Source organism: Phoenix dactylifera, unplaced genomic scaffold (assembly GCF_009389715.1).
Source record: "Phoenix dactylifera cultivar Barhee BC4 unplaced genomic scaffold, palm_55x_up_171113_PBpolish2nd_filt_p 000543F, whole genome shotgun sequence".
Classification (NCBI taxonomy): domain Eukaryota; kingdom Viridiplantae; phylum Streptophyta; class Magnoliopsida; order Arecales; family Arecaceae; genus Phoenix; species Phoenix dactylifera.
In genome coordinates this window covers 50,928-123,016 of record NW_024067952.1, presented here as the reverse complement: position 1 = coordinate 123,016, position 72,089 = coordinate 50,928, and the positions used below count along the sequence as shown (strand labels likewise).

The 72,089-nt window shown below is 40.9% G+C and overlaps 3 non-coding genes across 3 annotated transcripts; all 3 read left to right on the top strand.

The window, feature by feature from the left end:
• Window positions 1–7,447: 7,447 nt before the first annotated feature.
• Window positions 7,448–7,553, top strand: LOC120106391. Its single transcript, XR_005508553.1, has one exon. It is a non-coding gene; the product is annotated as a small nucleolar RNA R71 (small nucleolar RNA).
• Window positions 7,554–35,006: 27,453 nt separating this feature from the next.
• Window positions 35,007–35,112, top strand: LOC120106390. Its single transcript, XR_005508552.1, has one exon. It is a non-coding gene; the product is annotated as a small nucleolar RNA R71 (small nucleolar RNA).
• A 6,888-nt stretch (window positions 35,113–42,000) lies between these two features.
• Window positions 42,001–42,106, top strand: LOC120106393. Its single transcript, XR_005508555.1, has one exon. It is a non-coding gene; the product is annotated as a small nucleolar RNA R71 (small nucleolar RNA).
• The last annotated feature ends 29,983 nt before the right edge of the window (window positions 42,107–72,089 follow it).

Below are 72,089 nucleotides of genomic sequence, written 5' to 3'. Positions count from 1 at the left end.
TGAAAATCGTGGCAGATCGAAGTCTAAGAGGAGGAGCAAGTCTAGATCGAAAGGCGATGGCTGCTGGCATTGTGGCAAGATGGGCCACACGAGGAAGAATTGTTGGCTTAGAAAGAAGAATCCAAGCAAGGGGCAGAACGAGGTGTCCGTGAATGCAACCACAGATGAAGCCAACGATGCTTTGATTCTCAGCGTGGACAGCCCTATGGAATCGTGGATACTAGACTCTGGAGCTTCGTTTCATTCTACCTCACGGAAGGAGTGTATGCTAAACTACACTGCAGGAGACTTCGGAAAGGTTTATCTCGCTGATGATGAGCCTTTAGATATTGTGGGGACAGGTGAAGTTCACATCAGGATGATGAATCAGTCAGTGTGGAAACTGAAGAATGTGAGGCATATCCCAGGCTTGAAGAGAAACTTGATTTCTGTTGGGCAGCTTGACAGCGAAGGGTATGTTACTACCTTCGTAGGTGGTTTATGGAAAATCACCAAAGGAGCTATGGTGATAGCACGTGAGAACAAGTTGGGGACTCTCTACATGACCAATGACACCAAGGATACGGTGGCATTAACAGAAACAGGTGCAGATAGTTGTCTTTGGCATCGCAGACTTGGACATATGAGTGAGAAAGGTATGAAGATGATGGTGAAGAAGAACAAGCTAGCAGATCTGAAAACTGTTGATGTAGGTCTCTGTGAAGACTGCATATTTGGGAAGCAGAAAAAGGTTAGTTTCTCAAAGGGTGGAAGAACACCGAAGACAGAAAAGCTAGAGCTTGTACACACAGATATGTGGGGGCCTTCACCGGTTGCATCTCTTGGAGGCTCACACTATTATGTCACGTTCATTGACGACTCTACCAGAAAGGTTTGGATTTATTTCATGAAGCACAAATCAGAGGTATTTGTCACCTTCAAAAAGTGGAAAAGTCTGGTGGAGAATGAATCTGGTGCAAAGATAAAACGACTAAGGTCTGACAATGGCGGTGAGTATGACAGCAGTGAGTTCAAGGAATTCTGCGCAGTGAATGGAATCCGAATGGAGAAGACAATACCGAGCACACCGCAGCAAAATGGGGTGGCTGAGCGAATGAACAGAACCCTGAACGAGAGAGCCAATAGTATGAGGATCCATGCTGGTTTGCCCAAGATGTTTTGGGCTGAGGCAGTCAACACCGCAGCGTATCTAATAAACAGAGGTCCGTCGGTTCCCCTAGATTGCAAATTGCCTGAAGAAGAGTGGACAGGAAAAATAGTAAATTTGTCACACTTGAGGGTCTTTGGGTGTGTCTCCTTTGTGCACATTAATGCAGAGAAAAGGGACAAGCTAGATGCAAAGTCCAGAAAGTGTTTCTTCATTGGATATGGTACAGATGATTTTGGTTACAAGTTCTGGGATGCACAGAACCAGAAGGTCATCAGAAGCAAGGATGTGATATTCAATGAGCGAGTTCTCTATAAGGACAAGAATACTTCAGATCTTGAGAGTGCAGGGGAGCAAAGCAAGGAAAAACAGCAAGTTGAGCTGCAAGAGATTACAGAAGAAGATGTTGCCAAAAGTTTTCAGAAAAATCCTGAAAATTCAGAAACTGTTGTGGCACAACCTCAACCAAGTATACCACAGCTGAGAAGATCAACAAGAATCTCGAGACAACCGGATAGATATTCATCCTCTTTACATTATCTGCTATTGACAGATGGAGGTGAACCCGAGTGTTATGAAGAAGCCATGGAAAGTGAAGATTCGGTGAAGTGGGAGTTAGCCATGAAGGACGAGATGAAGTCCTTGGATAGAAATCAAACTTGGGAACTCAGTTCACTACCAGAAGGCAAGAAGGCTTTACAGAACAAGTGGGTCTACAAAGTTAAAGAGGAACATGATGGCAGCAAAAGGTACAAAGCAAGGTTGGTTGTGAAAGGCTTCCAACAGAAGGAAGGTATCGACTACACTGAGATTTTCTCTCCAGTAGTCAAATATTCAACAATCAGAGTGATTCTGAGTATTGTGGCAGCAGAAAATCTATATTTGGAGCAGTTGGATGTTACGACTGCATTTCTCCATGGAGAGATTGATGAAGACATCTACATGCAGCAACCTATCGGCTTTGCAGTCCCTAGCAAGGAGAACCTTGTATGCAAGCTGAAGAGAAGTTTGTATGGTTTGAAACAGGCCCCGAGGTTGTGGTACAAAAAGTTCGATGGATTCATGATCAACAATGGTTTTGTAAGATGTCAAGAAGATCATTGCTGTTATCTTAAGGTACTTGATGGCAGTTCTATCATCTTACTTTTGTATGTTGACGACATGTTGATAGCCGGACCGAACCTACAAGAGATTGAAAGATGGAAGAAAGAGCTATCAAGGAAGTTTGCAATGAAAGACATGGGTGCAGCAAAACAGATACTTGGGCTGAGGATTGAAAGGGGTAAGGTGGCTGGCACACTGAAGCTTTCTCAAGCTAACTACATTGATAAGGTGTTGAATAGATTCAATATGACAGATGCAGATTCTGTGAAGACACCTTTAGCGAGCCATTTCAAACTTTCAAAAGAGCAATCACCCAAGGATGAAGAGGAGCTGAAGAAGATGTCAAGGGTACCATATGCTTCAGCTGTAGGCAGCTTGATGTATGCTATGATATGCACGAGACCCGACATTGCACATGCAGTGGGAGCTGTGAGCAGATACATGGCCAATCCGGGTAGACAACATTGGGAGGCTGTCAAGTGGATCCTAAGATATTTGAAAGGTACTAGAAATGTAGGCTTGTATTATAGAAAAGGCAGTCAAACACTACAAGGTTTTGTGGATGCAGACCTGGGAGGTGATACTGACACTAGAAGAAGCACCACAGGGTATGTTTATACCATAGGCGGAACAGCAGTGAGCTGGTTCTCACAATTGCAAAAGATCGTTGCTCTTTCGACAACAGAGGCAGAATATGTTGCCATTACAGAAGCCAGTAAGGAGATGATTTGGCTACAAAACCTTCTGAAAGAGCTGGGCAGAGAACAGAACTGTAGTGTACTATTCTGCGACAGTCAGAGTGCTATTCACTTAGCTAAGAACCCAATGTTTCATGCGAGAACGAAGCACATACAGCTGAGATATCACTTCATCAGGAAGTTGCTAGAAGATGGCAGTTTGTTACTTGAGAAGATTCAAGGAGCAAAGAATTCAGCGGATATGTTGACTAAGACAGTCACTACAGAGAAATTGAGGCTATGCATGGCCTCAATTGGCCTCCAAAGCTAGTTGAATGGAGGTGCCGCACAGAGAATACAGATCAAGATATAGAAGTTTGTTTATTTTTCAGAGAGATGCACAATTGGATGTATCAGTCTCCAAGTGGGAGAGTTGTTGGGTTGTGGAGCCTGATCCATTCCCTTTTTTCAAGACCCCTATGTGCACTATGGTGGTGGAGGATCAAGGGAAGACAAGCCGGAAAGAGTTCGAAAAGATTCAGAGTTGAATCAGCAAAGAAAAAATTTCAGCAAGGTCCGGAGTCGACTCCAGCAGACTTGGAGTCGACTCTAGCACGCAGGCAGACTTGGCACAGTCTTGGAGTCGACTCCAGATCCATAGGAGTCGACTCCCCAGTGTTGGAGTCGACTCGAGAACTCCAGGAGTCAACTCCCACAGGCAGACAGAGAGGCTTTTTCTGTGGACTGTGGCCGAGTCGACTCGCAGAATTGCGGGAGTCGACTCGAGCACGATTTTCACGCGAGGCTGAGTTATGAACCGGGTTCAAGCCAAGGTTTTTTGAAGCCCTAATCAAAGTAAGAGATTGGGAGGTATATATAGACTTCTTGTGGGACACGAGAGGTGTGTGGCAACCTTGAGAAACCCTAGAACTCATCAACGAGAAGTTTCCAAAAGGAGATCCTTTGTGTGCATCAGGAAGACGACGCGTTGCTCGTCTTGAGAGAGATTGTTTTGCTGTAAGAAAGAGAGTTTGTTCTCTTCTCTTGAATCTCTGTAACTTTCTTTGATTATATAGTGAAGTATTGATCTGTGCGGCTGTGGACGTAGGAGCAAGGGACTCCGAACCACATAAACTTGGGTGTCTTGTGCGTTTGTTATTGTTTCTTGCCGTGTTCTTTTTTCTCCTACTATTTCTTATATTCCGCAATCGTAGGGTTGAATCCCTAACAGCCCCTAGATCTAAGAGTGCTCGGTCGATGGAGTTATTTCCTATGACACAAGAAATAGTGGAAGCGCCAGGATCTTTGAATTTTGGAGGGGTGTTGTGTTGGAGAATGGAACTTACCTGCTCAGTTAGGAGAACCTTTTTAGGCACATGTGTCCTAGATTTTCGCTTTTGGGTGCAAAGGTCTTTGAGAAATTTGGCATAGGAGGGAACTTGTTTGATGGCATCAAGAAGCGGAAGGTTGATTTTAACTTGTTTGAAGACCTCCATCATCTCTTCTAGTGAAGTTCCCTTCTTGCCAAAGGGAGAGGGTGCATTAAGTGCTTCAGGGAATGGGGCCTTTGGAATGTGGGTTGTGGCAGATGGTGGACTAGCTGAAGAAGGTTTTGGGTTTTCATGTGATACATTCCTCTCCTCTTCTTTACCTTCCTTGTTGTTATCCTCCCCAACCTTATTATCTATTACACGTTGTGGAGTGATTGATTATAACCCTATTTGATTTTGATGAGCTCAAAGCATTTGAGTATATCTTATACTAATGAATTCAATCTAGTGTTTCAGCCAAATATTTGTGAATTTATGTTTAAGTGTCTCTAGCTTTGGTTCAATACATTTTGGCTAAGTATGGAAATCAATTTGAACCAAAGTCTGAAGCTTGAGTCGACTCCGGAAGATTACGAGTCGACTCCAAGTGTATCAGAAGCACTGGCACAAGCTCGAGTCGACTCCAGCACATTACGAGTCGACTCCGACTGAGAACAGACAGCAGGATAGAAAGATAAATCTCAGACCCTGTCACCAAGTCGACTCCTAAAGAATTAGAGTCGACTCCGATGCTTGCCGAGTCGACTCCAGCAAAGTACGAGTCGACTCCATGGAGTAACAGACTGAAAGACAGAGAAGTCGTTTTGGACTCTGAGAGCCGAGTCGACTCCAGAAGAACTCGAGTCGACTCTGACGGTTGGCGAGTCGACTCCTAAGGAAGCAAAAGTCGACTCTCAGAGGAATGCAAGACAAAGTCAGAGACCCAACTTCGGTGTCTGAGAGCCGAGTCGACTCCAGCAAAGTCCGAGTCGACTCCGAGGCAGTTCACCTTCAAAACATAGAGAAACAATTTTCGGATCCTGAGAGCCGAGCCGACTCCAAGTACTCACGAGTCGACTCCCAAGTCAGCCGAGTCGACCCCAACAAAATCCGAGTCGATTCAGAGGCAGTTCAACTCCAAAAACAGAGGATCAGTTTTTGGACTCTGAGAGCCGAGTCGACTCCAAAATGATTCGAGTCGACTCGAGAAAGAAATGAAGAAAAACAGATCTCTGGAACCCTGAGAACGAGTCGTCTCCGAAGGGCCGAGTCATCTCCGGACATTGGCGAGTCGACTCCACATTTGGCCGAGTCGACTCCAGAACGGGACGGCACTTTATTTCAAATTTTGAACAGTGGGCGAGTCGACTCCAGTAAAGCATGAGTCGACTCCAGCAAAGCATGAGTCGACTCCAGCAACAGCCGAGTCGACTCCAGATCGAGCGAGTCGACTCCGATCCCAACGGACACTTTGTCAGAAGTTGCAGAGTGTGCAGAACGGCCATAAATGTGTGTCTAATGGCTAGTTTTCATTGGGGACTGCTTAAATAGCCAGAGTGAACAGTAATAGAGTAAAAAAGAGAGACTCCATTAAAAGCAAAAGGGATTTCCACTTACCAAAGTCTCTCTAGAGTAAATACAAGAGAAAGAAGGAAGAAGTGCATTGAAGTCCATCCTCCCAACATCTTCCTCGCATTCAAGGCTCCTCATCTGACAGCAAATCTTCATCCCACTCACGAGGAGACTGCAGAGTCCGAGAAGCCTCTTTCCTCAAATCTAAAAATCTGTTTGAGGGCTTCTAACTCTTCTTTAGTTATATTGTTTATATTTGCTTTTCAAGAAGCTATTCCTGTACTCTTTACAAACTATTTTCTTGTTACTTGATTCAATCAGGGGATTGAATCAAGGGTGTAGAGGTTGGTTGGTGAGCCGAGGTTAAAACCAACGGTGTAAGGGTTTGATTGTGATCCCAGAAAAACAATCGGGTGGTTCTAGTCGGTGAGCCTGTGAAAACCGATCGAGTTCGTTGTGATCTCGTAAAACAACAAGTTGGGTTGTGAGCTTGTAAAACAACCAGCTGTAATCCGAGAGATTATAGTGAACTCCCAAGTGAAGCTTGGGGAGTGGATGTAGGAGCAAGGGTTAGCTCCGAACCACTATAAAATCTCTTGTGTTTGTGATTGTTTCATTGTCTCTTCCATTCCTTTCATTCACTGCATATAGTAAATAATTAATCCACTTGCAATAAGTTTTGATTAGTTACTCACAAAGTTTTTAATTGTAATAATTACTTAAAACCCAATTCACCCCCCCCTCTTGGGTTGTCTTTTTGGGCAACACACGTCCACTCCTAAGGGCAATCAAAGCATTGGCTTGCTCATGATTTAGTTGAGTTTCTTGAGCCACGTATTGTCCCCTTGGATTACTCATTGGTTGACTTGGAAGCTTACCTTCCTCTCGTTTGTTTAATGCATTGGCTAGTTGACCCATTTGGGATTCTAGCTTAGCAATTGATTGCATGTGAGAATGCAATAGTTGTGTGTTTGCCTCCAAACCTTGAAGGGCAGTCAACACCTTCTCCTCAAATGTTGTATTTCTTTGGGTTGGAGGAGGAGGATGTTGAAATTGAGTTGAGGGACGGTAGAGATGAAAATTCTGAGGGTTTTGAAAATTTTGAGAGTAGGGTTGGGCAGTATTCGAAGCTTGCTGCCTCCAAGAAAAATTTGGATGATTCCGCCATCCCGGGTTATATGTATTGGAAAATGGGTCATTACCCGGTCTGGGCTGTGTTTGGGCAGCATTGATGTGTTCTTGCACGAGTTCGGAAAATTGGGGTGCTGAGGGGCACTCATGAATAGGGTGCGATGGGCTAAAACAAATAGCACACACTTGTGCTTGGGAAGAGCGAATGATATGTCCCCCTATCATCAGTTGGTCAATCTTATGGGACAATGCATCTACCTTGCTAGACAGGTCCATAGAATGACTTATTTCACAAATGGTCCCTTTTCTTTGAGAATTCGGGGATGCTTGACGAGAACATGAAGCATGGTGGAGGGAGTTTTCATTAAGATTTTCAAATAATTGTCATGCTTCATGCTTCATGCTCATTTTGAAGCATAAAAGTTCCTCCGCATGCAGCATCGATCATCTGACAGTTTCATTCAGTCAATCCGTCATAGAAACATTGCACTAGCTGCCACTTAGGTATTTGATGATGTGGGCATTTAAGGATTAGGTCCTGAAATCTCTCCCAAGTTTCATGAAATTCTTCTCCCTCGGTTTGGGAGAAGCTTGTAATGGCACGTCTAAACTGGTTCGTTCTTCCTATGGGAAAGTATTTTTTAAGGAATTCTTGTTGCATTTGATCCCAAGAACGAATCGAGTTAGCTTCTAAAGAATTCAACCATTGTTTGGCTCTATCTTTAAGGGAGAAGGGAAATAATCTAAGTTTCAGAGCATCATCAGTGAAGTTCTGAATCTTGATAGTGGTGCAAATCTCAAGGAATTCATCTAGGTGTTTATATGGGTCTTCATTGGTGAGCCCATAAAAAGATGGGAGCATTTGGATCACACTAGACTTTATTTTATATTGTACCGTTGCTACCTCAGGTAATCGAATGCAAGATGGGGAAGTGTAAATGGTGGGAGTAAAGTACTCCCTCAGGAGTTTGGGTTGTTCTTCAGCCATCTCAGGAGGTGGGGATGATTCTAATGTTCTGATCTCAGCTCGAATATTCCTAAGGGTCCGCTCTATTTCAGGGTCAAAAGGTAATAGGTCACGTACTCTAGAACGACTCCCTTGCATACACTAGTACTTGATCAGTCAAGCATGCAATAAAAGATAAACACATCAATCCTTGTATTTGTCCTAAAATCATTAGACATCTCCAAACTGGTTTGAAGAGGGCACCTAAGCCTCCAATCCGGTCTAATGAACCGAGTTGACCAGGTAAGCTCCCAGGTAAGTGGAGGGGTCACGATGCGTTCGCAAAGGTCCCACTTAGAACCCACTTGCCTCGAACAGATGAACTGTCACCCTTATAGGGACAAAGCTTGCCTAGACATCAACTAAGCCACAGAACGAAATTGGTGCAACTTTCGGTGATCGTCGTCCTATTGAGCTCGAATGTCCCTAGGAGCCAACGTCTAATTGATTTTAATTAAAGTGACACTATATGAGATTGAGTTCACCTAAGTTGAGCAAGAGTCCGGTGATGAAATCCGGCTCTTATCTTGTTGGGGTGATTGCCCTTACTATGTGCGGATTAATTTGTATATGTGTATCAAGCATGCATTCACACTTTTGCTGAAATTAAAATCAAACAATCATCACAAAATTTCAAGCTAATAATTAATTTAAATAAGAAAGGTTTAGAGGTTACCAAAGGAAATTTCCCCAGCAATTTAAATTTTTTTAGGCAAACCTTTATAGCATTCCTTTTCCAGCTATTCTCCTTTTGATCATCCCAGATTTTTTCTTCAATTCCTGATCAAATAAGACCAAAAAAAAATTAAAAAAAATAGTAGAAGAGAAAAAGGAGATAAGAAAAGTAACAATAATAGAAAATAATTTTTTATTTTATTTTAGATATATATATTGAATTTTTTTTAATTAATTAATTTTTTTTAATGATAGAAAAAATAACTATGCTAGCAATCCCCAGCAACGGCGCCAAAAATTGATCGGTTCTTTCAATTTCAAAAATAAACCACGCAATAGCACGTATCCTGTAGGATAGTGATTATGGGTGTCGGTCCACAGGGATTGAAGAATGAGTTATTTTTCTTTTAAAAATAAATCAAGAAGAAGAATTTGCTAACTTGAATTAACTAAATTAAACTATAAGTACGAATTAGAATTTTTTAGATTAAATGGATCTAGGGTTTGGAGTCCACCACATAGCATTGTATCAGGGTATGTGTTCTTTATTTTTTTTTTATCTTTTGGAGAGGCATGCAATATTGGCTACAAGCCTTTTAAAATAAAAGCATAAAGAATTTTAAGAAAATCCATCTTAGGTATAGCGAGAAGTATCTACCTAATTATCCTAACCTAGGATGTAGTACATCTCTTCTTCCTAGGCATGGATCATCTTAGACTACTTTAGCAAACATGAATAGAAAATGGCATGCTCAAGATTTAAATATCATAAAAGAAATATTTCATTGAAGATAAGAATTTAAATAAGCTCCAAAATAATAAAAAAAATGAGAACTACAATGCCCTGATACATTGCTAGGGCTTCATCCAGCCCTGACTAGATGGTTAGCCGCGCATGGCTTCCGGACGACCTCCCATCTTCAAGTGAAGGTCTTCCCCTCCCATTCTTTCCAAAATATCACAAAATATTCTCTTCCCCCCCCCCTCCTTTCTTTTTTTTTTATTTCTTTTCTCTGGTTCCCTCTCGACTTTCTTCTTCTTTTCACTGAAACAGGGGGTCTCCCCTGTTTTTCCTCAACCGAGCTCCCCTTCAGCCGATGGCCACCCTCCTCCTTTTATAGAGGATGAAGGGCGTCAATCCGTGGAAATGGCTGGATCTTGGGAGGAATACGTGGCCCGTGGAGCGCCGGATTGACTGTAGATGGCCGGAAATGGAGCTGGCCGCTGGATCGACGGGTGGCGGATGGAAGAAGACGAGATGGCCGCGGGATTGATGGGAGGCTGATGCGGAATGTCTGGATCTCGGAGAAGACGGGGATAGAGCTGGAGATTGATGCCGAGCTGGGTTATCGGCTGTTGGGAGCCGATCACGGCTTGGTGCTAGGGATCAATCCGGAAGGGGAGACGACGCAGATGCTTGGATGCTGGGTGATTGCTGGGTCGGAGGTGTCACGGGCAGAAGAATGGCTGACTCCGAGAGCAGCTAGGACGCGATGCTGGGAGGAGCGGAAGAAGAAGGTGGCCGGATCCATGGCATGATATGCTGGGAGGATGCGGAGCTTGTCTCGGACGCTCGGAACGGCAGTGCGGAGGCGGGGATGCAGGCGGATGAAGAGGCGGAGGAGCGGGAGGTAGCTGCGCCGCGTGGAAGATTTCGTGGAAGATCTCTCAGGCGATGCCATCTCGAGAATCTCGGCCGTGATACACTGCGAGGAGTGGGGGAAGAAGATGAACAGTGGGGTTTTTTAGTATATTTCTCTTCTTTTTTTTTTGTAACACTGTTCATATGAACAGTGTTTTCACGGGACACTATTCATATGAACAGTGAATCCAGTAATTCTTCTCGAAATTACTATGGATATTATTTATTTATATATATATATATATATTTGTTTTAAAATTATAAATTTTATATGAAGGCAGGTAAGGAATTGGTTGGAAATTGACTTTGGGTTTGAGGTGGGTCATGATCGTTGATTTGCTTGAACTTGTTCTCGAGCCCAATGTCATTTAATTCTTGCTAAACTGCTTCAGACCGGTCTTGATAAGACTAAAAGCAGGACCGTGACTTAATAAAAGGGGTTAATCAAACCTTTTTCCTCATACAAGAATAATAATCTAATCAGGACCAAAACCTATTTAATCATATTGATTACAACTCCATCAGGTTACTAAATCGGGTCAACACAATCTCCTCCTTATATGTTTTAATGAAAGATCACAACCAGAAGAGAGACAAGTTCAGAGTCTGTTTTAAGAAAAGAATTATTTATCTCTTACCATATTTTAAATTTATTTCAATGTTCATTCAATTTCATGGTAAAATATGTATTTATCAGTTTAAGAACATTGATAAGTACTATGAAAAGATAACTAAATTATAAATTGTTAAGCACTTATCACTTGTCACCCGTCATATGTCTTGAGCAGCCACTATCCAAGTACCAACAGTGTTTGTTGATCTTGTCTGCAAGACACTCCTACACAAAGAAATCATACAATTTTAGGTACCCAAGTTTTCTTGGGTCATTCAAGGTTAGTAATGTTGGTTCCTTTTGGATCCCAAATCTTTTTAATCTTTTTTTTAACTTCAGTTTTTTTGTGGTTACATACATTTGCTATATGTCCTACTTTACCACAACAAAAACTAGTTACATTTTTGGTTTTACTTTCCCCGGCTTTTACAAAAAAGTTTTTAAGAAATTTTTGCTTGTTGTTAGGCTTATACCCTAAACCGGCTTTATTAAATACAGCTCTTTGACTATTAAGAATTATTTCTAGTTTTTCAGAACTAAAGGTAAACTTCTCAACTATAGGTTTATATTTTTCAAGTTCTTTTGTTAAGTTCAGTTTTTCTGTTTTTAGTAAATTTAGATCTTTTGTAAAGTTATCTTTTAGAGTTCGGTTACTGTTTTTAAGTTCTGAAACTTCCTTAGTTAGTCTTTCGTTATCTTTAATTAAAGCATTAGTTTTTTGAGTTAGCAATTGTTTGCTTGTTTTAAGTTCTAAGTTTTCTTTGATGATAAAATTCTTGTCCTTAATTAATTTATCGTACTTATGAGTGTAAGATTGATTAGTTAGTTTCAATTCTTTATTTTTAAAGTTTATTGTCTTATATTCATCCATTAGTTCATTAAACGCATCATACAATTCATCAAAGGTAAAATCTAAATGTGTTTCAGATATTACCTCATTTTCGTTCGCCATAAAACAAAAATTTGCTTTTTCCTCTTGTTCCTCATCCGATGATGATGATGATTGATCGGAGTCTGTCAAAGTGGAGACAAGAGCATTCTTCTTCTTGTATTTGCTGCCCTTCTTCAGTAAGGGACAGTCGATTCTGAAATGTCCCGGCTTCTTACATTCATAGCATCTGATTCCCTCACTTTTCCTTTTCTTACCTTTATCCTTGTTGTAGGAACTTGAGGAACCTCTCTTCTGATAAAAGGACTTCTTTCGGTTGATGAATCTTCTGAACTTTCGCACGAGAAGAGCCTCATCTTCATCTCTCTCATTGTCTTCTTCTTCACTGCTGCTACTGCAAGAGGGATCCTTGTTAGAAGAAGTGGACTTAAGGGTAATTACCTTTTTCTTGTGGGAGGACTCTTCTTCACTGTGTTGCTTCATTGTGAGCTCATGTGTCTTCAAGGATCCAAGGAGCTCCTCGAGTGGCAGCTTGTTCAAGTCTTTAACTTCTTGGATCATCGTTATCTTGGCTTTCCATGACCTTGGTAAAGATCGAAGAATTTTTCTGACAAGGTCACTGTTAGTATAACTTTTGCCAAGGCTTTTTAAGCCATTGACAATATCAGTAAATCTAGTAAACATGCAAGTGATGGTTTCATTAGATTCCATTTTAAACAGTTCATACTTCAAGTCTATCCCATATCTCTTTTGCAGAATTGTAAGTAGAGATTCTATTGAATTCATTATGGTCTAAGGCACAAAAAAGTATATTCATTGCTTTGGCATTTAGTTGTGCCTTCCTTCTATCACTATCATCCCAATATTTTTCAAGTTTGGGTATAGTAATGTTATCTACATAGATAGAAGGAATATATGGTCCATTAACTATGATGCTCCAAACATCATAGTCTTGGGCTTGGATAAATATCCTCATTCTAGCCTTCCAATAGGTGTAGTTAGTTCCATTGAAGAATGGAGGCCTATTGGTGGATTGCCCCTCACTAAGAGAAGATCCTCATTTTGATCTTTTACTCTTTTAATATAAGAGCTCCGGCTCTGATACCACTTGTTGCCCAAAGAGACAACCCAAGAGGGGGGATAAATTGGGTTTGGATTAATTCTCGACCAATTAAAAACTTGATTAGTAAATAATTAAATCTAATGCAAGCAAGTTAATTAAGCTTCTTGATGAGGAGACTGGAAGAGACAAATAGCCAATGCAAACACAAAGAGATTTTATAGTGGTTCGGAGCTAACCCTTGCTCCTACGTCCACTCCCCAAGCTTCACTTGGAAGTTCACTATAATTCCTTGGATTACAGTCGGTTGTTTTATAAGTTCGCAACCCAACTTATTGTTTTCGCGAGATCACAATGAACTCAGTCGGTTTTCACAGGCTCACTGACTAGAACCACTCGATTGTTTTTCTGGGATCACAATCAAACCCTTACACTGTTGGTTTTAACTTCGGCTCACCAACAAACCTTACAACTCTTGATTCAATCCCCCTGATTGAATCAAGTAAGAAAACAGTTTGGGAAAAGATACAAGGAAAGCTTCTTAACAAGCAAATATGAATCAATATGAATAGAGTAAAGTTAGAAGCCCTCAAACAGATTTCGGAAGAGGAAGAAAGGGCTTCTTGAACTCTGAGTCTCCTCTTTGAGTGCACTGAAGATCTGATGTCAGAAGAAGAGAGTTGAATGCGAAGGAAAGACTTTTTGGAATGTATTGAATGCGTTTCTTGCTTCTTTTGCTTGTCTTTTCTCTCAATGGACTCTTGGTAGTTGGAAAACACTTAATGCACAGATGGAGTAACTCTCTTGTTGTCTACTACTGTTTACTCTAGCTATTTAAATAGTTTCTTTTAAAAAATAGCCATTAAACACTGATTTATGGCCGTTCTGCACAGTCTGCACCTTCTGACAATGTATCCGTTGGGGTTGGAGTCGACTCGCTCGATCTGGAGTCGACTCGGCTGTTGCTGAAGTCGACTCATGCTTTACTGGAGACGACTCGCCTACTGTTCAGGATTTGAATTAAAGTGACGTTCCAACTTGGAGTCGACTCGGGCCAACCCTGGAGTCGACTCGCCAAGATCTGGAGATGACTCGGCATTTTGGAGACGGCTCGTTCTCAAAATTTCAGAGATCTATTTTTCTGCATTTCTCCCAAGTCGACTCTGTTCGTCCTTTCCTGCCCAACTAAAAATATGCTAGACAGATCGTTGTTAGAACCGACGAACAAAAGTTAAATTTAATTTACTCTTACCTGTTCTACTCGAAGAATAGTGGTTGTAAGAGGTCGATCCACAGGGAGGCGATTGGAGTTGCTTAAAAATTAGAACATTCACTCGGATTCAAAATCGACTTTTGAATGATGGAAAAAAAAATATTATGTCGGAAATATTGACTGATTTTCTGGTCCACCAGAGAATTATTTTTTATTGAAATCAACTAGAGGACATATACTTAGATTTAAAAAAAAGCATATATATATTTAATAAAAAAGAAAGCTCTGAACTAAAATGGATGAAAACAGGGCTAGGAATATTGAAGACTAGAACATCGATTGCATGAAGGAAGATTTAATTGTATTGCATAACAAAGAAGAAAAATTACAGAATTTGAAGAACGAAAATTTAAAAAAAAACAACAGAAATTAAAAACTTTAGTATAAATAAAACTCTTTATTAAAATAAAACTAAAAAAAAGAACCAAAACAACATGCTCTCAATTAAAATTCCAACTACAAACAGCACATTACTCTTAATTAAATAAAACTAAAACAAATAAAACAAAAAAACTAAAACTAAAAGAAAGAAAAAGAAAACACAATGCCCTGTTTTCAATGAAGTTGAAAACAGAGCACAACATTCTCTCTTCTCTCCCCTGTTCTGCCTTGAACAAGCCGAGCTCCCTTCTTCTTCCTTTGGACCAGCCGGCTCCCACCACTCCCCAGCCGAGCTCTCCTTCTCCTTCCCCCCCCCCGGTTCTTGGCCTCAACCCCCTTCTTATAGGAGTCTTGGAAACGCGTTGAAGACGTGTTGGAGATCTGCCGCGCTGGGGGAGATCTTTGCCACGCGCGGATGGAGTTGGATGCGGTGCGGGATGCTGTGAGATGGACGGCTGCGAGGCGGGGATGAATTGGTCGGACGCCTGATGCGGAAGGCGTTGCTAAGATCACGGGATGAGATGGGATTCGGAAGAACTGGCACGGACGGCTGAAATGCGGTGCTGGCACGGAAGCGGAAGGTGGGGATTTCGGACGGATGCAGGATCACTTGGAGGAGCCGGACGGGTTGTGAACTTCCTTCTTTGGGCCAAGAGGGAGACGCGATGCAGGGCGCTGGCAGCGGGATTGCTTGGATGCGGAAGGATTGAAGCGTGGGATGCATCACCGGCTTCAAAGGAGGCGGACTCGGGAGCTTGATCTGTGGGAGATGATTACGGATGCTGGGATTTGGGCGCTGCTGGCACGGTGGCTGGCACGCGGTGGGCGTGGAGGATTTGGAAGGGTGTGAACTTCCTTCTTTGGTTGCTGGGAAGGAGGAGGACATGGATGATTTGATGCGGCTATGATCCGGGAAGAGCTGGGATGTGTTTTGCCCTCCTGAGATGGAAGCTGGGAGACACCAAGTTTCGTCCAATCATTCATATAGATAAAATAAATAATGTGATATGAAATTTGGGTTGTAGACGGATTCGTCGCGGGCCATCTGTTCTCACTGGAGGTCAATTGCAAATCTTTTAAGTCATGGGTCACCCAGCACCTCATAGTTATGATATGGCCAAATTAGATTTGCCCCAAAATTATTTCCTAAAAGCACAAAAGAAATCGACCTGATTCGGATCCGAACCCGACTCGGACCCGATCCGATCTTCAATCGGGTCGGATCTAGAAAGGGATTCTTCTTTAGTTAAATTTGTATTCAATGTGCATTTTATCTCTAATTTATGAAAATCTGTGCCAAACCCAAATATAATATTAATCCAGTGAATTTATTATTATCGGTTAGCAATAATACTAATTTAGGTGACATGTAGGTCGCACTTTTGTGCTCTCATCACACCCCCCAACTAGCTTATTGCTAGTCTCTAGCAATTTAGTGTGAAAATGATAAAATGAGAGTGCAAAAGTGTAATTTATTATTTAAAAATAGTAAGATAAATACTCATTTTCGTAGAGCATTACGATTGCACTTAGCACGTGCAACAAGCCTTTAAACCCCTAGGTTATCCTAGTGGACGAGTGTTGTCTCGTGAGGGTTTGCAGTGAAGTTACCCACAAACTTCAATCCCATAATAAAATTTATTTTATGAAAGTTTAATTTCAAGTACATAACTGATAAGAATTTCAAAAGCACACAAGGTTTTAATTACTAAGTAGCCCAAATTCTAGTATGCAATTTAAGTTGAAGTCATTAAGTTTTCCGTTAGGGAGTTGTAAAACTTATTTATACTTGAGTGCTCAGTGAAGTTTGGACCATGCACCAGCTAAGGTTTCGGATCTCCAAAATATCGCTAATATTAGTAGTTTCCAAGAATTGGTCGGACAAGACCTATTTGCTGATTCAAAATCATCTTTTCTGCAGGATTTCGAGAGTTGTGGATGTTTACTTTAATACCTCATGGGCTTTATCTATAATATTCCAGTTTACTCGAATTTTTACAACGACGGCTTTCACACTATTGTCTTTCTTAAGGCCAATATACATTTTTTTTTTATCATTTTTTTTTGTTTTTTTTTTGTTTTTTTTTGTTTTTGTTTTTGTTTTTTTTTTCATTAAAGAGAAATGATAGTGTATATATTGTGCACTTTTACTCCTGTGATGATTCCTCCATGTAGCGAGCAATTAGCTATGCTCAGGTTCCTCATCACAAGCCCGCTGACCTTTGACAATAGGTAGCCCTTTTCGATGTACCTGACTAAATCCACCATTTTTTTTTTTTTGGATCAGAAAAAGATGGTTCATCAGGATTCGAGGTTGCTACCATATTCTCGAACCTATACCTTAGAAAATGCAGGCCAGATGTGTTGTGAAATTCAAAGCACTAATTAGCTTACAACTCACTAAAAGGAACTTAATAAAAAGAACTCACTTTGCACTACTTCCAACTAGTCATTGGGCTCTTAGATTTTATATACCTTGTGTGTTGTATATATATTTTTTTTTTCAAAAATTTTAACTAAATTTTTTTTTTCTCTTTATAAAATGCGTAAAAATACCCCCAAACCTAAATCTAACATTGTCCTCAATGTTAAAAAAAAATTTAAAGCAGTAAGAGGACAGAGGAGAGGTTACCTGATATGGGTGGGTAAATTGAAAATTGGGACAAAATTTCCCAAACCTGCATGTTAGTAATTTATTGAAATTTTTTTTTCCAAAAATATTTACATGTTGGGTTGCCTCCCAAAGAGCGCTAAGTTTTATGTCTTCAGCCAGAAAAAATGTAAATCTCCTTTTTTTTTTCAACCATTATCTAAGAATGGTTTTGGAAGAGTCCGATGAAGAACAGTCGGCTGATGACGATCTATGCTCCTAAGGGGAACAGAACTAAGAGGCGCATGCTTGACCCCTTCCTCGGAATGGGCAAGGTAAGCTTCTAAAGGGTCCTTATTATAAGTTTGTAAGAAAGTCTCCTGAACCAGACTTTCAATCATGTCAACTTCATTGATTTTTTTGTCATCTGGTGGTTGTTTACTTATGTTGAAGACATTAAGCTCGACTTTCATGTTGCCAAAAGATAACTTCAGCATCCCATTTCGACAGTTGATCACAGCATTTGCTGTAGCTAAGAAAGGTCTACCTAAAATTATAGGTGTGTGACTGTCTGGATGTATTGCAGGTTCAGTCTCAAGGATAACGAAGTCCACAGGATAGTAAAACTCATTTACTTTTACTATTACATCCTCTACAATCCCCTTAGGGTACTTCACTGTCCTATCAGCTAAGAAAAGGGTAATATTTGTAGGCTTTAATTCCCCCAAACCTAATTTTTGGTACACATAGTAGGGAAGTAGGTTTACACTGGCTCCTAAATCTAATAGAGCTCTTTGGATGATCGTCTCTCCTATTTTTATTTCAATAGTTGGGCAACCAGGGTCTTTGAATTTCGGGGCAATCTGTTGTTGAATGAGAGATGAGGCTTGTGCAGCCATAACAGCTTGCCTAGGAATACTTGTTTTTCTTTTGACCGTGGTGAGGTCTTTCAAGAATTTTGTATAGGAGGGAATTTGTCTTATGGCATCGAGAAAAGGTATATTTATTTGAACAGTTTTAAAGACTTCCATGATTTCATCAAAGTTAGATTGTTTCTTGGAGTCCTGAAGTCTACTGGGAAAGGGAACCTTGGGTTTGTATGTTTCTATAGGTTCTTCCCTTTTTTCCGGTTTGTCCTGTTCTTGACCCCTCTTCTGAATAGGGTTCTTATCGGATTCAGATTTATTTTCTTTTTCATTTTCAGGAAGTTGGACTTTATTGTCCACTTGCTTGCCAGACCTTAAAGTCGTAATTGCCTGGACTTCATAGGTCGGATTTCCATTAGAATTGATTTGATATTGACCTATCTGACCTTGATTTTGTTGTCTACTAGGGTTAGGCACTGGTTGACTAGGTAGTTCACCTTTCTTCCTATCCCCTAGAGAGTTAGCTATTTGGCTCAGACTAACCTCAAGTTTTGCAATTGCTTGCGCATGGAATTGGTTAGTCTGGGCTTGGGCTGTATTGGTCTGTTGTTGTTGTTTGATAAAATCTTGTTGTTGTTTCATCATATTAGCCATCATGGTTTCTAATTGTGAAGGTTGCTGTGGGATAGGGGCATTATAAGGCGGTACAGATGGAACCAAAGGTTGGTTCATTTGTGGTGGACCTATCCTGGGGAAGTTGTTTTGAAAACCTGGTGGACCACTTTGATGCTGAATAGGTTCATTTTGCTTGTATGAGAAATTTGGGTGGAACCTATTATCAGGGTGGTAAACTGGGCTGAACGAGTTGGGAGTGGGCTTCTTAAAGGTACTATATGAATTTAGAGCATTTGCTTGCTCGGCCTTTATAATGGGCAGATTAGGGCAGCACTCCACTAGATGCTCCGGACTGTTACACAAGACACACAAACTATATGACTCGTGTTCCACTTTCATGATGGGATTTGACTCTTTGTATGAACTCGAACTAGTGGAAACAGTAAAAGCATCAAACTTTTTACTTAAATTGTTCATCCCATTCACTAGGTTGGACATAACATTTTTGAGTTCTGGGTCTGTTTTCATTTCATAATTACCTGGTTTTCTAGACCCGAACTCATCTCTATTTACTTCCTCACCATAGCTACTCCAATTTTGGGCATTCTCGGCTAAGTCAACATGAAATTCATAGGCTTGATCCGGGGTTTGGTTCATGAACCTACCCTTGTGCATGGACTCAATCATGTTTCTATGTGCCGGAGTTAGTCCTTTATAAAAGAAATGTACAAGATCAGCCTTGTCAAGCCCATGGTGCGGGCACTTGACTAACAGATCATGGAATCTTTCCCAAAGTTGGGAAAATTCCTCCTCAGATTTTTCTCTAAAAGTTCTGATGGCATCCTTAATTTTTTCAGTTTTTACCATGGGATAGAACTTAGCCATGAACTTCCTAGACAACTGTTCCCATGATGTGATGGAATTTGAAGCAAGGGAATACAGCCATGCAGCAGCACGATCTTCTAAAGTCATGGGAAACAATCTTAATTTAATACCCTCTTCATCTAAGTTTTGATTTCTAAATGTTTGACAGATTGTCAAAAACTTGTTTAGATGAATATAGGGTTGTTCACTCTCGAACCCATGAAACTTGGGTAACATGTTTATTGTTGCAGCCCGAATTTCAAATTGGGTTGCATTATTTATTGGCAATACTATACATGTAGGTGGACTAGCGGATGCCGGAGCGAATAATTCATTCAGGGTTCTAATATGTTCACCCATTGTAGAGATCGACGGTTGGTTTACAGTTCGCAGGTTATGATGAAAAGTTCTGTCAATCTCAGGATCAAATGGGGTTAACTTATCCCTTAATGACCTTCTACCATGCATACATTTTCCACAACTTAATTAGACTCAATTTTTTTTTTTTTTTTTTAAACGAAATCCTAAAAGATAAGAAGAAGGGCTAGACCAAGATGACCACAATCAACACCACACAATAATTTGACCCTATTAATTTTAGAGCTAAGTGAGGTTTAGTAGCTTCTTATATCTAGTTGCATAGAGACTTCTCAGGTTAAAAAAAGTTCCTGAAATTCTCTCTAGATTAGACAGCTCCTAATCTCCCTTTCAGATTAAGCTTGAGCTTACCAGTTAAGTGATCCAGTAACCAGTGACCAGGAAAGTCCCGGGGTGTGCAGTGGTGCCAGAAGGGATACACCGATACCACAATACCCGTAACAGTTCTCACTGTTGTAAAACTTTCCTAGACATCACCAATTACTAAATCCTCACTGGAGTGGCTTTCAGCCGCTTCTTTCCAAGAGCCTAATTGAGCTCGAAAACCCTAAGGCCAACGTCTAATTGGATTTTAATTTAATTTGGCTTAGGATAAGTATGCAAGGTGGTGATTTTTGGGCTAAGGATAGATAATGACTTCCCGACCTTATCTTTTTAATGGGTTTTGCCCTTAATTACTTTATGCAAATGCTTAATACTAAATGCAGCAAATAATCAATATTTTTTTAAAGTTTATGCAATGTCATTAGGTTGTACTGATTAAATGAGCAAGCAATTTTTTTTTCATTTTTTTATATAATTTTTTATTTTTATTTATTATTTTTTTTATTATTATTTTTTATATATAGCAATAACTTGAATATAAACTAAACACAATTCTTATGCGTCAGTCAATCTCCGAATGCCCGTTGAATAAGCTCTGGAGATTACTCCGTGAGGAGTCCCAATAGAGGTATGATCACCTCGGGGGGATTGCGCCTTATCAATTACTAGCAAAAATAATATAGATTTTTTTTTTAATTTTTTTTTGAATTTTTTTTTAATATATTTTTTTTAAATTTAAATTTAAATTTCAAATTTCGAATTTCAGAATTCAAATTTTGAATTTAAATTTTTGAATTTTTGAATTTTGAAATATTTTTTATATTTTATTTTTTTTTGAATTTTTTTTTCGAATTTCAAATTTCAGAATTTAATAACTACGAAATTATTAACTAAAAATAATCAAAATAATAAAAATAAAAACTTACTACCGGAGTGCGTTCACTCCGGGCATCCAAAATTTGATTTGATCTTCGTGATCGTTCTTGCTTCTCGATTTGCCTCCCCGGCAACGGCGCCAAAATTTTGTTCGTCCTTTCCTGCCCAACTAAAAATATGCTAGACAGATCGTTGTTAGAACCGACGAACAAAAGTTAAATTTAATTTACTCTTACCTGTTCTACTCGAAGAATAGTGGTTGTAAGAGGTCGATCCACAGGGAGGCGATTGGAGTTGCTTAAAAATTAGAACATTCACTCGGATTCAAAATCGACTTTTGAATGATGGAAAAAAAAAAATATTATGTCGGAAATATTGACTGATTTTCTGGTCCACCAGAGAATTATTTTTTATTGAAATCAACTAGAGGACATATACTTAGATTTAAAAAAAAGCATATATATTTAATAAAAAAGAAAGCTCTGAACTAAAATGGATGAAAACAGGGCTAGGAATATTGAAGACTAGAACATCGATTGCATGAAGGAAGATTTAATTGTATTGCATAACAAAGAAGAAAAATTACAGAATTTGAAGAACGGAAATTTTAAAAAAAAAAACAACAGAAATTAAAAACTTTAGTATAAATAAAACTCTTTATTAAAATAAAACTAAAAAAAAAGAACCAAAACAACATGCTCTCAATTAAAATTCCAACTACAAACAGCACATTACTCTTAATTAAATAAAACTAAAACAAATAAAACAAAAAAACTAAAACTAAAAGAAAGAAAAAGAAAACACAATGCCCTGTTTTCAATGAAGTTGAAAACAGAGCACAACATTCTCTCTTCTCTCCCCTGTTCTGCCTTGAACAAGCCGAGCTCCCTTCTTCTTCCTTTGGACCAGCCGGCTCCCACCACTCCCCAGCCGAGCTCTCCTTCTCCTTCCCCCCCCCGGTTCTTGGCCTCAACCCCCTTCTTATAGGAGTCTTGGAAACGCGTTGAAGACGTGTTGGAGATCTGCCACGCTGGGGGAGATCTTTGCCACGCGCGGATGGAGTTGGATGCGGTGCGGGATGCTGTGAGATGGACGGCTGCGAGGCGGGGATGAATTGGTCGGACGCCTGATGCGGAAGGCGTTGCTAAGATCACGGGATGAGATGGGATTCGGAAGAACTGGCACGGACGGCTGAAATGCGGTGCTGGCACGGAAGCGGAAGGTGGGGATTTCGGACGGATGCAGGATCACTTGGAGGAGCCGGACGGGTTGTGAACTTCCTTCTTTGGGCCAAGAGGGAGACGCGATGCAGGGCGCTGGCAGCGGGATTGCTTGGATGCAGAAGGATTGAAGCGTGGGATGCATCACCGGCTTCAAAGGAGGCGGACTCGGGAGCTTGATCTGTGGGAGATGATTACGGATGCTGGGATTTGGGCGCTGCTGGCACGGTGGCTGGCACGCGGTGGGCGTGGAGGATTTGGAAGGGTGTGAACTTCCTTCTTTGGTTGCTGGGAAGGAGGAGGACATGGATGATTTGATGCGGCTACGATCCGGGAAGAGCTGGGATGTGTTTTGCCCTCCTGAGATGGAAGCTGGGAGACACCAAGTTTCGTCCAATCATTCATATAGATAAAATAAATAATGTGATATGAAATTTAGGTTGTAGACGGATTCGTCGCGGGCCATCTGTTCTCACTGGAGGTCAATTGCAAATCTTTTAAGTCATGGGTCACCCAGCACCTCATAGTTATGATATGGCCAAATTAGATTTGCCCCAAAATTATTTCCTAAAAGCACAAAAGAAATCAACCTGATTCGGATCCGAACCCGACTCGGACCCGATCCGATCTTCAATCGGGTCGGATCTAGAAAGGGATTCTTCTTTAGTTAAATTTGTATTCAATGTGCATTTTATCTCTAATTTATGAAAATCTGTGCCAAACCCAAATATAATATTAATCCAGTGAATTTATTATTATCGGTTAGCAATAATACTAATTTAGGTGACATGTAGGTCGCACTTTTGTGCTCTCATCAGACTCGGATCCTCTTGGAGTCGACTCGGCTCTCAGAGCCCGAAAAACCGATCCTCTGTCTGTTGATCTGAGCTGCTTCGGAGTCGACTCGCACTTTGTTGGGGTCGACTCGGCTAACTTGGGGTCGACTCTCAAATTCTCGGAGTCGACTCGTTCACAGGATCACTGAGTTTGGTTTTCTGCCTTTCAGTCCGCTTTCCTCTGAGAGTCGACTTTGGCATGTTTAGGAGTCGACTCGCCAAACATTGGAGTCGACTCGCATCCTTCTAGAGTCGACTCGGTAACAGGGTCTAGAAAACACTTCTCTGTTTTTCTGTCTGTTACTCCTTGGAGTTGACTCGGAACCGTCGGAAGTCGACTCGGCAAGCATCGAAGTCGACTCGAAATCTTCGGAGTCGACTCGGTGACAGGGTCTGAAATTCATCTTTCTGTCCTTCTATCTATTCTCAGTCGGAGTCGACTCGTAGTGTACCGGAGTCGACTCGAGCTTATGCCAGAACCTCTGAAACACTTAGAGTCGACTCGTAATCTTCCGGAGTCGACTCGAGCTTCAGACTTTGGCTTAATTGAATTCAACACTTAGCCAAATGACTTTGAACCAAGGCTCGATGCTCTTAAAGATAAATTCACATATATTCGTCTGAAACACTAGATTGAATTCATTAGTACAACATGAAATATACTCAAATGCTTTGAGCTCATCAAAATCAAATAGGGGTATAATCAATCACTCCACAAATAGATCATCAGGCTGCGGTGTTCTACACCTGCAGAATTTTTGAAAATGAGATCTTCAAATCTAATAACTTCTGATTTTGTTTCAATTTTATAAATCTTAATCAACCCTCCTCAGATCCTAATCTCCCCTTCCTAATGAGTTCAAAGATCTTCTGGATTTGAATCCAGAAAATTTTTTGAATTCTACGATCCGAGGCTCGTTCGTATGATGAACGACATTCCGTTCAAATTCTGCTATGAACGTCACATCGAACGGAGCGTAACTCAGCACTTAAAAGCTCTCAAAAAAAGTTGGAAGAAAGCTACACTTCATTGGCCCAAGGTTCAAGTTCAAAGTATTCAAGTTGGAAGAGCAAACTCCAAGAAAAATTTAAAAGAACCATCCTCGAGTCGACTCCTGGAAGTTCAGAGTCGACTCTGGCACTCTGGAGTTTCAAGAAATAGTGCTCGAGTCGACTCCTACTGTTCACGAGCCGACTCCCACAGAAAAAGATAGAGAGTTGATTTTCAACGCTACAGTGCTCGAGTCGACTCCAGCTACAGTCAAGTCGACTCCCAGCTACAGTACCGAGTCGACTCCTACTTCATTCGAGCTGTCTCTCTCAGTCAGGACAGAAAGTAGTTTTCAGTGCTACAGTTCTTGAGTCGACTCCAGCTACAGTCGAGTCGACTCCCAGCTACAGTACCAGACAGACTCCTATTCATGAGTCGACTCCTACTTCAACCGAGTCGACTCGAGCATGCTGGAAGGCATAACGGCTATTTTTTTCTCAACTCCAACGGCTCTATTTTTGTCTCTAACGGCTAGATCTTTGTTCCCATGCCATCCAAAGCTATAAAATCAAGAGGAGAGCTAAGGGAGAAGTTAAGAAAGTGGGAGAGAACACATAGGAAAGAGATTTCAAAAGAAACCTCCCAAAAGCACAAAGGGCCATTCAAAGCAAAAGAAAGAGAAGAAGAGCATCCAAGTGAATGCCAAAGCTTTCTCTCCAACTGTGTGCTGCCTCAGTGATCCTCTACCTCGTGCGAAATCAGAAGAGGATCAAGTAAAGAAGAAGCCGAGTTCCTTCATCTATAAAACTTGTTTGAGGGCTTCTTCTCTTTACTCTATTCGTTTATATTTGTTATATCTGCTTGTTTGAGAAGCTTGTATTTGTTTTAAACTCCTATTCTAACATCTTGTAACTTGATTCAATCAAGGGATCGAATCAAGGGGTTAAGGGTTGTTGGTGAGCCAGTGAAAACCAACGTTGTAGGTTGTAGTTAGTAATCCGTGAAAAACCAACTGGGTTGGATTGTGAGCCCATGAAAATAGGGATTGGAGACCACGCAATAGCACGTATCCTGTAGGATAGTGATTACGGGTGTTGGTCCATAGGGATTGGAGACAAGTTATTTTTCTTTTAAAAATAGCACGTATCATGTAGGATAGTGATTACGGGTGTTGGTCCACAAGGATTGGAGACAAGTTATTTTTCTTTTAAAAATAAATCAAGAAGAAGAATTTGCTAACTTGATTTAACTAAAGTAATCTATGAGTACGAATTAGAATTTATCAGAGTAAATGAACCTAGGGTTTGGAATCCACCACATAGCATTGCATCAGGGACTATGTTCTTAATTTTTTTATCTTTTTGAGAGGCATGCAAATTGGCCACAAGCTTTTTTAAAATAAAAACATAAAGAGTTTTAGGAAGATCCATCTTCGGTATAGCATGGAGTGTTTACCTAAGTATGCTAATCTAGGGTGCAGCACACCTCATCTTCCTAGGCATGGATCATCTTAAACTACTTTAGCAAATATGAATAGTAAATGGCATGCTCAAGGTTTAAACATCATAAAAGAAATTTTTTATTGAGAATGAGAATTTAAACAAACTCTAAAAAGATTAAAAGAGTAAGAACTACAATGCCCTGATATATTGCTAGGGCTTCATCCAGCCCTAGATTAGAGGTTTAGCTGCGCATGGTGGCCGGACGTCCTCCCATCTTCATAAAAAAAAAACTCTTCCCACGTTTGGCATCCCAACATCTCTCCCCTCTCTCTTTTTTTTATTTTTTTTATTCTTCTTTCTCTTCACCAAAATAGAGCATGCTCTGTTCTTTTTGGAACCGTGCTCTCCCCCCCCCCCTCTCCTCTCTTTTGGACTTCTCTCGGCTCCCTCCCTTTTCTCCCTTTTCTCGTCTTTCTTTTATAGATCGCCGAAGACCTAGCGATGGATCCCCAGCGAGGAGGAGGGCGTGATGCTGGGAATGATCTCGCGGAGGCTTGATTCCTGTTGCACGCGAGATCGCTGGAGAAGGGTGTGATGCTGGGAATGATCTTGGGCTTGATTGCAGAGGCTGGTGAATGCGGAAGGGAGAAGAGACAGAGGCAGGGTCATCCGGGATTTGGGGATCTTGAATCCGGAGGAGATGCGGACGGTGAGATCGTCGATGGATGCGGCTGGAACGGGCTGATGGCGGAGGAGTTGGATTTTGGCTGCTGGGAGTGGATCCGGATGAAGACGGAGGAGATGGATGCGGTGGGCATGCGGTTGATGTGGCTGGAACGGGCTGATGGCGCTGGTGCACTGCGTGGATCATGGAGGAGATTGGTCTACTACTCGGTTGCTGGCTGCACACGTGGAAGGCGAGGACATGTGAATTATTTACTTCTTACCATATTTTAAATTTATTTCAAAGATTGTTCTATTTTGTAGTAAAATAAGTAGTTATCCGTTTAAGAACATTGACAAGTGCTGGAAAAAGGATATTAAATTATAGATTAATCAGCACTTATCACACCTCCAAACCTACATTTTACTAGTCCTCGAGCAAAATAAAACTAGAAAAGAAAAATTCTAACTCACTTTCGCAGGTATCGCGATTGCATTTACCATATGCAACAAGGCTTTAAACCCCTAGGTTATCTTAGTGGACGAGTTATAGTCTCGTGAGAGTTTTCAATGAAGATACCCACAAACTTCAATCTTAAAATAAGTCCCTTTTATTATTATTATTATTATTATTATTATTATTATTATTATTATTATTATTAAAATCTAATTTAAGATACATAAATGATAAGAGTTTCAAAGCACACGGTTTTATTTACTAAGTCAGCCCAAATTCTAGGTTAGTATGCAACTAAGTTGAAGTCATTAAGTTTCTGTTTAGGGAGTTGTAAGACTTATTTATACTGGAGTGCTCGGTGAAATCTGGACCGTACATCAACTAAGAGTTCGGATCTCCAAAATATTGCTAAGACTAGTAGTTTCCAAGGATTGGTTAAAGGGACCTACTCACTGATTCAAAATCATCTTATCTGCAGGATTTCGAGAGTTGTGGCTGTTTACTTTAGTACCTCATGGGCTTTATTTGTAATATTCCAGTTTACTCGAATTTTTACAATGATGGCTTTCACACTATTGTCTTTTTCAAGATCAATACAGCATTTTTTTTTCAAGAAAGATATATAAATTATGCACTTTTACTCATGTGGTAATTTCTCCGTGTAACGAGCAATCAGTCGACAACTCTCACATCAGTTGGCATAAGGTGTCGGGCATCAAGACTTCCCTACGGACTTATGCTCGGAGTCCTCATCACAAGCCCACTTGACCTTTGACAATAGGTAGCCTTTTTCAATGTTCTTGACTAAATCCATTTTTATTGATGATTTTCTTTTTTTTTTGGATTAGATAAGTATGATTCATCAGGGTCCAAGGTTGCTACTATACTCTCAACATAATGTCGAGCCTAGACCTTAGAAGAGTCGGCCAGTGTATAGTGAAATTCCAATTAATTAGCTTACAACTCACTAAGAGAGACTTAATAAAAAGAACTCAATTTTGCATTACTTTCGACTAGTCATTAAGCTTTTTAGATTGTATATACCTTGTGTGTTTATCATTCTCGCATTAATGTATAGAAATTAGGTTTTAAAACCTCCTTTTTTTTCTTTTTTTAAAATTATTATTTTTATTATTATTATTATTATTATTATTATTATAAGAATGAAAATGAACACATTTTTTTTCTAAAATTTTTTTTTTATAAAAATCCAGATGAAGACCCCCAAACCTAAACCTGACATTGTGAAGTGAAAACGAATGCAAGAGATGCAAACAACACAAAAATGCCTAAAAATACTTAAAAATACCTCCAAACCTAAACCTAACATTATCCTCAATGTTAAAAAAATCTAAGAGAATTGGGTTGCCTCTCAACAAGCGCTAAGTTTATTGTCTTCAGCCAGACACAGTGCATCCTTAATTATTTTGGTAAACAGGGTTCGTCAAATTAAGAGATTCGATCAATTGTCCGTCGGCAACACAGTCCACATAAAGTTTTAACCTTTGGCCATTGAATTTGAAAACCTGTCCACCATTGAGGTGTTGGATCTCTACTGCACCATATGAATGGTCCATCCCACCTAGAGCGAAGTTTATCCGGGAAGAGTCGCAACTTGGAATTGAATAGCCAAACCTTTTGACCAGGTTCGAAGGACTTACGGTTAATGGTTTTATCATGAAAAGCCTTAGTCCTTGCTTTATAAATTTTAGCACTTTCATAGGCCTCATTGCGCAACTCTTCAAGTTCACTTAGTTGGAGTTTTCGGTTAGGACCAGCTGCTGTCATATCTAAGTTAAACTTTTTGATAGCCCAGAAAGCTCTATGCTCAAGTTCTACCGATAAGTCAATACCCCAAACATCAAAGATTTCTACAATTAAAATAGGATTAAGAGGCGTCATATCTCTACGAATGATGGTACGCATCTGTTGGCACTGTTCACAAGTTTGGCAAAAGTTATGGGCATCTTTGAAAAGTGTGGGCCAATAAAATCCACTCTATAAAACTTTTGCTGCAGTTTTTCTACCCCAAAATGTCCCCCACAAGCTTGTAAATGGCAGAATGAAAGAATACTTTGAAATTTGCATTCGGGGACACATCGACGGATTACTTGATCGGGACAATACTTGAATAGATCGGGATCATCCCAATAATAGAACTTTACTTGTGAAAAGAATCAGTTCTTGTCTTGAGTTGACCAATCATCATGAATTCGTCTTATGGCAAGGTAATTCACTATTTTTGCAAACCATGGCATTTTTGTTCCTTGTACCTCAAATAATTGTTCATCTAAAAAAAAATCGTGTAAGGGTGAGGTATTTTGAGAGGGCTCAAGAAGAATCCTAGATAAGTGGTCCGCTACGATATTTGCAGTTCCTTTCTTGCCACGAATTTCTAGGTCAAATTCTTGTAGTAAAAGAATCCATCGATCAGACAGGGTTTGGTGTCTTTCTTTGCAAGAAGGTGTCGGAGGGCAGCATGATCAGTGAATACGATAACCTTGGATCCTAAAAGATAAGATCGTAACTTGTCTAGCACGAATACTACAGCTAGTAACTCTTTCTCAGTGGTGGTGTAGTTCAATTGTGCATCTGAGAGTGCTTTACTAGCATAGTAGATGACATGAGGTACCTTTTCTAGCCATTGCGCTAAAACTGCCCCAATGGCATAGTCGGATGCTGATAGTCAATTTTAAAGACCACGCAATAGCACGTATCTAGTAGGATAGTGATTACGGATATCGATCCACAAGAATTAGGGTACAGTTGTTTTTTTAAAAATATTTAAAAAAAAAGTTTGTGAAGAAAGTTAAACTAACAAATTTTAAAAGAAATGCAATTAAAATGATATCAGTTGGAAGAACCTAGGGCAAGGAATTCACCACTAACATCGGAATAAGGGTTAATTGTATTTTTAATTTATTCTTGGATTATTATGTAAACTGGCTACAAGCCTAATAAGCATTCGAATAAAATTTCACAAAAGTAATTTAAGCATAATCCATCTTTAGTTAGCATGAAATGTCTACCCTAATCTAAGGTGGCAGCACATCGCATCTTCCTTAAGCATGAACTATCTTATTTTTACTTCAATGATCATGACAAACAGCTGTATAAACTTCATATTTAAAATCACAGAAATTAAACATGAAATAAAAGAAGATATTCATTAAAAACAATAAGTTCATACAATCCCAAGAATAGAAATAAAAAAATACAAAACCCTTATCCTTTTGCTAGGGCTGCATCCAGCCCTGGAGAGGAGATTAGCTTTCCATGCAGTGGTGGATGGTAGCAGCAGTACAGCAGCAGGCTCCCATTCCTTCCTTCATTATTTCTTCCTTTGGGAAATATTTCCAAAATATCCAAACTCTTCTCTCACTTGGTTCTTCGGTGGGAACTCAACCTGAGAACCCCCGCTTCATCCGATCAACCCGGCTCCCTTCGGTGGGGAAGAAGACCTCTCCAAGCTTCATGGAATCAACCCCGGTGGGGAAGAAGGAAGAATTTCTTCCATGGAGAACTCTCCTCCTTTTATAGGCTCAGCATCCCCTCTCTCTCTTCCTCTCTAGTTGTTCCGATAAGGATGAAGACGCGAGCTGATCCGGGCATTGGATGATTGCTGGTTCTTATCCTGATGCTGAGAAGATGTAGATGAATCGTGGACTGGGATGCAGGGATTTGGATGGATGTGATCCGTGGAAGCTTTGGAAGGATGAGCTAGGAGTTATCCATGGGTGGTTGAAGGCTATCACGAATGGTAGGGGGGGCTGCGGACGTGGATACGGCTGAAGGGGATATTGCTGCTGGGATCAAATGTGGATGCTGGGATGATCTTGGATGAAGATGGATAACAATGGGATGAAGGTGCTTCACGAAAAATTGCTAGGAAGTTTGAGAACCCGTGGATGATGGGATAAAGATGCTGGCTGGGAACAAGGGATGATGTTCACGGTTGAAGGAAGATGCCGGAGGATATGCAAACGGGAAGATAAGCATGGGACGTTGGGAGGAAGTAAAATGTCGAACTTGGTTCCGAATGGGAGGAAGAAGAAGATCTGCGCATGATGGAATGCTGGGATTTAGGTTCATCCCGTGGATCATGGGACTCTGTTTTGAAGCTAAAACAGGGGAGGAAAGGATTGTGTGAGGAAATGAAATGAAGTTGGCTTGGTTCGGAAGAGAAATGACTGATGTAGTTTATCCGGAACGGGAGATCTAATGTAGTCGGCCGAACGTGGGATATGGGAGGATAGAATTGGGAAGGATGATACGGTTGGAACACCTGGGAGATATGTTGGATTCAGCTGGAAGGGAATGGGTTGTTGATTGGCTTGGACACGGAACAGGGAAGGTATGTTGGGAGATGTTCATCCGACTGGGAGATTGCCTCTATTTTGAATCTAAAATAGGGGAGGAAAGGGAATGATAGCAGTCGTGGGTGTTTGAGAGGATCTCGGAGAACGTTGAGTTCGGTTGAAATGGAATGAAGGGAACGTGGGATGAAGAGAAGTTGAGAGAAATATGAAGCTTGGGACTCGGCTGTGATGTGGAGCGTAATCCGGAAGTTTATCCGGGTTGGCCACGAGATACTCGGACACGCGGAGGATCATACACAAACGGGGACGCTGGGTTCATTCGGACGGAAGGAATGTGGCTTGATTCGAACGGGAGAAGAAATCAGGGATCCACGTATGATGTGCTGATGGCTGGATGTGTGAAGAAAATGAAGGAAGGCTGGGATGGATAACGTGGGTGATGCTCGGAAATGGGGTGCACGTAAACGGGAAGATGAGACTTCCGGAAGATGATCTAATCCATGGGTTCATGGGATTTGGGTTCAGAAATTATTCCGAATGAGTTCGAATCGACCTGCATACATTAGGCTCAATTAATAAATAATTAAATCTAACTCAAATTAATTTATTAAAATGCAATGATGAGGGTAACACATCTTTTAGTTGAATTTACAAAATATGTGAATTAAAAATGATAAGTGCTATGAATAAGATATTAATTTATACATTATTTAGCACTTATCACACCCCCAACCTACATTTTGCTAGTCCTCAAGCAAAATAAAAAACTAACTCACTTTCGCAGGAATCACGATTGCATTTACCATATGCAATAAGGCTTTAAACCTCTAGGTGGCCCTAGTGGACGAGTTTTGTCTCGTGAGGGTTTCCGGCTCAGATACCTACAAATTGTTGTCTCTACTCAAAGAGTTTATTGTATTATTTTATAAAATCTAATTTCAAATGCATAAGTGCCAATAATTTCAAAAGCACACAAAGTTTTAATTACTAAGTCAGCCCAAATCCTAGGTCAGTACGCAACTTAAGTTGAAGTTATTAAGTTTCTGTTAGAGAGTTGTAAGACTTATTTATACTTGGATACTCGGTGATATCTGGACCATACACAAGCTAAGGTTTTAGATTTCCAAAATACTGCTAAAGCTAGTAGTTTCCAAGAATTGGTCAGATAAGACCTAATCACTGATTCAAAATCATCCTATCTTGCAGGATTTCGAGAGTTGTGGATGTTTACTTTAATACCTCATAGGCTTTATCTGTAATATTCCAGTTTACTCGAATTTTAACAACGACGGCTTTCACACTATCGTCTTTTTTCAAGGTCAATATTATTTTCTCTTTTTTTTTTAATTTATATATATATTGTATTTATAAATAAATTACGCACTTTTACTCTTGTAATGATTCCTCCATGTAGCGAGCATTCAGTCAACACTCCCACACCAGATGGCATAAGGTGTTGGGCATCAAGACTCCCCTACGGACCTATGCTCAGGTTCCTTATACAAGCCCGCTGATCTTTGACAATAGGTAGCCCTTTTCGATGTATCTGACTAAATTCACTCTTTTTTTTCTTTTTTTTTGAGATAAAATAGTGAATTAGATAGGTATGATTCATCAAGACTCAAGGTTGCTATCAGACTTAACAACATAATATTGAACCTAACCCTTAGAAGTGCAGGCCATGTATGTTGTGAAATTCTAAAGTAAAAATTATCTTACAACTCACTAAAAGAACTTTTAATAAAAAGAACTCAAATTGTCTTACTCCTGACTAGTCATTGGGCTTTTTTAGATTTTATATACTTCGTGTATTTATCATTTCAGCACTAAGGCATAGAAATTAGGGTTTTTTTTTTAATTCGTAAAACTTATTCACAAATCAAAAGTTCGAAAAAATTTCTTCAAAAATTCCAATCCTATACCCCCCAACCTAGATCAAACATTATCCTCAATATTTTTTTTTAATTATATTATTATATTTTTTTTGTTATTTTATTTTGGACAAAAATATGATGCATATGGAGGATAGAAGCATTGTACCTTAGTTGCATTAGTAATATGAGGACACCTGAAAAAATGCGACAAAAAATGTGCAAAAATAACCTATGAAAATTGGGTTGCCTCCCAACAAGCGCTAAGTTTAACATCTTCAGCCAGACGCAGCGCATCCTTATCAGATCATACCGGATTCATGCCGAGTTCTCCAAGGAAGAAAATTTGTGGAAAACTAATTGTTGGGCGCAGAGTTGGCTGCTTCTATGGCCTTTTCTATAGCAACGTCAAAATGGGTCAAGCATATTTTCAGAGGGTTATCTTCTAAAATATAGGAAAGGGCTTCTTCTACAAGATCATCCATTTTGTCTATTAGGAAGCACTCAACTTTCTTCGCGGGTTGGTCGGCCGTATTGAACACATTTAATTTTACCTTCATGTTTCCAAATGATATGTTCATTACCCCCGTTCTACAATTGATGCACGCATTGGCTGTTGCTAAAAAGGGGCGCCCAAGGATCACGAGGATTTGTTTCTTAGGATTAGGCTCATTTTCCATATCAAGGACGATAAAATCTACTGAAAAATAGAATTTATCTACCTTGACAAGAACATCTTCAATTATCCCACGTGGTATTTTTACAGATCGATCAGCCAATTGAAGGGATACCGAGGTTGGTTTTAACTCACCTAACCCAAGTTTCTCATAAACTGAGTAAGGTAAAAGGTTGACACTTGCCCCTAGATCTAAGAGTGCTCGATCAATAAAATTATTTCCTAAGACACAAGAGATGGTGGGAGCACCAAGATCTTTGAATTTCGGTGGGGTGTTGTGTTGGAGAATAGAACTCACTTGCTCAGTTAAGAAGACCTTTTTAGGCACATGTGTTCTAGATTTTCGCTTTTGGGTACAAAGGTCTTTGAGAAATTTGGCATAGGAGGGAACTTGTCTAATAGCATCAAAGAGTGGGAGGTTGATTTTAACTTGTTTGAAAACCTCCATCATCTCCTCTAGTGAAGTTTCCTTTTTGCCAAAGGGAGAGGGTGAATTAAGAGCTTCAGGAAATGGGACTTTTGGAATGTGAGTTTTGGCAGAAGGTGGAAGAGCTGAAGAAGAAGAAGGTTTTGGATTTTCATGTGATACATTTTGCTCCTCTTCTTTACCTTCGTTATTGTTTTCCTCCCCAATCTTATTGTCTACTACACGTCCACTCCTTAGGGTAGTCAAAGCATTGGCTTGTTCATGATGAATTATATTTAGTTGATTTTCTTGAGCCATGTATTGTCTCTTAGGATTACTCACTGGTTGGCTTGGAAGCTTTCCTTCCTCTCGCTTGTTTAGTGCATTAGCTAGTTGCCCCATTTGGGATTCTAGCTTGGCGATGGATTGCGTGTGAAAGTGCACCAATTGTGTAATGGTTTCCAAATCTTGAAGGGTGGTCAACACTTTCTTCTCAAAGGTTGTGTTTCTATGGGGTGGAGGAGAAGTGTGTTGAAATTGAGTCGAAGGACGGTAGGGATGAATAGTTTGTGGGGTTTGAAAGTTCTGAGAGTTTTGAAAATTTTGGAAGTAGGGTTGGGCAATATTCAAAGCTTGCTGCTTCCAAGAAAAGTTTGGATGATTCCGCCATCCCGGGTTATATGTATTGGAAAATGGGTCATTACCCGGTCTGGGTTGTGTTTGAGCAGCATTGATGTGTTCTTGCACGAGTTCGAAGAATTGGGGTGCTGAAGGGCACTCATGGATAGGGTGGGATGGGCTAGAACAGATAGCACACACTTGTGCTTGGGAAGAGCTAACGACATATCCCCCCATCATCAGTTGGTCAATCTTATGGGACAATGCATCTATCTTGCTAGACAGGTCCATAGAATGACTTATTTCACAAATGGTCCCTTTTCTTTGAGAACCCGGAGGTGCTTGACGAGAACAGGAAGCATGGTAGAGGGAGTTTTCATTAAGATTTTCAAATAATTCCCATGCTTCATGCTCATTTTTAAGCATGAAAGTTCCCCCACAAGAAGCATCAACCATCTGACGGTTTTGTTCAGACAACCCATCATAAAAGCATTGCACTAATTGCCACTTAGGTATTTGATGATGCGGGCATTTTCGGATTAGGTCCCAAAATCTCTCCCAGGTTTCATGAAATTTTTCTCCCTCAGTTTGGGAGAAGCTTGTGATGGCATGTCTAAACTAGTTCGTTCTTCCTATGGAAAAGTATTTTTTAAGGAATTCTTGTTGTATTTGATCCCAGGAACGAATCGAATCGGCTTCTAAAGAATTCAGCCATTGTTTGGCTCTGTCTTTAAGGGAGAAGGGGAATAATTTAAGTTTCAGAGCATCATCAGTGAAGTTCTGAATCTTGACAGTGGTGTAGATTTCAAGAAATTCATCTAAGTATTTATATGGGTCTTCATTGGTGAGCCCATAAAAAGATGGGAGCATTTGGATCACACTAGACTTTATTTCATATTGTACAGCTGCTACCTCAGGTAATCGAATGCAAGATGGAGAAGTGTAAATGGTGGGAGTAAAGTACTCCCTCAAGAGTTTGGGTTGTTCTTCAGCCATCTCGATAGGTGGAGCAGATCCTATGGTTCTATAGGTGCGGATTTCAGCTCGAAGGGCCCTAATAGAACGCTCTATCTCAGAATCAAAAGGTACTAATTCAGGAGATCTGGAACGACATCCTAGCATACACTAATACTCTTCAAATCAGTCAAGTGCGGTCAAGCATGCATTAAAAGAAAAACACATCAATTCCTTATGTTTACCCTAAAATCACTAGACAGCTCCTAACTGGTTTGAAGAGGGCACCTAAGCCTCCAATCCGGTCTAATGAACTGAGTTGACCAGGTAAGCTCCCAGGTAAGTGGGGGGGGTCACGATGCGTTCGCAAAGGTCCCACTTAAAAATCACTTGCCTCGAACAGATGAACTGTCTTCCTTAAAGGGACAAAGCTTGCCTAGACATCAACTGAGCCACAGAGCGAAATTGGTGCAACTTTCGGTGATCTTCGTCCTATTGAGCTCGAATGTCCCTAGGGGCCAACGTCTAATTAATTTTAATTAAAGTGGTAACTATGTGAGAATTGATTCATCTAATTTGGACAAGAATCTGGTGATGAAATCCAGTTCTTATCTTGTTGGGGTGATTGCCCTTACTATGTGCGGATTAATTGGTGTATGTGTATCAAGCATGCATTCACACTTTTGCTGAAATTAAAATCAAACAATCACCACAAAATTTCAGGCTAGTTGGGAATCAATTTAAATAGGAAAGGTTCAGATGTTACCAAGAGAAATTTTCCCAGCAATTTTTAAAGTAAACCTTTACAGCATTCCTTTTCCAATAGTTCCCTTTTTGATCGCCCCAGATTTTCTCTTCGATTTCTGATCAAATAATACCAAAATAAAAATCAAGAATTAGTAAGAAAGAAGAAAGGGGATAATTAAAGTAACAAAAATAGAAAATATTTTTATTCTATTTTAGAGATATATATATATTAAAGTTTTTTTTTATATATGAAAAGAAAAACAACTATACTAACAATCACCGGTAACGGCGCCAAAAATTGATAGTCAATTTTAAAGACCACGCAATAGCACGTATCTAGTAGGATAGTGATTACGGGTATCGATCCATAGGTATTGGGGTTCAGTTGTTTTCTTAAAAATATTTAAAAAGGAAAGTTTGTGAAGAAAGTTAAATTAACAAATTTTAAAAGAAATGCAATTAAAATGATATCAATTGGGAGAACCTAGGGCAAGGAATTCACCACTAACATCGGAATAAGGGTTAATTGTATTTTTAATTTATTCTTGGATTATTATGCAAATTGGCTACAAGCCTAATAAGCATTCGAATAAAATTTTACAAAAGTAATTTAGGCATAATTCATCTTTAGTTAGCATGAAATGTCTATCCTAATCTAAGGTGGCAGCACATCGCATCTTCCTTAAGCATGAACTATCTTATTTTTACTTCAATGATCATGACGAACAGCTGTATAAACTTCATATTTAAAATCACAGAAATTAAACATGAAATAAAAGAAGATATTTATTAAAAACAATAAGTTCATACAACCCCAAGAATAGAAATAAAAAAATACAAAACCCTTATCCTTTTGCTAGGGCTGCATCCAGCCCTGGAGAGGAGATTAGTTTTTTATGTAGTGGTGGACGGCAGCAGCAGTACAGCAGCGGGCTCCCATTCCTTCCTTCATTATTTCTTCCTTTGGGAAATATTCCCAAAATATCCAAACTCTTCTCTCACTTGGTTCTTCGGTGGGAACTCAACCTGAGAACCCCCGCTTCATTCGATCAACCCGGCTCACTTCGGTGGGGAAGAAGACCTCTCCAAGCTTCATGGAATCAACCCCGGTGGGGAAGAAGGAAGAATGCCTTCCATGGAGAACTCTCCTCCTTTTATAGGCTCAGCATCCCCTCTCTCTCTTCCTCTCTAGTTGTTCCGATTAGGATGAAGACGTGAGCTGATCCAAGCATTGGATGATTGCTGGTTCTTATCCTGATGCTGAGAAGATGTAGATGAATCGCGAACTGGGATGCAGGGATTTGGATGGATGTGATCCGTGGAAGCTTTGGAAGGAATGAGCTGGGAGTTATCCATGGGTGGTTGAAGGCTATCACGAATGGTAGGGGGGGCTGAGGACGTGGATACGGCTGAAGGGGATATTGCTGCTGGGATCAAACGTGGATGCTGGGATGATCTTGGATGAAGATGGATCACAACGGGATGAAGGTGCTTCATGAAAAATCGCTAGGAAGTTTGAGAACCCATGGATGATGGGATAAAGATGCTGGCTGGGAACAAGGGATGATGTTCACGGTTGAAGGAAGATGCCGGAGGATATGCGAACGGGAAGATAAGCGTGGGACGTTGGGAGGAAGTAAAATCTCGAACTTGGTTCCGAATGGGAGGAAGAAGAAGATCCGCGGACGATGGAATGCTGGGATTTAGGTTCATCCCGTGGATCATGGGACTCTGTTTTGAAGCTAAAACAGGGGAGGAAAGGATTGTGTGAGGAAATGAAATGAAGTTGGCTTGGTTCGGAAGAGGAATGACTGATGTAGTTTATCCGAAACGGGAGATCTAATGTAGTCGGCCGAACGTGGGATATGGGAGGATAGAATTGGGAAGGATGATACGGTTGGAACACCTGGGAGATATGTTGGATTCGGCTGGAAGGGAATGGGTTGTTGATTGGCTTGGACGCGGAACAGGGAAGGTATGTTGGGAGATGTTCATCCGATTGGGAGATTGCCTCTGTTTTGAATCTAAAATAGGGGAGGAAAGGGAATGATAGCAGTCGTGGGTGTTTGAGAGGATCTCGGAGGACGTTGGGTTCGGTTGAAATAGAATGAAGGGAACGTGGGATGAAGAGAAGTTGAGAGAAATATGAAGCTTGGGACTCGGCTGTGATGTGGAGCGTAATCCGGAAGTTTATCCGAGTTGGCCACGAGATACTCGGACACGCAGAGGATCATACACAAATGGGGATGCTGGGTTCATTCGGACGGAAGGAATGTGGCTTGATTCGAACGGGAGAAGAAATCAGGGATCCACATGTGATGTGCTGATGGCTGGATGTGTGAAGAAAAGGAAGGAAGGCTGGGATGGGATGACGTGGGTGATGCTCAGAAATGGGGTGCACGTAAACGGGAAGATGAGACTTCCGGGAGATGATCTAATCCATGGGTTCATGGGATTTGGGTTCAGGAATTATTCCGAATGAGTTCGAATCGACCTGCATACATTAGGCTCAATTAATAAATAATTAAATCTAACTTAAATTAATTTATTAAAATGCAATGATGAGGGTAACACATCTTTTAGTTAAATTTACAAAATATATGAATAAAATAATGATAAATGCTATGAATAAGATATTAATTTATGCATTATTTAGCACTTATCAGATGCGTCACACATCAGTTCAAATGGAAGGGTCCAATTAGGGGGGCCGTATGATAGGTGCAATGGTTAATTTCAAGCGAAGATTTTCAAATGCCTCCTCGCATGCTTCATCAAAGGCAAAGGGAGTGTCCTTGGCGAGAAGATTGCACAAGGGTTTGGAAATCTTACTAAAGTCCTGAATGAAGCGACGGTAGAAACCAGCATGGCCAAGGAATGATCGGATTTGTTTCACAGTTTTGGATGGAGGAAAATTGGAAATAAGATCGACTTTGGCTTTATCTACTTCAATGCCCCTCTTGGACACGACGTGTCCCAAGACTATGCCTTCTTGAACCATGAAATGGCTCTTTTTCCAACTTAATACTAGGTTGGTCTCCTTACATCTTTTTAAAACTAAGGTTAAATTTTCCAGACAATCGTCAAAAGATAGGCCAAAAACTGAGAAATCATCAATGAACACTTCTAAAAAGTTTTCCACCATATCTGAAAAAATGGCCATCATATATCGTTGAAAAGTTGCGGGTGCATTGCATAGTCCAAAAGGCATCCTCCTATATGCAAATGTCCCAAATGGACAGGTACAGATGGTTTTTTCTTGATCGTCCGGGTAAACAGGTACTTGATTATATCCAGAATAACCATCTAGAAAACAGTAGAAACCTTGACCAGCCAACCGTTCCAAAATTTGATCTATGAAAGGTAGAGAAAAATGGTCCTTCCTAGTCATTGAGTTGAGTTTTCTGTAGTCAATGCACACGCGCCAACCCGTGGTTGTGCGTGTTTGTATCAATTCTCCTTCCATATTTTCAACCACAGTGATACCTCATTTTTTTGGCACCACTTGTGTCGGACTTACCCACTTACTATCAGAAATTGGGTAAATGATTCCGGCATCTAATAACTTCACCACTTCTTTCTTGACTACCTCCTTCATATTAGGATTGAGTCTTCTTTGCATTTCTCAGATGGGCTTTGCATCATCTTCGAGGTGAATTCGATGCATGCAAACGGAGGGGTCAATCCCTTTCAAATCGGCTACAGACCATCCTATGGCATGTTTATTCTCTTCTAGCACCCTTAAAAGTTTTACTTTCTATTCTGTAGATAAGTTGGCCGCGATGATTACAGGGAGAGTATCTTCTGGTCCTAGAAAAGCATACTTAAGAGTTGCCGAAAGTGGCTTCAACTCAAGTTTAGGTGGAGAATTAATGGAAGGACAAAGTGGTGTGCTAGCAATGGGGGGAAGAGATTCAAGTCGGATCTTCCAAGGAAAGGAACTCATGGGAGATTGGTTGTCGAGTAAGATGTTGACTTCTTCTACGACCTTGTATATATCAAAGTTGTCAATGTCAAAATGGGCCAAGCATGCCTCTAGGGGGTCATCCGCTAAGATATAAGGAAGGGCTTCCTCTACAAGTTCATCCATTTCATCAATCAGGCAACACTCATCTTCCCTCATATGTTGGTCAGAGACATGAAACACATTCAACTTAATTTTCATGTTCCCAAATGATATGTCCATTGCCCCAGTTCTACAGTTGATACATGCATTGGCTGTCGCTAAAAAGAGACGACCAAGAATCACTGGAATTTGTTTTTTTAGGTTGGACACATGTTCCATATCAAGGACGATAAAATCTACTGAAAAATAGAATTTCTCTACCTTGACAAGAACATCTTCAATCATCCCCCGTGGTATCTTCACAGATCGATCAGCCAATTGTAAAGATACTGAGGTGGGTTTTAATTCACCTAACCCAAATTTTTCATAGACTGAATAGGGTAAAAGATTCACACTTGCCCCTAGATCTAAAAGTGCTCGATCAACGGAGTTATCTCCTATGACACAGAAAATAGTAGGAGCACCAGGATCTTTGAATTCTGGAGGGGCGTTGTGTTGGAGAATGGAACTTACCTGTTCAGTAAGTAGGACATTTTTAGGCACATGTGTCCTAGATTTTCGCTTTTGGGTGCAAAGGTCTTTGAGAAATTTTGCATAGGAGGAAACTTGTTTGATGGCATCAAGGAGCGGGAGGTTGATTTTAACTTGTTTGAAAACCTCCATCATCTCTTCTAGTGAAGTTTCCTTCTTGCCAAAGGGAGTGGGTGCATTAAGTGCTTCAGGGAATGGAGCCTTTGGAATGTGGGTTGTGGCCGATGGTCGACTAGCTAAAGAAGGTTTTGGATTTTTAGGTGATACATTCCTCTCCTCTTCTTCACCTTCCTTGTTGTTACCCTCCCCAACCTTGTTGTTACCCTTCCCAACCTTATTATCTATTATACGTCCACTCCTAAGGGTAGTCAAAGCGTTGGCTTGCTCATGATTTAGTTGAGTTTCTTGGGCTACATATTGTCCCCTGGGATTACTCATTGGTTGACTTGGAAGCTTGCCTTCCTCTCGCTTGTTTAATGCATTAGCTAGTTGACCCATTTGAGATTTGAGCTTAGCAATTGATTGCATGTGAGAGTGCAATAGTTGTGTGTTTGCCTCCAAACCTTAAAGGGCAGTCAACACTTTCTCCTCAAAGGCTGTATTTCTTTAGGTTGGAGGAGGAGGATGTTGAAATTGAGTTGAGGGACGATAGAGATGCAAATTCTGAGGGTTTTGAAAATTTTGGGAGTAGGGTTGGGCAGTATTCGAAGCTTGCTGCCTCCAAGAAAAATTTGGATGATTCCGCCATCCCGGATTATATGTATTGGAAAATGGGTCATTACCCGGTCTGGGCTGTGTTTGAGCAGCATTGATGTGTTCTTGCACGAGTTCGGAAAATTGGGGTGCTGAGGGGCACTCATGAATAGGGTGCAATGGGCTAGAACAGATAGCAGATACTTGTGCTTGGGACGAGCTAACGATATGTCCTCCTATCATTAGTTGGTCAATCTTATGGGACAATGCATCTACCTTGCTAGACAGGTCCATTGAATGACTTATTTCATAAATGGTCCCTTTTCTTTGAGAACTCGAGGGTGCTTGATAAGAACAAGAGGCATGGTGGAGGGAGTTTTCATTAAGATTTTCAAATAATTGCCATGCTTCATGCTCATTTTGAAGCATGAAAGTCCCTCTGCATGCGGCATCGATCATCTGATGGTTTTGTTCTGTCAATCCGTCATAGAAACATTGCATTTGCTGCCATTTAGGTATTTGATGATGGGGGCATTTTCGGATTAGGTCCCAAAATCTCTCCCAAGTTTCATTAAATTCTTCTCCCTCAGTTTGGGAGAAGCTCGTGATGGCACGTCTAAACTGGTTCGTTCTTCCTATGGAAAAGTATTTTTTTAGGAATTCTTGTTGCATTTGATCCCAGGAACGAATCGAATCGGCTTCTAAAGAATTCAGCCATTGCTTGGCTCTGTCTTTAAGGAAGAAGGGGAATAATCTAAGTTTCAGAGCATCATCAGTAAAGTTCTGAATCTTGACAATGGTGCAAATTTCAAGGAATTCATCTAGGTGTTTATATGGTTCTTCGTTGAGCCCATAAAAAGATGGGAGCATTTGGATCACACTAGAGTTTATTTCATATTGTACAGCTGCTACCTCAGGTGATCGAATGCAAGATGGGGAAGTGTAAATGGTGGGAGTAAAGTACTTCCTCAGGAGTTTGGGTTGTTCTTCAGCCATCTCAGGAGGTGGGGATGATTCTAATGTTCTGATCTCAGCTCGAATATTCCTAAGGGTTCGTTCTATTTCAGGGTCAAAAGGTAATAGGTCACGTACTCTAGAACGACTCCCTTGCATACACTAGTACTTGATCAGTCAAGCATGCAATAAAAGAAAAACACATCAATCCTTGTATTTGCCCTAAAATTACTAGACAGCTCCTAACTGGTTTGAAGAGGGCACCTAAGCCTCCAATCCGGTCTAATGAACCGAGTTGACCAGATAAGCTCCCAGGTAAGTGGAGGGGTCATGATGCGTTCGCAAAGGTCCCACTTAAAAACCACTTGCCTCGAACAGATGAACTGTCTTCCTTATAGGGACAAAGCTTGCCTAAACATCAACTGTGCCATAGAGCGAAATTGGTGCAACTTTCGGTGATCTTCGTCCTATTGAGCTCGAATGTCCCTAGGGGCCAACGTCTAATTGATTTTAATTAAGCTGACACTATGTGAGATTGAGTTCACCTAAGTTGGGCAAGAGTTCGGTGATGAAATCCGGCTCTTATCTTGTTGGGATGATTGCCCTTACTATGTGTGGATTAATTTATATATGTGTATCAAGCATGCATTCACACTTTTGCTGAAATTAAAATCAAACAATCACCACAAAATTTCAAGCTAATAATCAATTTAAACAAGAAAGGTTTAGAGGTTACCAAAGGAAATTTCTCCAGCAAATTTTTTTTTTTTAAGCAAACCTCTAAAGCATTCCTTTTTGATAGCCCAGATCTCCTCTTCGATTTCCTGATCAAATAATACCAAAAGAAAAATTAAAAAATTAGTAAGAGAGAAAAAGGAGATAAGAAAAGTAACAAAAATAGAAAATATTTTTGTTTTATTTTAGATATATATATATTTGAAAGGTTTTTTTTTAATGAAAAGAAAAAACAACTATGCTAGCAATCACCGGCAACGGCGCCAAAAATTGATCGGTTCTTTCAATTTCAAAAGTAAACCACGCAATAGCACGTATCCTGTAGGATAGTGATTACAGGTGTCGGTCCACAGGGATTGGAGACAAGTTATTTTTCTTTTAAAAATAAATCAAGAAGAAGAATTTGCTAACTTGATTTAACTAAATTAATCTATGAGTACGAATTAGAATTTATCAGAGTAAATGAACCTAGGGTTTGGAATCCACCACATAGCATTGCATCAGGGACTGTGTTCTTAATTTTTTTTAACTTTTGGAGAGGCATGCAAATTGGCTACAAGCTTTTTTAAAATAAAAACATAAAGAGTTTTAGAAAGATCCATCTTCGGTATAGCATGGAGTGTCTACCTAAGTATGCTAATCTAGGGTGCAGTACACCTCATCTTCCTAGGCATGGATCATCTTAGACTACTTTATCAAACATGAATATTAAATGGCATGCTCAAGGTTTAAACATCATAAAAGAAATTTTTTATTAAGAATGAGAATTTAAACAAACTCCAAAAAGATTAAAAGAGTAAGAACTACAATGCCATGATACATTGCTAGGGCTTCATCCAGCCCTAGATTAGAGGTTTAGCTGCGCATGGTGGCTGGACGTCCTCCCATCTTCAAAAAAAAAAAAACTCTTCCCACGTTTGGCATCCCAGCGTCTCTCCCCTCTCTCTTTTTTTTTGTTTTTTTTTATTCTTCTTTCTCTTCACCGAAACAGAGCATGCTCTGTTCTTTTTGGAACCATGCTCTCCCCCCCTCTCCTCTCTTTTGGACTTCTCTCGGCTCCCTCCCTTTTCTCCCTTTTCTCGTCTTTCTTTTGTAGATCGCTGAAGACCCAGCGATGGATCCCCAATGAGGAGGAGGGCGTGATGCTGGGAATGATCTCGCGAAGGCTTGATTCCTATTGCACGCTAGATCACTGGAGAAGGGCATGATGCTGGGAATGATCTCGGGCTTGATTGCAGAGGCTGGTGAATGCGGAAGGGAGAAGAGACAGTGGCAAGGTCATCCGGGATTTGGAGATCTTGAATCCGGAGGAGATGCGGATGGTGAGATCGTCGGTGGATGCGGCTGGAACAGGCTGATGGCGGAGAAGCTGGATTTCGGCTGCTGGGAGTGGATCCGGATGAAGACAGAGGAGCTGGATGCGGTGGGCATGCGGTTGATGCGGCTGGAACGGGCTGACGGCGTTGGTGCACTGCGTGGATCATGGAGGAGATTGATCTTCTACTTGGTTGCTGGCTGCACGCGTTGAAGGCGAGGACATGTGAATTATTTACTTCTTATCATATTTTAAATTTATTTCAAAGATTGTTCTATTTTGTAGTAAAATAAGTAGTTATCTGTTTAAGAACATTGACAAGTGCTGGAAAAAGAATATTAAATTATAGATTAATCAGTACTTATCAATACTTGATTGTGTAATATCTCTAGCTTTGTTTCCTATTGATTTATAAGTGATTGTTTAGAACTTGCTTAGCTTCTACTCCATTCTTACCATTCACATAGATTAAAATTGATCATACAATTATAAATTAATTTTAGATCAATTGCACCCTAAAGCCATAGTATAATTGCTCTAGCTTAATTTTCCACTGTTTTACTTATAATTGCCTAGAGCTTAAATAAATAACATCTTATCATTCCGCTGCATTCAATTCAAAGTAAATTAGGGAACATAATTTTTAGAAAACCCAATTCACCTCCCCTCTTGGGTTGTCACCTTGGGCAACAAGTCCTAATCCAATTAGGACTCTAGAAATCCTATTCCAAGTAGGACTCCAATTTAATTTGAAATCTTAATCCAATTAGGACTCTAGGAATCCTACTTCAAGTAGGACTCGTATTTAATATGATCAAGTCCAATTAAGTAAATCCAATTGATTCAATTAAATTGCAATCCAATTGCAATTACTCCTTCTTCAACTCACTAACCCTTAGCGGGTTAACCCAATATCAATCAAATTGATTATTTGTGATTCTTAATCATGATTCAACCATCGGATCGGTCAATACCTCTATTGTGTGTGACCCCATAGGTTCTATTCTATCTGGTAATGAGATATACTGCGATCTCTATCACAATATCATTGAAAACTTCTTTCAATGGGTTGGAACAATTCCAACTTAACTCACCAGGGATCATGGATCACTAAGATGGTCCCTGTGACTCTCACCATCCACCAATGACACCTAGCAGCATGTAATGACAACCCAGCAGATTGGAATGATGAACCTTTAAGTGCAGTTATCGTACGATACAGTCCTTCTATCGTGAATCCCTACAGGATGGAGGTCATGGATAACTCGTCAAACCCCATCATCTGTCATATGTCAAGATTTATTTGACTTAAGTTCGAGAGTGGAAAACTCTTTCTCCACTGAACGTACTGCCCCGGCCGAGGTCTTATAAACTCAGTCTTATAAATCACATAGGATCACTCCTTATCTACCAAGGTCGATAGATTCCATATAGGTGCATACCCTACTCCTACAGTGAACCTACTGCAGCCAATCTACACCACAAGGATCCATATGGCTAGAGACCATGTATATGTGCAGTCAAACTACAATAACCTCACTGTGAATAGCCGAAGCACCGCAGGTCAAAGGACCAGTCATACTACTGCAACATCAAGCAAGTCACTGACGAGTGGATACATATACAAGTGACTTCTTGTTTGGTTACACTCAGTACTCTTGTTCTCTAACAAGCACCTGTACTATCACTTCAGTGTCCCTATACTGTGGACTTGAGTCTCGTCCATCTATAAGGAAAGCAATCTGTGCACTGATCTCTTCGGATCGATCACCGTTCTCGTGATAATCCATCGATCAGGAGCATTTATAAATTAATCACCAATGATACATGGCTCAAATTCTCAACTCTTGAGAATATGCATCATCATCTTATTAATTTCTTGCACGATTCATAGACACATACACAATATGAATGAAAAAGATGCCTATTTATTATTTAATAATAATAAAGTCAAGTATAAAATTATGTTCCAGACTTAATAATGTGTCAGCCAGATTGGCTTCTAGGGCATACATCTAACAACAAGTTAGGTTGTAAGCTTGTAAAACAACTGACTATAATCAGAAAAATTATATTGAAATTTCCAAAAGGATTTGGGGAGTGGACGTAGGAGCAGGGTTGGCTCCGAACCACTATAAAACTTGTGTTTGTGTTGTGGTTCCTTGAGTATCTTGTTTCCATTGCTTTCTTTATATTTAAGATTTATCTATTAAATTAAAATCAATAAAGCTTTCATAATCTCATTAGATATTTCGAAAAGAAATTAAAATCTTTATTCAAAACCCAATTCACCCCCCCCCCCCCCTCCACTCTTGGGTTGTTTATTGGGCAATAGTTATGATCAATACCATTTTCGGTGCAGAAATTTTTAAAATTATAATTTTCAAATTCAGTTTCATGATCATTTCTAATCTTAACAGTTTGTAATCCATGTTCATTTTAAATCTTTTTATATAGTTTTGTAAATATTGAAAATACTTCATTCTTGTGTGCCAAAAATAAAACCCAGGTATGTCTGTTAGAACCCGCCCATGCCGCAGAAAATTAAAAAAAAATTCAGATGGCAGCGGAAGAGGCATGCGCGGGATCAACCGTTCATCATATGAATGTTATTCAAAAACCGTTCGTAGTTAGATAAGGATTAAAAACTTTTAAACTATTAGTGTTGCCCAGATAGACAACCCAAGAGGGGGGGTGAATTGGGTTTTAAAATAATTTTACAATTAAAACTTTTGTAGATGACTAATTAATACTTTTGCAAGGTGATTAATTAGTTGCTATGTGCTTTGAGTGAAATGAGAATGAGAGAAAGAGAGACAAGCAATCACAAACACGATGTTTATAGTGGTTCGGAGCTAACCCTTGCTCCTACGTCCACTCCCCAAGCCTCACTTGGGAATTCACTATAACCCCTTGGATTACAGCCGGTTGTTTTCCAAGCTCACAACCAAACTTGTTGTTTTTTTACGAGCTCACAACGAACTCGGTCGGTTTTTCCAGGCTCACCGACTAAAACCAACCCCGATTGTTTTTCCGGGATCACAATCGAACCCTTACACGTTGGTTTTACACTCGGCTCACCAACCAACCTCTACACCCTTGATTCAATCCCCCGATTGAACCAAGCAAAGACAAGATGTAAATAAAAGGGACAAACAGAAAACAAAGCTTCTCAAAAGCAGATAAATAACAATATAAACTGAAGAGAGGTTAGAAGCCCTCAAACACGTTTGAGTTGGAGTTGAGTAGGGCTTCTTGAGCTTCGGGTCTCCTCTTGAATGTCTGGTCGACTTGAATGCAGGAGGAGGCTTCTTTAAATGCTGGGAAGAGGAAGTTGGATGGAGTTAATGCCGCTCTTCCCTCTTTTCGTTGAAAACCAACTTGCAGAGAATGAAAGCTTGATCTCTTTGAATGGAATGGTAGTTCTCTACCTTGCTACAGTCCTCTGTGGCTATTTAAGCCATCCCCCACGGAAACTAGCCGTTAGACACCTTTTTCTGTCCGTTCTGCACACTCTGCATAACCTGACAATATGTCCGTTGGGGGGTCGGAGTCGACTCGCGCGATCAGGAGTCGACTCGGCTGTAGCGGGAGTCGACTCATGCTTTTCTGGAGTCGACTCGGCAACTGTTCCGAATTTGAATTAAAGTGGCCTCTTCGACTGGGAGTCGACTCGTCTTGACCCGGAGTCGACTCGCCAACTTCTGGAGCTGACTTGGCATTTTCGGAGTCGGCTTATCTCATAAAATCCACGGAGCCAATTTTCAACTTGGCCCACTCGAGTCGACTCGATAATCCTGGGAGTCGACTCGGTGCTCAGAGCCCGAACTCTCGATCTTCTGTCTTTTGGCTCGTCCAGTCTTGGAGTCGACTCGAACTTCTCTGGAGTCGACTCGGCTCTCAGTTTCCGAAACTTGGCCTTCTGTCTTTTTGGTGGAGCGCTGCCTTGGAGTCGACTCGTGTATTGCGGGAGTCGACTCGAATCTGAGAGTCCGAAAACTCCTCTCTGACTTTTTCTTTGTGTACCACTGAGAGTCGACTCTCGCTTTCTTTGGAGTCGACCTGCCAACCATCGGAGTCGACTCGCGTTCCACAGGAGTCGACTTGAATCTCAGGGTCGAAATAACGCTCTCTGACTTTTCTGTCTGTAGCTTCTTGGAGTCGACTCATATTACTCCGGAGTCGACTCGGTAAGCATCGAAGTCGACTCGCGCACTTCAGGAGTCGACTCGCTGACAGGTTTTAAGTTGATGCTTTCTGTTCGTCTGTCTGTTCTCAGTCGGAGTCGACTCGTACTGGTTTGGAGTCGACTCGAGCCCGTGCCAGTGATTCTGATACGCTTGGAGTCGACTCGTAATATCCTGGAGTCGACTCGAGTCTCAGACTTTGGTTCAAACTGACTTCATACCTTATCCAAAATATCTTGAACCAAGTCTAGAAACACTTAGACACGATTTTCACTCAAACACTTAATTGAATTCATTAGTAAACATAAGATATACTCAAATGCTTTGAGCTCATCAAAATCAAATAGGGGTTTTAATCAATCACTCCACAATCTCCCCCTTTTGATGATGACAAAACTTTGAGTATATGTAAAGTGAATTGCTCAATAAACAAGGAAATAAAATCCATAAATGAATTCAAATGTCTGGTAATTTAATATATCCAAGCTTGAAAGGTGTGAAGCAATAAATTTTGGAATTAAAGCTCCCCCTTTCATTTGGAATTATATAAGCCTTCATATCATGCAATCAATTGTTTGGCTTATATATATTTAATGATTTAGCTTTCTTAAAAACATTCAGATTCTCCCCCTCAACATATGCATTCTACTTATGATTTGATTCTCTGAATTTTCTTTTAATGTATTGAATTTTTTGATTTTAAATTTTTGGTTTTTAGAGGGAAAATCTGTCAATTTGTTCTTGAGTTGGATTCAGCTAATCTCCGAATATCCCTTGAATAGATTCTGGAGATTACTCCATTAGGAGCCCCAACAGAGAGATAATGAGCCTCGAGGTACCAAATCCACTAAGAACAAATTATGTTTTAATTTTCTTTAATTTTCATTTGAGTCCTTTTGTATTTAAGTATTTCTCCCCCTTTTTGTCATCGTATCAAAAAGGAGGTAAGCAGTACACACAATCAATCATAGATCAAATTGCACAGGAATTGAAGAGAACATGTCTACTCATTGTATTGATTTGTATGTAAATACATTTGAGAATACAATAAGTAAAACAAAACAATACATGTCAAAATACAAAACGATATCTAGGGCTTCCTCGAAGAGGATGTGGCTCCCCGAGGCATGCGATCAGCAAGTGCTTGGACCGCATTGGTGACGTGCTCTAGCTGTCGGATGATGGCCGAGGTGGCCCTGCTATGCATCGTGTCGAGCTCGGTCACCGACTTCTGAAGTGCGTCCAACTTGTCGATGAGCACATTCGACAAGCGCTCGGCCCCCTGAGTAGTGGTGCTCATGTCCTTCCGGATGTCATCGCGCATCTTCCGAGTGATGCCCGTGACCTCACTCATACTGGAGAACTGAGCCTGGACCAAACTCCGGATATTGTAGATCTCTTCCCGTACATGGGCCGTCATGTCAGTCACGGCTGTCAAGGAAGGGACCAACTCAGAAGATGTGGGTGCAGGAGTGGGAGCAGGCACTGAACCTCGGAGCTCCCGAAGCAGATCATCTCGCAGGTCTCGGACAATCTCCTGCCGCAACTCCAGGAGCTGCTCAGGAGCGATCCGGACCTCCATAGGTGGTGGAACTGAGGAGGAGGGTCCGGCTGAGGTGGTAGGAGCAGAAGTGGAGGAAAAGTCAGGATAATCTGAGTCTGGCTCAGGACTAGGGGAATGTCTGGTGGTACGTGTGGAGGTGGAAGACTTCCTAACTCAGGTCCCCTCTACCTTCCGAAACCCCATCCTGTGTAGGGTCCCCGGACGCATGCGATCTGTCCATCGCAATGCGCGAGAGGGTTCCCCCTCAGGAATAGGGAGCTCGGCCTCCCTAAAGATAAGGGTGAACAACATGCCATAGGGGAGGGTGAGCCTAGGTCTATCTAGTGGCTCACATAGATACCTATAAATGAGTTTGGGGAAGTTGATTGGGGTGTCCTGAAGAATATAAAACATAAGGGCGAGGTCCCTCTCAGAAACAAAATCGAAGCGGCCAGTCTTCGGAAAGATGGACCTAGACAAGATGCTCAGGAGGATCCGCACCTCAACAGAAAGTGAGCTAGCGGACACCTCATCTAAGGGGGACTGAGGTGGGTATCCTAGAATGGCCGTAAGGGCCTCAATCCTATCCTCGGGATGTGTGGGAGCCACCCCTACTTGTGGAAGGTGGAGGATGTGGGCAATGATATCCTCCGAAATGAACAAAGGGACACCGGCTACCGTGCCCTCTATACCCCCATCTCCCCGATGGACGGTACCGTAAAACTCTCTAACTAATCCAGAGTATGTGGGGAGATCTAACGTAAGGAAATATTCTAAGCCTTGGACATGCAATCTCTCACCTATGGTGAAGCCCTCCCGGGAGAGATAGTCGAAATCGACGTATCTCCCGATGGAGACCGCCTTCCCGGCGCACGGCCTCGCGGGAACCGCCCTCGGCGGGAAACGAGCCGGAGGTTGTGGCCTCACGGGGTCGTTCCGAGCCTTGGAATGCCGCTCGGCACCGGTCGCGGAATGGGGCCTCTTCCGGCTTGAGACAACGGATTTGCGAGGCATGGTTGACCTAGAATGGGATGAAAACCTAATGGGCGATGAAAAATCGACGGAAAAAGGACCTAGGGGCGGCCGGAGACGATCTACGAGTTGACTCTAGGGTTTTGAACAGTGGCGGCGGTGAAAAGAAATGTTTTCTAAGCGATGAAGTTAGGTGTGGAGTGATCGATTAAAACCCCGTTTGATTTTGATGAGCTCAAAGCATTGGAGTATATCTTGTGATTACTAATGAATTCAATTGAGTGTTTCAGTGAAAATCCTGTCCAAGTGTCTCTAGACTTGGTTCATAGCATTTTGGATAAGTTAAGAAGTCTGCATGAACCAATGTCTGAGATACGAGTCGACTCCCGAGTTTCACGAGTCGACTCCAAGCGTATCAAGGTCACTGGCACGAGCTCGAGTCGACTCCTGATCAGTACGAGTCGACTCCGACTGAAAACAGACAGAAGGACAGAAGAGCAGTTTTTCAGGTCTGAGATTCGAGTCGACTCCAGTGGAACGCGAGTCGACTCCCAGCGGTACACACAGAAAAAGTCAGAGAGCGTTTTATGGACTCTGAGATTCGAGTCGACTCCCGCAGTACGCGAGTCGACTCCGAGACTGTGCGACCATCGACAGACAGAAGACCATGTTACTGCCTCTGAGATTCGAGTCGACTCCCAGACAGCTCGAGTCGACTCCAAGACAAGCTTCACGTCAAAAGGCAGAAGACCAACTTTCGGAAACTGAGAGCCGAGTCGACTCCAAGGAAGTTCGAGTCGACTCCAAGACTAGATGAGCCAAAAGACAGAGAATCGGGAGTTCGGGCTCTGAGATTCGAGTCGACTCCCAGGACAGTCGAGTCGACTCGAGTGGACAAAATTCAAATTTGGATCCACGGACTACAGAGGATGAGCCGACTCCAAAATTGCCAGGTCAGCGCCAGAAGTTGGCGAGTCGACTCCGGGTCAAGACGAGTCGACTCCCAGTCAAGACGACAACTTTAATTCAAACTGGGAACAGTTGCCGAGTCGACTCCGGAAAAGCTCGAGTCGACTCCTGCTACAGCCGAGTCGACTCCTGATCGCGCGAGTCGACTCCAACCCACCAACGGTCACATTGTCAGGCTGCGCAGAGTGTGCAGAACGGCCAGAAAAAGCAGAGTAACGGCTAGTTTCCGTGGGGGTTGGCTTAAATAGCCACAGAAGACTGTAGCAAGGCAGAGAACACACATTCCACTCCTAGCATTCAAGTCTTCAAGCTCTCTAAGTGCTCTTCAACGAGAAAAAGGGAAGATCTGCATTTACTGCTCCACCAACATCTTCCCAGCATTCAAAGCTTCCTCCTCCTACTTTCAAGTCGATCACTCTTTCAAGAGGAGACCGGAGTTCCAGAAGCCACACCTCTTCACCATCTTAAAAGCGTTTGAGGGCTTCTAACTCCTTTACGATTATATTGTTTTAAATCTGCTTTTTGAGAAGCTATTTTCTGTTTTCTTCTATCTCGTGTATTTACTTGATTCAATCGGGGGATTGAATCAAGGGGATTAAGGTTGGTTGGTGAGCCGGTTTAAAACCAACGAGTGTAAGGGTTTGATTGTGAGCCCGGAAAAACAATCGGGGTTGGTTCTAGTCGGTGAGCCTGGAAAAACCGACCGAGTTCGTTGTGAGCTCGTAAAACAACAAGTTCGGTTGTGAGCTTGCAAAACAACCGGCTGTAATCCAAGGGGGTTATAGTGAAATTCCCAAGTGAGACTTGGGGAGTGGACGTAGGAGCAAGGGTTAGCTCCGAACCACTATAAAACTTTGTGTTTGTAGTGCATTGTCTCTCATCTTCTTCCCCACACATTACTCACAGCACTTAGCTTTAATTAAATAACTGGCTATAGTATTTAGTTAATCATCCACAAAGTTTTAATTAGCTAAGTTAATTTAAAAACCCAATTCACCCCCCCCCCTCTTGGGTTGTCTATCTGGGCAACATTAGGGTTAAAAAGTCGGATCCCGACTGCGAGTCGACTCCACTAAGTTGCGAGTCGACTCAACCTCGAGTCGACTCCAAAATATGCGCGAGTCGACTCTTCTTATGCGCCTATTGACCTCGAGTCGACTCCCGACTGTATGCGAGTCGACTCACCCTCTGCGGCCATTGATCTCGAGTCGACTCCCGTAAATGTGCGAGTCGACTCCCCCTTACGAGCCGACTCTGAAACTTACTCGAGTCGTCTCGACCTTTGGCACGCACCTAAAAATCATGCTATGTTCGTGCCGAATGAGGAAAAATCACTAAATTATGATCTGATTTGATGATCATTGAAAAGAAACTCTATTTTAACCACAATCTAATCATCAAAATCAATGAATCTAGTGGAAACTACCACTAGGATGGATCAATCACTCCTAATCCCCTCCTAAGCACACTAAATCTCTCTTCACTTAAGGGTTTTGTAAAAATGTCAGCTAATTGATCATCAGTACAAACAAATTGAAGTGTCACATCACCATTCAGTACATGATCTCTTATGAAGTGATGTCTTATCTCAATATGTTTAGTTCTTGAATGCTGAATTAGATTTTTAGTTAGATTAATGGCACTTGTATTATCACAATTAATGGGAATTTTGTCTTGTTTAATGCCATAATCTTCTAATTGTTGTTTGATCCACAAGATTTGAGCATAAGAACTCCCGGCTGCAATATATTCAGCTTCAGCAGTAGATAAAGCAACCGAGTTTTGTTTCTTGCTAAACCATGAGATTAGGTTTTCTCCTAGAAATTGACAAGACCCGCTGGTACTTTTTCTATCAAGTTTACATCCAGCAAAGTCTGAATCTGTGTATTCCATTAATTTTAGGCTAGATTCTTTAGAATACCATAAACCTATATTCTTGGTTCCTATTAGGTATTTAAAGATTCTTTTGACTGCAATTAGATGAGATTCTTTAGGATTAGACTGATATCTTGCACACATGCAAACACTAAACATGATATCAGGTCTACTTGCAGTTAAATACAACAAAGATCCTATCATACCTCTATATAGCTTCTGATCTACAGATTTACCTGATTCATCTTGGTTTAATTTGCATGATGAGCTCATGGGGGTGCTGATTGATTTGTTTCCCTCCATATCAAACTTCTTGAGCATCTCCTTGATGTATTTGGCTTGACTGATGAAGATGCCTTCTTCAGATTGTTTGATTTGAAGTCCAAGGAAGTAATTCAGCTCTCCCATCATGCTCATTTCAAATTCACTCTGCATCAAATCAGCAAATTCTTCGCAGAGGTGATTGTTAGTAGCACCGAAAATAATATCATCAACATAAATCTGTACTAATAACATATCTTTGTTTTGCCTTTTCAGAAACAGTGTTGTATCTACATTACCCCTAGAGAACTCATGTTCTAATAGGAATTTGCTGAGTCTCTCATACCATGCTCTAGGTGCTTGTTTCAAACCATAAAGTGCTTTGTTCAATTTATAAACATGATTAGGGTATTGATGATTTTCAAAACCAGGAGGTTGTTCTACATATACCTCCTCATTAATATACCCATTTAAAAATGCACTTTTTACATCCATTTGAAATAATTTAAAGTCCTTAGAGCATGCAAAAGCTAGTAAAAGTCTAATTGCTTCAAGTCTAGCTACCGGAGCAAAGGTTTCATCAAAATCTATACCTTCTTCTTGATTATAACCCTTTGCTACTAGTCTAGCCTTATTCCTTATTACAATACCATTTTCATCAAGTTTATTTTTATAAATCCATTTGGTACCTATAATTGAATATTCAGTAGGTCTTTCAACTAGATTCCATACTTTGTTTCTAGTAAATTGGTTTAATTCTTCTTGCATTGCATTTATCCAATTTACATCTTTTTCAGCTTCTTCTATGTGTTTGGGCTCAAAATGTGAAACGAAAGCTAGATGATTATTTAAGTTCCTAAGGGATGCTCTAGTCCTAATAGGTTGAGACGGATCATCTAGAATTAATTCCTTAGGATGCCCGTAAGCATACCTCCAAGCTTTAGTTAGCCCATGATCTACTATAGTCTCTTGGCTTGATGATGCATCTTCAATTAATTTTTGATTGTTATCTTGTAATGTCATCTCATCAATCTTTTCTTCAAGAATTTCCGTATCATCATCAAAATTAACTCTCTTACTAGAGGAGATATCACTCGAGTCATCAAAAACAACATGTATAGATTCTTCTATGACTAGGGTTCTTTTATTAAAGACTCTATAGGCTTTACTAGTTGTAGAGTACCCTAAGAATATGCCCTCATCAGATTTAGAGTCAAATTTTTCCTAGATTATCTTTCCCATTATTATGAACAAAACACCTACATCCAAAAATATGAAAATAGTTTACCTTTGGTTTTCTGTTTTTCCAAAGTTCATAAGGTGTTTTCTTTATAATGGGTCTTAATAGAACTCTATTTAATATATGACAAGAAGTATTAATGGCTTCTCCCCAAAAGTACTTAGGGAGGTTACTTTCACATAACATAGTTCTAGCCATTTCCTCTAGAGTTCTATTTTTCCTCTCCACAACTCCATTTTGTTGTGGTGTCCTAGGTGCAGAAAAATTATGAGTTATCCCCTTTTTACTACAAAACTCATCGAATAACTGATTTTCAAATTCGGTTCCATGGTCACTTCTAATGGCTATGACTGAAGAATCTCTAGCATTTGTTACTTTCTTATGAAACTTTTTAAAGACTGAAAAAGCTTGATCTTTATGTGCTAAGAACATAACCCAAGTGAATCTAGAGTAATCATCTACGATAACTAGACCATATTTATTTCCTCCTAGACTTGTGGTTCTAGTTGGTCCGAAGAGGTCCATGTGTAGTAGTTCTAGAGGTCTAGAGGTAGAGACACAATTTATAGATTTAAAGGAGTTCCTTGATTGTTTGCCAAATTGACATGCTTCACATATTTTATTCTTTTTAAATTTTAATTTTGGCAAACCTATCACAGAATCTCTTTTAACTAGTTTAGATATTGTGTCCATGCTTGCATGACCTAACTTACGATGCCATAACCAACTAGCATCATTATCCTTGGTTTCATTAACAACTAAACATGGGTTGTGTTTGGCAAGATCCTCAAGGTCTACAACATACACATTTCCACGTCTTATTCCTTTAAAAACTAAACTATTGTCATTTGGGTTTGTTATAATGCATAGTGATGGTTTAAACATGACATTATAGCCTCTATCACATAATTGACTAATGCTTAATAAATTATGCTTAAGACCATCAACATATCGAACATTATCTATAAAAGTAGAAGGGGTAATTTGTACTTTACCTATACCAATGATGTGACCTTGGTTGTTGTCTCCAAAAGTCACAGCACCTCCCTTCTTAGCTTCAAGGGTGAAGAATTGATCCTTGTCACCCGTCATGTGTCTCGAGCAGCCACTATCCAAGTACCAGCAATTTTTGTTGACCTTGGCTGCAAGACACTCCTACACAAGCAAATCATGTAATCTTAGGTACCCAAGTTTTCTTGGGTCCTTCATGGTTAGTCATGTTGGTTCCTTTTGGAACCCATACCCTTTTAACTTTTCTTTTTGTTTTTCCTTTTCTATAATTACACACATTTGCTTTATGTCCTACAGTTCCACAACAAAAACAGGTTATTTTCTTAGTTTTACTTTCTCCTGCTTTAACAAAGAAGTTACTAAGAAGTTTTTGCTTATTTTTAGGTTTATACCCTAAACCCGCTCTATTGAATACCGCTCGTTGACTGTTAAGTATCATATTCAATTTTTCAGAACTATATGTAAATTTTTCAACCAAAGGTTTGTATTTTTCAAGTTCTTTAGTTAGAGTTTGTTTTTCTGTTTTTAGAATGTTTAAGTCTTTTATGAGATTCTCGTTTAAGATTGGTTTATTGTTTTTAAGTTCTGAAATTTTCTTAGTTAGTTTTTCATTATCTTTGCTCAAGGTATTAGTCTTTTGAGTTAAGAGTTGGTTGCTTGTCTTAAGTTCTAGATTTTCTTTAGTGATATAGTCCTTATCCTTAACTAATTTATCGCATTTATGTAGGTAAGATTGATTAGCTAGTTTTAGCTCTTTATTCTTAACGTTTATAGCCTTATATTCAATCATTAGTTCATTAAATGCATCATACAGTTCATCAAAAGTAAAATCAAGATGTGTTTCGGATGTTACCTCATTTTTATTGGCCATGAAGCAGAAATTGGCCTTTTCTTCTTGTTCTTCATCCGATGATGACGATGATGCGTCGGAGTCCGATAAGGTGGTGACAAGGGCTTTCTTCTTCTTGTACTTGCTGCTCTTCTTTAGTAAGGGACACTCAGCTCTGATGTGTCCCGGCTTTTTGCACTCATAGCAACCAATCCCCTCATTTTTCCTTTCCTTACCTTTATCCTTGCGATAGGAATTTGAGGGGCCTCTCCTTTGATGATAGGACTTCTTGTGGTTGATGAATTTTTTGAATTTGCGCACAAGAAGAGCCTCATCATCATCTCCCTCATGATCCTCTTCTTCACTGCTGCTACTGCAAGATAAGTCCTTGTTAGATGATGTAGATTTAAGAGCTATTACCTTTTTCTTATGGGTGGACTCTTCTTCGCTGTGCTGCTTCATTGTTAGCTCGTGAGTCATTAGGGATCCAAGGAGCTCTTCAAGTGGAAGTTTGTTCAAGTCCTTAGCTTCTTGAATTGCCGTCATCTTGGCTTCCCATGACCTTGGTAGACAGCGAAGAATTTTTCTGACAAGATCACTGTTAGTATAGTTTTTGCCAAGGCTTTTTAGGCCATTGACAATGTCAGTAAACCTAGTGAACATGCTAGTGATTGTCTCATTAGAATCCATCTTAAATAGTTCATACTTATGAACTAATATATTTATTTTGGATTCTTTGACTTGATTCGTGCCCTCATGGGTCACTTCAAGTCTGTCCCAAATCTCTTTTGCAGAATTGTAAGTAGAGACTCTATTGAATTCATTCCTATCTAATGCACAGTTTAGCACATTCATTGCTTTAGAATTGAGTTGTGCCTTTCTCATGTCATATTCATCCCAATCCTTTTCTAGTTTGGGTACAGTGACCCCCTCTACATAGATGGATGGGATGTATGGTCCATTTGATACAATGGTCCACATCTCATAGTCTTGGGCTTGGATGAATATTCTCATCCTAGCCTTCCAATATGAGTAATCGGATCCATTAAAGAATGGGGGTCTTTGGGTGGACTGACCCTCAATGTGGGAAGATCCAAATGGGGTTGTCATTTCGATCTTTTACTCTTAGGGTAGAAGAGTTTAGGCTCTGATACCACTTGTTGCCCAGATAGACAACCCAAGAGGGGGGGTGAATTGGGTTTTAAAATAATTTTACAATTAAAACTTTTGTAGATGACTAATTAATACTTTTGCAAGGTGATTAATTAGTTGCTATGTGCTTTGAGTGAAATGAGAATGAGAGAAAGAGAGACAAGCAATCACAAACACGATGTTTATAGTGGTTCGGAGCTAACCCTTGCTCCTACGTCCACTCCCCAAGCCTCACTTGGGAATTCACTATAACCCCTTGGATTACAGCCGGTTGTTTTCCAAGCTCACAACCAAACTTGTTGTTTTACGAGCTCACAACGAACTCGGTCGGTTTTTCCAGGCTCACCGACTAGAACCAACCCCGATTGTTTTTTCGGGATCACAATCGAACCCTTACACGTTGGTTTTACACTCGGCTCACCAACCAACCTCTACACCCTTGATTCAATCCCCCGATTGAACCAAGCAAAGACAAGATGTAAATAAAAGGGACAAACAGAAAACAAAGCTTCTCAAAAGCAGATAAATAACAATATAAACTGAAGAGAGGTTAGAAGCCCTCAAACACGTTTGAGTTGGAGTTGAGTAGGGCTTCTTGAGCTTCGGGTCTCCTCTTGAATGTCTGGTCGACTTGAATGCAGGAGGAGGCTTCTTTAAATGCTGGGAAGAGGAAGTTGGATGGAGTTAATGCCGCTCTTCCCTCTTTTCGTTGAAAACCAACTTGCAGAGAATGAAAGCTTGATCTCTTTGAATGGAATGGTAGTTCTCTACCTTGCTACAGTCCTCTGTGGCTATTTAAGCCATCCCCCACGGAAACTAGCCGTTAGACACCTTTTTCTGCCCGTTCTGCACACTCTGCACAACCTGACAATATGTCTGTTGGGGGGTCGGAGTCGACTCGCGCGATCAGGAGTCGACTCATGCTTTTCTGGAGTCGACTCGGCAACTGTTCCGGATTTGAATTAAAGTGGCCTCTTCGACTGGGAGTCGACTCGTCTTGACCCGGAGTCTACTCGCCAACTTCTGGAGCTGACTTGGCATTTTCGGAGTCGGCTCATCTCATGAAATCCACGGAGCCAATTTTCAACTTGGCCCACTCGAGTCGACTCGATAATCCTGGGAGTCGACTCGGCGCTCAGAGCCCGAACTCCCGATCTTCTGTCTTTTGGCTCGTCCAGTCTTGGAGTCGACTCGAACTTCTCTGGAGTCGACTCGGCTCTCAGTTTCCGAAACTTGGCCTTCTGTCTTTTTGGTGGAGCGCTGCCTTGGAGTCGACTCGTGTATTGCGGGAGTCGACTCGAATCTCAGAGTCCGAAAACTCCTCTCTGACTTTTTCTTTGTGTACCACTGAGAGTCGACTCTCGCTTTCTTTGGAGTCGACCTGCCAACCATCGGAGTCGACTCGCGTTCCACAGGAGTCGACTCGAATCTCAGGGTCGAAATAACGCTCTCTGACTTTTCTGTCTGTAGCTTCTTGGAGTCGACTCATATTACTCCGGAGTCGACTCGGTAAGCATCGGAGTCGACTCGCGCACTTCAGGAGTCGACTCGCTGACAGGTTTTAAGTTGATGCTTTCTGTTCGTCTGTCTGTTCTCAGTCGGAGTCGACTCGTACTGGTCTGGAGTCGACTCGAGCCCATGCCAGTGATTCTAATACGCTTGGAGTCGACTCGTAATATCCTGGAGTCGACTCGAATCTCAGACTTTGGTTCAAACTGACTTCATACCTTATCCAAAATATCTTGAACCAAGTCTAGAAATACTTAGACACGATTTTCACTGAAACACTTAATTGAATTCATTAGTAAACATAAGATATACTCAAATGCTTTGAGCTCATCAAAATCAAATAGGGGTTTTAATCAATCACTCCACAATTAGGAAGATCAGATCTTCACCTTGTGCGGGTAGATGATCACCGCAAACTGATGATCGTGGTTTAGGATGAAGGTTCGCTTGAAGCCATTCACGTGTCCGGCCTCTACGGGTATCCACACGAAGCAAAAAACCGATCCAAGCTTCTTTGTCTCCCCGGGGTGCTAGCTCCCTTGCAGAGACTTCTTTTAATGGCTGATGTCCTCCCTTTGAATCGACCTTTGATTGTGCTTGGGAGGATGAAGAAGAAGGATGAAGAGAGGAAGAGGAACAAAGTCCCTGCAGCCTTCTTTCTTTTCCCTACGTTGGAAGAAGGAAGGGAAGAGGATGAGGCCGCCAACACCTTGGACTCTTTTTCCCTTGCTTGCGGTTGAAGACCAAGAGGAGGAAGGGGCCACGGCACAAGGAGGAGGAAAAGAGGAATTCACTCTAGGGTTTGGCCTTTTGGTCCTTATAAAGTCATATGAAGCTCCTACCTTTTAGGAGTTTCATTATATTCCTTTTAAGAACCAAGAGGAGGGGCGCACGCCCCTCTTCTTTTCTCTTGGATTTCGGCCAAGCCCTCTTCCTAACCCCTCATCACGCACGCCCCCACTTGATCTAATCAAGTGGGGTGTGGGTCCTAACTCTAGGTGATTCAATCCTCTTCCAAAGAGGATTGGGTGCACTTGTTTCCCTTCAAATCCTAATCCAATTAGGATTCGTTTGAATCATGACTTAATTGAACCATTCAATTCCAATCAAATTAGGAGTCATCACAATTCATTAGATTAATAATTAATTAGGACTTAAGAAGTCCTAATCCAATTAGGACTTATTTAATTTTAGTCCTAATCCAATTAGGATTCTAATTTTGAATCCGAAGTCCTAATCCAATTAGGATTTCTAGGAATCCTATTCTAAGTAGGAATCCAAAATAGATTCAAAATCCTAATCTTATTAGGATTGTGGGAATCCTACTTCAAGTAGGAATCCCAGTCCTACTCCAAGTAGGACTCCCAGTCCTAATCTAATTAGGACTCTAGGAATCCCACTCCAAGTAGGATTCATGTTTTAAGTCCAATTAATCAATTCTCATTTCTTCTTCAACTTATTATCAATCGAATTGATTACTTGTGATTCATAATCACTTTTCAACCATCGGATCGGTCAATACTTCTAGTGTGTGTGACCCCATAGGTTCTATTCTGACTGGAAGTGAGATATATTGCGATCTTTATCTCAATATCATTGAAAACTCCTTTCAATGGGTTGGAACGATTCCAACTCAACTCATTAGGGTTTATCGATCATCGAGATATTCCCTGTGAGTCTCACCATCCACCAGTGACACCTAGCAGCATGTAGTGGCTACCCAGCAGAATAGAATGATGAACCTCTAGGTGCAGTTAATATGTGATACAGTCCTACTATCGTGGATCCCTACAGGACGGAGGTCATGGACAACTCGTCAAACCCCATCGTCTGTCGTATGTGAAGATTTATTCGACTTAAGTTCGAGAGTGAAAAATTCTTTCTCCACTGTGCATACTGCCCCGGCCGAGATCTTACGAACTCAGTCTTATAAATCACATAGGATCTCTCCTTATCTATCAAGGTCGATAGATTCCTTATAGGTGCATACCCTACTCCTACAGTGAACCTACTGCAGCCAATCTACACTGCATGGACCCATATGGCTAGAGACCATGCATATATGCAGTCAAACTACAATAACCTTACTGTGAGTGGCCGAAGCACCGTAGGTCAAAGGACCAGTCATACTACTGCAACATCAAGCAAGTCACTGACGAGTGGATAGATATCCAAGTGACTTCTTATCTTGGTCACGCTCAGTACCCTTGTTCTCTAACAAGCACCTGCACTATTACTTCAGTGTCTCCATACCGTGGACTCGCGTCTCGTCCATCCATAGGGAAAGTAATGTGTGCACTGATCTCATTGGATCGATCACCGTCCTCGTGATGATCCATCGATCAGGAGCGTTTAGAAATTAATCACCAATGATACATGGCTCAAATTCTCAACTCTTGAGAATATGCATCATCATCTTATTAATTCCTTTGACGATTCATAGATACAATAACAATATGAATGAAAAAGATGCCTTTCATTTATTCAATAATAAAGTCAAGTGCAAATTCTGTCCCAGAATTAATAATGTGTCAGCCAAAATTGGCTTCTAGGGCATACATCTAACAATCTCCCACTTGCACTAAAGCCAATCAGTCATATAACTTAGTCCCATCTTCTAAAGGTGGGCTTCAATCTTTTGTTGACTTAGCTGCTTAGTGAACGGGTCTGCCACGTTGTCCGCGGAGTCTACTCTGATCACCTCGACATACTTCTTCTCAACATAGTTGCGTATGAGGTGGAAGCGCCGCTCTATATGCTTGGACTTCTGATGAGACCTTGGTTCCTTAGCAAGAGCTATGGCGCCATTATTATCGCAGTAGAGTGTTATAGCATCTGATGTCATCACATCCAATTCTGCAATGAATTTCTCGTACCAAAAGCCTTCCTTAGCAGCTTCAGATGCGGCGTGTATTCAGCTTCCATAGTAGAGTCAGCAATGATCGGTTATTTAGAACTCTTCCAATTCACCGTACCACCATTGCACAAGAACACATATCTAGATGTTGACTTCCTATCATCGACATCCGTCATGAAGTCTGAATCTGTGTACCCTTCTATCTTCAACTCTGATGATCCTCCAAAAATCAAGAATAAATCTTTAGTTCTTCTCAAGTACTTAAGAATATTCTTCACAGCTGTCCAGTGTTCTTCACCTGGATTCGACTGATATCTGCTTGTGACACTCACAGCAAGGGCTATATCAGGTCGTGTACATAGCATGGCATACATGAGGCTCCCTATTGCTGATGCATAGGAGATCTTGCTCATGCGTTGAATCTCTTCAGATGTGCTGGGGCACATCTTTTTGGAGAGATGAATTCCATGTCTTAGGAGTAAGAGACCCCTTTTAGAGTTTTCCATGCTGAACCTTTTTAGTACTTCCTCTATGTACATCTTCTGTGATAGGCTAAGCATCCTTTTGGATCTATCTCTATAGACCTTTATTCCTAAAATATAGGATGCGTCCCCAAGGTCTTTCATGGAGAACTTTTTGGACAACCAGATCTTAACCGAGGTTAGTATGGGAATATCATTCCCTATTAGGAGGATGTCGTCCACGTACAGTACGAGAAACACGACAGCACTCCCACTAATCTTTTTATAAACACACGGTTCCTCTTCATTTTTGATGAAATCAAACGTTTTGATTGCGTCATCGAAACGAGTGTTCCAACTCCGAGATGCTTGCTTTAGTCCATAGATGGACCCTTGCAGCTTGCAGACCTTGTGATCTCCATCACTGGAAGTGAAACCCAAAGGCTGTTCCATATAGATATCTTCATCAAGATATCCATTCAGGAAAGCAGTTTTCACATCCATCTATCAGATTTCATAATCATGAAATGCTGCAATGGCAAGCAATGTTCGGATGGATTTTAGCATGGCTACAGGTGAAAAGGTCTCCTGATAGTCAATGCCTTCGCATTGACTATACCCTTTCGTCACTAGCCTTGCTTTATAGGTCTATACCTTTCCATCCGAACCTATCTTTCTTTTGTAGATCCATTTGCATCCAATAGGTACAATACCTTTTGGTAGATCTACTAAGGTCCAGACTTGGTTGGAATGCATGGAGTCTAACTCTGATTTCATAGCTTCCAACCATTTCTCAAAATCGATATCAGATATCGCCTCGTCGTAGGTTTTGGGATCCTGTATGTGATCCCTATCTCCCACTAGGAACATTTTCTCGGTATCCTCTTCTAGTATACCTAAGTATTTATCGAGAGGATGGGAGACCCTACTAGATCTGCGAGGTGGTTGAGGGACATCGTGTACTGGCTCTGTATGAATGGGTTCAATAGGATCCATGACTCGTTGCTTTTCAGAGACTTTCTCTTCAAGCTCAATTTTCCTCCCACTGCCTCTATCAAGGATAAACTGGTTTTCCAAGAAGATGGCATGACGGCTCACAAACACATTGTGATCCTCTTAGACGTAAAAATTGTATCCTAATGACTCTTTAGGATATCCTATAAAATGAGCACTTATGGTCCTAGCCTCTAGTTTGTCCGTCTATAGTCTTTTGACGTGGGCCGGACATCCCCAAATCTTGAGATGAGTTTCTTACCATGTCATATCTCATACGGTGTGGTAGGAACGGATTTAGAGAAAACTCTATTCAGTAAATATACTGCGGTAAGTAAGGCATCTCCCCAAAGAAACATAGGTAAATCAGTGAAGCTCATCATGGACCGGACCATATCTAATAAAGTTCGATTTCTCCTCTCTGACACCCCGTTGAGCTGAGGTGTACCCGGAGGAGTCCATTGTGAGACTATGCCATTGTCCTTGAGATAGTTTCGGAATTCTCTACTAAGGTATTCTCCTCCTCGATCTGATCGAAGAGCCTTAAGGGATTTTTTAGTTTATTTTTCTACTTTATTTCTGAACTCTTTAAACTTTTCAAAAGATTCAGATTTGTGTCTCATAAGATACACATACCCATACGGTGAATAATCATCGGTAAAGATAATGAAGTACGAATAACGTCCCCTAGCTTGCACATCGAATGGGCCACACACATCTACGTGTACCAGGGTAAGTATTTCAGTGGTCCTCTCCCCATGTCCTACAAAGGGCAATCTAGCCATTTTTCCTTGAAGACAGGACTCGCAAACTGGATATGACTCGGAAGTCAATGAGCCGAGAAGCCCATCTTTATCCATTTTGTTCATTCTGTCCTCTCCAATATGGCCAAGCCTGGGGTGCCACAAATATTTTTGGTTTATCTCATCCCTGGATCTTTTGGATCCTTTGGCATTCACTTCTTGCTCAGACACATTTATAGATACATTTATATGCAAATGATAGAGACTGTCAATCATAAAACTACGTGCGACTATTTTATTTCTGAAATAAATAGAACAGCAGTCTTTGTCAAATGTAAAAACATAACCTTCCTGTGCTAGACATGAAACAGAAATCAAATTTCTGCTAGCAGCAGGTACATAATAGCAGTCTCTAAGTAATAAACTAAAACCAGACGGTAGTCGCAGATGGTAGGTGCCCACAGCCACAGCAACAACTTTTGCCCCGTTGCCAACCCGAAAGGTTACCGCACCTTCCGCCAGCCTTCTACTTTCCTTTAGACCCTGCATAGTAGTGCACAAGTGAGCACTAGAACCAGAATCTATAACCCAACTAGAAGTAGAAGAAACCGTTAGATTAGTTTCAATTACAAGCAAGTCTATACCTTCTGAAGGTGTGTCAGCCTTCTTGTTCTTCAGGCTCTCGAGGTATGAAGGATAGTTCCTCTTCCAGTGGCCGTTGACATTGCAGTGGAAACATTTTTCTTTGTCATTAGCCTTTTTCTTTTGAACTTCCTTCTTTGGCTTTTTGTCTTTCTTCTGCTTTTTTGCAGGCTTCTTTTTCTTCCAAGTAGACTTTCTCTTAGAACCAGAAGTCAACTCAGCGGCAAGAACATTGCCCCTTGAACCTTTCAAAGCTTCCTCAGCAGTTACCAACATATTTATCAGTTCAGTCTTAGTGCATTTAATCTTATTCATGTGGTAGTTTACTACAAACTGTCCAAATGAATCAGGAAGGGATTGAAGGATCAGATCTACTTGCAATTTCTTGTGCATGTTCATACCGAGCTTTTCAAGCTCCTCTAGGTCCTTGGTCATAGTCAGACCGTGATCATGGACGGACTGCCCCTTGCGCATCTTTGCTTTGAAGAGCCTCTTGGACACTTCAAAACGAGCTGTGCGACTCTGCTCACCATACAACTCTTGCAGGTGTGCCAGTATGTCCCTAGCAGTCTTCATATTTTCATGCTGGCATTGTAGTTCATTGGACATGGATGCCATGATATAGCACTTGACCCTAATGTCATCGTTTGTCCACTTCTCATGCGTCGCACGCTGATCAGCGGTCGGACATGCTGGTAATGCGGGGATATCATTGTCAAGCACATAGCCTATTTTTTCGCAACTCAGAACAATTTTGAGATTTCTAAGCCGGTCTCTATAATTGGTACCGGTCAATCGGTTGGTCACAAGAATATGGGTCAAAGGGTTTGAGGCTGACATTATGATCTGCAGAGAGTAAAGATTCCAGTTAGACTTTTATACTTGATCCTAATCTGTTCTAGGGTCTTTTAGAACAAATGTACCTCCCACTATTTTCACGAATTTCTCACACTCCCCTGGTAGGAAAATGGAAATCCTACACGACTAGAATTTCTAGTGGGTACTGCGGTCCCACCGATTTACATGCCACCTCACCTAACAGTTATTAGTGACACATAAATAGATGAGTGTACAACTCTTGTACAATGCTTCTCAAGCATGTTGCAGTGCTACTTGGTCTCTAAGTCATGAATACCTCACCTAATAGTTATTGGTCCCATTCCTTAGTTAAATCAGACCCACCATATAACCGTAGAAATAAAGTCGTCATTGGGTCCTCACCTAACAGGTATTGGTGCCCAACCCCACCTTTACCCTACAACATCTCATGTCTATAGAGAGGTCCAGCCCCCCGATGCAACTTGCCCACTGTGTCCAGCCAAGACAAATCAACATCAGAAAGACCTTAGCAGCTCTACTACAGTAGAAGACCTATGGACTTAATATCGGTTAATCAAGTCTTAGTGTTTGCAACTTGAGCTCTTCATAATAGGTAATCGAACAATTGGCCAGGTAAGCAGGTGGGAGGCTCCCCTTACTCAAAGAGTAAGGTCCTAATTAAGTAACCACCTTTCATGCTTTCCTAGACACCAATTAGATCAATTAATCTAATATGACTCGCTCATGTTGGTTCACTCTCGACTTGATTGAGGAGGTTTTAATTTAGGTCTCATTGGGTTTGCTAATAGTTGTTGGGAACCCGCCCATGCCGCTGATATTTCAAAAATTTCAGATAGCAGCGGAAGGGGCATGTGCGGGATCGACGTTCATCGCATGAACGTTGTTTCATGAACCGTTCGTAGTTGGGCAAGGATTAAAAACTTTTAAACACATTAGAAGATCAGATCTTCACCTTGTGCGGGTAGATCATCACCGCAAATCTGAGTTCGTGGTTTAGGAAGAGGGTTCGCTTGAAGCCGTTCAAGTGTCTGGCCTCTACGGGTATCCACACGAAGCAGAGATCCGATCAAAGCTCTCTTGTCTTTCCGGGGTGCTAGCTCCTTTGCAAAGACTTCTTTTGATGGCTGATTTCCTCTCTTTCAATCAACCCTTGATTGTGCTTGAGAGGAGGAAGAAGAAAGGGGATCTTGAAGAAGAACCAAAGCCCCTACTGCAGTCTTTCTTTTCCCTGCGTTGGATGAAGGAAGGGAAGGGGAGGAGGCCGCCAAGGCTTCTTCTTTTCTTCCCTTTGCTTGCGGCTGAAACAAGGAGAGTGAAGAGGGTGGCTACGGCTGCAAGGAGGGGAGAAGAATCACCTAGGGCGCCGGCCCCTTTGCCCTCCTTTTATAACCATCTAGGGCTCCTACAAGTTAGGAGCCCTTGATGTATTACCAAGAGGGGCGCCGGCCCCTCTTGTTGCCGCACCAAAGGATCAAAGGAGGAGGGGCGTGAGCCCCTCCTTCATGGTTGCCCTAATCCTTATTAAGTAAGGATTGGGATGCCCTAATGTGGTCAAGCCCTAATCCAATTAGGCTTAGCCCAAGGGTGAACCAATTTGGATCCAATCTAGGTAAGTCCTAATCCAATTAGAACTTAAATCAATTTTGACTCAGTTGAACTCTTCAATCCTAATCCAATTAGGAGTCTTATTGATTCATTAGATTAATAATTAATTGTGACTTAAGAAACCCTAATCCAAATTAGGACATATTAAATTTTAGTCCTAATCCAATTAGGACTCTATTTGAATCCGAAGTCCTAATCCAATTAGGATTTCTAGGAATCCTATTCTAAGTAGGAATCCAAAGATGAATTCAAAATCCTAATCTAATTAGGATTGTAGGAATCCTACTCCAAGTAGGAATCCCAGTCCTACTCCAACTAGGATTTCCAGTCCTAATCCAATTAGGACTCTAGGAATCCTACTCGAAGTAGGACTCTTGTTTCAAGTCTAATTAATTAATTCCCATTGTTCCTTCTTCAACTTATTTATCAATCGAATTGATTACTCGTGATTCATAATCACTTTTCAACCATCGGATCGGTCAATACTTCTAGTGTGTGTGACCCCATAGGTTCTATTCTGACTGGTAGTGAGATATATTGCGATCTCTATCACAATATCATTGAAAACTTCTTTCAATGGGTTGGAACGATTCCAACTCTACTCATTAGGGTTTATCGATCATCGAGATAATCCCTGTGAGTCCCACCATCCACCAGTGACACCTAGCAGCATGTAGTGGCTACCCAGTAGAATAGAATGATGAACCTCTAGGTGCAGTTATCATGTGATACAGTCCTACTATCGTGGATTCCTATAGGACGGAGGTCATGGACAACTCGTCAAACCCCATCGTCTGTCATATGTGAAGATTTTTTTGGACTTAAGTTCGAGAGTGGAAAACTCTTTCTCCACTGTGCATACTGCCCCGGCCGAGGTCTTACGAACTCAGTCTTATAAATCACATGGGATCTCTCCTTATCTATCAAGGTCGATAGATTCCTTATAGGTGCATACCCTACTCCTACAGTGAACTTACTGCAGCCAATCTACACTGCATGGACCCATATGGCTAGAGACCATGTATGTGTGCAGTCAAATTACAATAACCTCACTGTGAGTAGCCGAAGCACCGCAGGTCAAAGGACCAGTCACACTACTGCAACATCAAGCAAGTCACTGACGAGTGGATAGACATCCAAGTGACTTCTTGTATTGGTCACGCTCAGTACCCTTGTTCTTAACAAGCACCTGCACTATTACTTCAGTGTCGCCACACTGTGGACTCGAGTCTCGTCCATCCATAAGGAAAGTAATCTGTGCACTGATCTCATCGGATCGATCACCGTCCTCGTGATGATCCATCGATCAGGAGCGTTCAGAAATCAATCACTAATGATACATGGCTCAAATTCTCAACTCTTGAGAATATGCATCATCATCTTATTAATTTCTTGGACGATTCATAGACACAATAATAATATGAATAAAAAAGATGCCTTTCATTTATTCAATAATAATAAAGTCAAGTACAAATTATGTCCTAGAATTAATAATGTGTCAGCCAAAATTGGCTTCTAGGGCATACATCTAACAATCTCCCACTTGCACTAAAGCCAATCAGTCATATATCTTAGTCCCATCTTCTCAAGGTGGGCTTCAGTCTTTTGCTGACTTAGCTGTTTAGTGAACGGGTCTGCCATGTTATCCGCGGAGTCTACTCTCTGCACTTCGACATACTTCTTCTCAACATAGTCGCGTATGAGATGGAAGCGCCGCTCTATATGCTTGGACTTCTGATGAGACCTTGGCTCCTTAGCAAGAGCTATGGCGCCATTATTATCGCAGTAGAGTGTTATGGCATCTGATGACATTACATCCAATTCCGCAATAAATTTCTTGAACCAGAAGCCTTCCTTAGCAGCTTCAAAGGCGGCGATGTATTCAGCTTCCATAGTAGAATCAGCAATGATCGGTTGTTTAGAACTCTTCCAATTTACCGTACCACCATTGCACAAGAACACATATCCAGATGTTGACTTCCTATCATCGACATCAGTCATGAAGTCTGAATCTGTTTATCCTTCTACCTTTAACTCTGATGATCCTCCAAAGACTAAGAATAAATCTTTAGTTCTTCTCAAGTACTTAAGAATATTCTTCACAGCTGTCCAGTATTCTTCACCTGGATTCGACTGATATCTGCTTGTGACACTCACAGCAAGAGCTATATCAGGTCGTGTACATAGCATGGCATACATGAGGCTCCCTATTGCCGATGCATAAGGGATCTTGCTCATGCGTTGAATCTCTTCAGATGTGTTGGGGCACATCTTCTTGGAGAGATAAATTCCATGTCTTAGGGGTAAGAGACCCCTTTTAGAGTTTTCCATGCTGACCTTTTCAGCACTTCCTCTATGTACATTTTCTGTGATAGGCCAAGCATCCTTTTAGATCTATCTCTATAGACCTTTATTCCTAAAATATAGGATGCTTCCCCAAGATCTTTCATGGAGAACTCTTTTGACAACCAGACCTTGACCGAGGTTAGCATGGGAATATCATTCCCTATCAGGAGGATGTCGTCCACGTACAGTACGAAAAATACGACAGCGCTCCCACTAATCTTTTTGTAAACACACGGTTCCTCTTCGTTTTTGATGAAATCAAACGTTTTGATTGCGTCATCGAAACGAGTGTTCCAACTCCGAGATGCTTGTTTTAGTCCATAAATGGACCTTTGCAGCTTGCAGACCTTGTGATCTCCATTACTGGAAGTGAAACCCAGAGGCTGTTCCATATAGATATCTTCATCAAGATATCCATTCAGGAAAGCAGTTTTCACATCCATCTGCCAGATTTCATAATCATGAAATGTTGCAATGGCAAGCAATGTTCGGATGGATTTCAGCATGGCTACAGGTGAAAAGGTCTCCTGATAGTCAATTATGTTCGTCCTTTCCTGTCTAACTAAAAATATGCTAGACAGATCGTTGTTAGAACCGACGAACAAAGTTTAAATTTAATTTACTCTTACCTGTTCTACTCGAAGAATAGTGGTTGTAAAGAGGTCGATCCACAGGGAGGCGATTGGAGTTGCTTAAAAATTAGAACGTTCACTCGGATTTGAAATCGATTTTTGAATGATAAAAGGAAAACATTATCTTGAGGATGTTGAATGATTCCCTGGACTACCAGAGAATGTTTTCTAATTAAAATTAACAGAAAGACAGTTACTTAAATTCGAAAAGCATTTATTTAATTAATCAAAGAAGAGTTTTTTTTTAAATTAAAATAGATGACAACAATGCTTATGGAGATTGAAGCCTGGAACATAGACTGCATGAAAGAAGATTTCATAAATTGCAACTAAAACGAGAATTTTTGAATGCATAAAACAAACTGCAGGAATTAAACTTAACCTAAAACATGAATTGCATAAAAGAAAAATTAATGGATTGCATTAAAAGATTTCATAAAAAGAAAACAGAAATTAACTTGAACCTAGAACAGGGATTGCATGAAAGAAATTTTGCTAGATTTCATAAAAATAAATTGATTACAAAGGTAGAAATGAAGATTGGTGGCTTGATGCTGCCTTTCTTCTGCAAATAAAATAAAGAAAAGAAATAAAAAAAAAATCAAAAAGAACACTTCTCCCTTTCTCTCCCACGGTGGAACAACATAAAATATTATTTTTTCCTTCTTTCTTCTCCAAAAGAACAGAGCAATGCTCTGTTTCTTTTTTCTTTCTTCTCTCCCACCGAGCTCTCTCCTCTCTTGGTTCCTCTGTTTCTTAGCCTCCCACCCCAAACCGAGCACTCTTCCTCCCCTGTTTCTTTTCCTCCTCTCCGCCTCTTCTCCTCTTTCCCCCTTGAACCAGCCGGCCACCACGTCCTCTTATAGTGCCACAGCAAGCATGGATGGCTGAATCTCGGCGGAAGGACAGCTGAGGAAACAGAGAAAAATGGGGAA